Source organism: Paramormyrops kingsleyae, chromosome 4 (assembly GCF_048594095.1).
Source record: "Paramormyrops kingsleyae isolate MSU_618 chromosome 4, PKINGS_0.4, whole genome shotgun sequence".
Classification (NCBI taxonomy): domain Eukaryota; kingdom Metazoa; phylum Chordata; class Actinopteri; order Osteoglossiformes; family Mormyridae; genus Paramormyrops; species Paramormyrops kingsleyae.
The window spans coordinates 1488620-1558422 of record NC_132800.1 but is presented as its reverse complement, the minus strand read 5'-3'; the positions used below and the strand labels follow the sequence as shown (position 1 = coordinate 1558422).

General features: G+C 46.5%; 4 protein-coding genes and 1 long non-coding RNA gene across 15 annotated transcripts; 3 read left to right on the top strand and 2 right to left on the bottom strand.

The window, feature by feature from the left end:
• The first annotated feature begins 6993 nt into the window (after positions 1 to 6993).
• On the top strand, positions 6994 to 18581 carry LOC111835151 (sorting nexin-16-like). 7 transcript variants are annotated; one of them, XR_002836170.2, is made up of 9 exons: positions 6994 to 7648; positions 11086 to 11484; positions 12439 to 12525; positions 13377 to 13525; positions 13930 to 13999; positions 14250 to 14386; positions 14466 to 14596; positions 17575 to 17905; positions 18001 to 18581. XR_002836170.2 is itself a non-coding variant. In XM_023795141.2 (9 exons), the coding sequence occupies exons 2-9, from the start codon at positions 7499 to 7501 to the stop codon at positions 17784 to 17786; spliced, it is 1335 nt and encodes a 444-aa protein (XP_023650909.2). In that variant the 5' UTR covers positions 6994 to 7132; positions 7348 to 7498; the 3' UTR covers positions 17787 to 18581. The 7 variants fall into 7 exon arrangements, 5 of the variants coding, with proteins under 5 accessions (XP_023650909.2, XP_023650910.2, XP_072566562.1 ...); XR_002836171.2 differs by having other exon boundaries at positions 17992 to 18581; XM_023795141.2 differs by having other exon boundaries at positions 6994 to 7132; positions 7348 to 7648; positions 17575 to 18581.
• An 11440-nt stretch (positions 18582 to 30021) lies between these two features.
• asip2b (agouti signaling protein, nonagouti homolog (mouse) 2b) lies at positions 30022 to 35619 on the top strand. Of its 3 annotated transcripts, none has more exons than XM_023795151.2 (4): positions 30022 to 30144; positions 30230 to 30354; positions 32039 to 32121; positions 32956 to 35619. In XM_023795151.2, exons 2-4 carry the CDS (start codon positions 30243 to 30245, stop codon positions 33121 to 33123), a joined length of 363 nt encoding a protein of 120 aa, XP_023650919.1. In that variant the 5' UTR covers positions 30022 to 30144; positions 30230 to 30242; the 3' UTR covers positions 33124 to 35619. The 3 variants fall into 3 exon arrangements, with proteins under 3 accessions (XP_023650919.1, XP_023650918.1, XP_023650920.1); XM_023795150.2 differs by having other exon boundaries at positions 30041 to 30144; positions 30233 to 30354; XM_023795152.2 differs by having other exon boundaries at positions 30043 to 30116; positions 30233 to 30354.
• A 1468-nt stretch (positions 35620 to 37087) lies between these two features.
• LOC111835154 (uncharacterized) lies at positions 37088 to 42270 on the bottom strand. The gene is made up of 2 exons (XR_002836172.2): positions 40042 to 42270; positions 37088 to 37641 (listed from the first exon to the last, which is right to left on the bottom strand). It is a non-coding gene; the product is annotated as an uncharacterized lncRNA (long non-coding RNA).
• Positions 42271 to 42274: 4 nt separating this feature from the next.
• LOC111835152 (NEDD4-like E3 ubiquitin-protein ligase WWP1) lies at positions 42275 to 57722 on the top strand. Of its 3 annotated transcripts, none has more exons than XM_023795148.2 (25): positions 42275 to 42423; positions 46113 to 46172; positions 46412 to 46500; positions 46857 to 46998; positions 47242 to 47366; positions 47569 to 47706; positions 48146 to 48209; positions 48364 to 48566; positions 48842 to 49121; positions 49268 to 49363; positions 49462 to 49636; positions 50083 to 50137; positions 50959 to 51043; positions 51299 to 51427; positions 51547 to 51619; positions 51714 to 51785; positions 51907 to 51995; positions 52082 to 52241; positions 52898 to 53031; positions 53168 to 53308; positions 53411 to 53531; positions 53722 to 53826; positions 53982 to 54078; positions 55327 to 55399; positions 55913 to 57722. In XM_023795148.2, the coding sequence occupies exons 3-25, from the start codon at positions 46431 to 46433 to the stop codon at positions 56010 to 56012; spliced, it is 2727 nt and encodes a 908-aa protein (XP_023650916.1). In that variant the 5' UTR covers positions 42275 to 42423; positions 46113 to 46172; positions 46412 to 46430; the 3' UTR covers positions 56013 to 57722. The 3 variants fall into 3 exon arrangements, with proteins under 3 accessions (XP_023650916.1, XP_023650914.1, XP_023650915.1); XM_023795146.2 differs by having other exon boundaries at positions 48143 to 48209; XM_023795147.2 differs by lacking the exon at positions 42275 to 42423 and adding an exon at positions 43402 to 43726 and having other exon boundaries at positions 48143 to 48209.
• Positions 57723 to 58095: 373 nt separating this feature from the next.
• Positions 58096 to 61749, bottom strand: rmdn1 (regulator of microtubule dynamics 1; the record flags this gene model as incomplete). Its single annotated transcript, XM_023795149.1, has 10 exons — positions 58096 to 58312; positions 58487 to 58620; positions 58927 to 58957; positions 59094 to 59181; positions 59391 to 59446; positions 59613 to 59702; positions 60007 to 60166; positions 60318 to 60405; positions 60523 to 60628; positions 61723 to 61749. Coding segments are annotated over 10 exons (825 nt in total), but the record flags the coding sequence as incomplete, so codon positions are not given.
• Between the last annotated feature and the right edge of the window lie 8054 nt (positions 61750 to 69803).

The following is a 69803-nucleotide window of genomic DNA, read 5'->3' as shown; positions in this document are numbered from 1 at the left end:
CATGAGAGAGAGCCGGGGCTGTTTCCACACCGACGTTCAAACAGAGCAATATGGCAGTGCTCCCAGAGAGATGCAGGAATATTTTCTAAGCGTGCCAAAGCGGAGATGGCTGTTTTTCTCCCAGCATGCATTGTGCACAAGCAGAGCTTGGAGCTGCTTACGATGGGCAATGGGTGAGGTAGGGAGGTGTTCAACCATCTGGGGGGAGGTTGGGGTGCTAAACGATTAATTTGCATACTTGTGCATGAATGGGTAAATCTGCATGCGGTACTCTCAAACGCTGACCTCTTGAGGTCACTGATCTGCTGCTTCCCTCGAACCTCGCTGCCGCCAACTGCCTAAATTACCCCTGTGAGGTGTAATTAGCAGATCCTTCTCCGCGTGCAGGTGTGGGGTCATTGTGCCGGATTGTTCCTGGTTCCCGTGGAGTGGGCTTAAATTCAGCCCCGGCGGGGCGAGTGAAAGGGGTCCTTCCAAGCTACCTTCCTGCCCTGATGCCTCCCTAGGTGCTGTGAAGTTCTCTCCATCCTCTGGGACGTCCCCTTTGATTTATGGGGATCGTGGTGAACATCTGCCATCGCCATGAAACTGGTGTTCTAAGCCAGATCTCCCTCGCTATCCCAGCTCCAACCCCAGAGAGATCTCCAACTCACACACACACACACACACACACACACACGCACACACACACGCGGTCGTGTAATCATATATTTTTGGGGACCACTCATTCATTTCTATGGGAAAAAATGCTAATGCTAACTATGACAACCTTAACTCCTACCCAGCCCAAAGTATAACCTTAAGTATCCAAACAAAATACAAGAGTTTTTGCATTTTTAGGTTTTTCATTCCAGTCACGGATTTCTATAAAATAGAGTTTTCCCTCCCCATACGGTAAAAAAAAATAAAAAATCATTGTGTCCCCACAAGGTAAGCTATACCTGGACCATACACACACACACACACAAAGGGAAGGGAAGGGGAGGGGGGAAGGTCAGGCAAGATGGGGCCAGGCAGATGTTGTCCTGCGGGAAGATCGAGAGGAGAGGTGGTAGTGCTTTATGATACCAAGGCACCCCAGGGGGCATAAATGACACAATGGATAACAAGCATTTGGGGTCAATTGTGCAGCAGAAGCTGTATATCTCCTACAAGTGTTTGGGATGGTAAAAAAGATACGTAAACAACTGTTTGGAGCTGAAGTAACTACAAGGTAGGTTTCTCTGTGAAGGGGATTGTGAGGTAACTGCAGTAGGTTTATCTGTGAAGGTGTCTGGTGTGAGGTAACTGCAGTAGGTTTATCTGTGAAGGTGTCTGGTGTGAGGTGACTGTAGGGTAGGTTTCTCTTTGAAGGTTTTTGTGCGGTAGCTGTAGGGTTGGTTTATCTGTGAAGCTGTTTATGAGGTAGCTGTAAGGTAAGTTTATCTGTCAGGGTGTTTGGGGCGAGGAAACTTTAAGGTTGGTTTCTCTGTGAAGGTGATTGTAAGGTAACTGTGAGGTGGGTTTATCTGTGAAGGTGATTGTGAGGTAACTGTGAGGTGGGTTTATCTGTGAAGGTGATTGTGAGGTAACTATGAGGTGGATTTATCTGTGAAGGTGATTGTGAGGTAACTATGAGGTGGGTTTATCTGTGAAGGTGATTGTGAGGTAACTGTAAGGTGAGTTTATCTGTGAAGTTGTTTTTGAGGTAACTGTGAGGTTGGTTTATCTGTGAAGGTGATTGTGAGGTATCTGTGAAGTGGGTTTATCTGTGAAGGTGATTGTGAGGTAACTGTGAGGTGGGTTTATCTCTGACTTTGGGTCAGTGTATCTCTGTTAGTGAGTGTTTGGGGAGAAGGAAGCTTTCTTCACTCATAATACCAATTCAATCTGACCAGCAGAACAGTAAAAGAGCTCAAGGTGGGAGCTAGAGAAAGAGGCAGCCATGGGAGCAGTGAGGCCCCTCTCCCCTGACCCGGCAAACTGTGAGTGCTCAGAAACTGCTGTTAACGTGTTTCTTTAATTGAATGTGGATCCCGGCAAGGACACCTTCCTCAAGCTTGAAATCTACAAAAAGACTGGCGGTAAGTGGATCACAGTCGTCTAGACTGCAATCGCAACACAAACAGCAGAACGGTGGGTGCCAACAGGACACTAGATGATGTGCCGCGATCTGTATTGAGTGCAATGTCTCAGTAAGACGGCCTCAGAACACTTCCATGCTTTTTCAGGCAGCTTCTAGTGCTGACAGGCTGCGGCTTTCAGATCATAAGAGGGAGAGGAAGATACCGTGTCAGACAAAGGTGCTGCAAGTCTCCCAAGGAGTTCTGAGATGGAAGATGATGCGTAGGAGGAGGAAATACAGCCATTAGTTACCGCATAACTTAATGGACCCTCCTCCATCAGCAGGTCAGGCAGCCTCACACCATCAACGGGGGCCCACGGCCCCTCCCCCAGATGTTTCATAGACTAAGTACATAGCTATTGAGTAGAGTCAAAATATTGTACGTAACCTGCCTCCTAGCATAAGGAATGTACAGTGGTACCTCGGTTACCACTGTAACCGAGGTACCCCTGTCCTGCCCCGATCGTCCGCTCCTTCCGTGTGTCACGCCCCCTCGTTAACCTCGTGTGGGATCCCCATGTGATCAGCTGTTTCTGGTTGTTGTCATTAGTCCTCTGTATTAAGTCCACGTTTCAGTTTGTTTCCCCAGTCCGGTCATTGGGTACGTTCGACTGCTTTAAGTGCTGGCTTAAGGCAACGCATTCTGATCCTGACGCAATGCATTACGGTTAGATGCATTGCAACCTCTCACCCGGCTGCACAAACTGGAACCGACACACCTTTGCCCTTATTGGCTGAAGAGTTTAGTTACACGCATGACGTTTGTATCCCAGGCAGTTCCGATGCGTAATCTGCTATTTCTCCCGAATATCACGTAAAGCAGTGAGAACTGGTTTTCAGTTAATTTACCTGGTAAAATAAAGTTTAAATAAATGACATAAATGCTCTAATAGTACACGTAAGTTAGTGGTTTATATATTGTTAGTTACTGTAATGTTGCGCTGCTTTATTTGGTTAATCGTCCAGTCTGTGAAGAAGGCGTTCAAGTAAGAATTGCATTGTAGTATAACTCATTTCCTGGCGCGTACAATTTATATTAGGTCAGCGTTCACAGTTCGACTTCTGATATTCAGATCGAGTTCTAGGTGAAACTGGTTTGTTCGACTTTCAAGAAATTCGAGTTCTAGTGAGTTCGAGAACCTAGGTACCACTGTATTTATTTGTATTAATGTTTAGTTTAGTAACAGGCGATCCCCCACCCCTACTCAGATGTTTCAGAATCTATATAAATATCTGGTCAGCAGAGTCAGATGATCATAGCTAGCTAGTTAGCAGAACATGTTTCTACTAAATAAGGAACACGTTGATATGATATATATTTAGTGTGGTGACTGTTTGTGGCCAGCAGGGGGCCCCCTAAAAAATGCATGGTTTGAGTGGTGGTAAACACCAGTGCTCATTATCACAGAGCGTTCGTGCTTCTAATGGTCTTCTGTAATAAAATAGACAGCATTCAGCCCACGTCTCCCTCCTCACCTGGAAGCATGACACGGTGCGCGTGTGACGGATTGTGGCGCTGCAGGACAAGGACCCCACCATCTCCCTCACCCACCACTTCTACATGCTCTCGTTTCCCTTTTGGCCATAGTAGCTGAAAAATCGCCAGACCATAAAAAATGACAGTATTGCCTAAATGTTTGGTCATAGGAGCCCACGGCGATGCAGTCTCCTGACAGGCTGGGACCACCCCCCAACCCACCTTACCTCGGTTTGCAGGTGATTTGGCCTGAATGCCCCCCACCCCTCCACATAACCCACATAGTGGCTCATTGCTGCCATCTAGTGGTAATCATGAGTACTGCGGCACCCAGGCACCCCTGTTTTTTTGCTATTGACAAAGACTGTATTCAGGTGTCACCAGCAGGGCCAACTCTCTATTGACTGGTATTTGGAATAATAATAGTATCTATCTATCTATCTATCTATCTATCTATCTATCTATCTATCTATCTATCTGTCTATCCATCTATCGCCACCTATCTATCTTTTTTTACATGAGCCTGATCTGAATGGTTCATGTTACCCAGTGGTCAGTTTAAGTCCAGTTACAGATGACTGAGAAAGATTAGTTATAATGATTAGCTGTCCACCATCTCACCTGTGGGGGGCGCCGCTAATCCGGTCCCACCAATTTGGTGAAGGTGGAGATTCTCGCTGAACAGGTTCTCCCACTCGGTCCGAATGACTATGTATAAGTGCAGGTGGCAGACAGCAGGTGGCGTTCCGGCTAAGGAGGCAGATTAGATGCGGGAAGGCATTTCATTAGCATTCTGTGAGTGGTTATGCCTCTGTAGCCTTGTATAAGATACTCAGGCTAAATCACTTCAGTAAGAGATCCTGCATAAATCGGTACAAAGGGCATTTCAAATGTTCTGGGTCAAATAGAAAGAATTTTCTAGTCTCCCCCAGGACCCTGGAATGTATGATTGCCCCACCATCCCAGGGTGAGGTGAAATGCAGGCTGGGGGGTAGATCCCACTGGTGACAGAATATTCTAGAATCAGCTGCGCACAGAGGAGTAGAAACCTGAGGGTGGCGCTACAGAGTCAGCTCCATGCTCGCATGGTGTTTCTGGCTCCTCGCTGCCTGTCTGCCTGTAATGTGACTTACTGATGTGTATTATGGCCTCTGGGCCGCGGTCTGTGTTCGACCTTCCAGCGACCTCCCCATGGTGGCGCCACAGAGCCATTAGGGTGGGATGTCAAACAGCTAAACAATTCCCAGGGTAAGGGACAGTTAGACCTTGTTATACTCTTGAATGCAAAGTATGAATTATTGTTCAAAACTGAATAACACAAATTGCATGTGCACTTCTGCTCTGCATTTTCTTAAACACCACACCACCTGCTGGCTAGGAAGAGGTATAATTTTTTTCCAGAGGTTTTTCCCTTAGGCTGCCTTTATGGTGATGAAAGGGAATGGGCTGGAAGAAAGTGTCAGGAGGTGCTGCTACACACAGACACACACACACACACACACACACACATATTTACAGGCTGCTTTGCCCCCCAACGCAGAACATCCGCAGGGCCCCAGCTGTCGGCTGTGATGAGTCCGTTCCAGCCACCTCTTTTCTATCATCTCTTCCAATCTCTCTTTGGTGTCAGCCGTCACCCAGGCTGCTTGTCGCAAAACAACGGAAGCGGAAAATTGGCCCAGTGCCTGGGATGCATTTGTGAGCAGTCGCGTCGCTGAGTGCCCTGCTGCACTGGCAAGGTCAACCTGCCCAGGAGGCATCCAATCATATTTTACTCCGAATAAAGCTGGGGTAGAGAAAATCTCCACACAAATTAATCTTTAACCACTATGCCACCTGTAGGAGTGAAGGAGTATTAGACCAAAACAAGATACAGCGAGAGGTGTGTTGTCAGGCGTCCCGTGCAGACAGACCCACCTGTAGGGCCCAGAGAGACAGACTACATGGGATTTCAAACATTCACCCAAATCTTCCTCAAACACCATCTTTCTTCCTTTTTTTTTGCTGCCACAAAAACTTGTGACTGCTTTTCCCAAAAAGCACAATGGGTGCTTAGATCTGATCCATTGCATAATAGACGGAAACTCAGCAATCCCCCCCACCCCCACCAAATCCCATTATGACCCCCCCACCCCTACCCCACAGCATTGAGCCTGAAAACCAGACCTGAGCCAAAGGCGGTGAAGACCATGGAACAGATCCACAGCGGGTTTACCCAGGGTCCAGGTTCACAGACGATCAGCTGGGGTGTGGACACCCTGACAGATTGGAGGGGCCCCCAGCTCAGCAAAAGGTACCAGGAGGGACCCCAGAAAGGGCCCAATGTGACATTTTGTCAGGGGGTCCAGAATTTCTCGCTACACGCCTGTGTGTAACAGGACATCTTTGTTAATTGGCTTGCCAGTGACAGACGTGTGGCCAGACCTTGGCCCTCTGCAGTGGATGGGCCCAGCTTAATTAATTATCCCTGCCTGACACACTTTGCCCCCTGGAAAAGCGTCTACTGGCTATACTCTTCAGTAAGAAGGATGAATAAAGGAAAGGATGCCAGAACATCCAGTGACACTTTGTAATGGTATTGTTTGATGTGCAACAGTTAGCATGAATAGAATGAAGATGAAACTTTTTTATTTACAACATTGGACACAACAGACAGTTTCGCTGTTTTATTTCCTTAGAATTGTAATGTGAAAAAATGTTTTTGTTTTTTTTTTTAACTGTTGCTAATAGGGCTTTAGTTGTTGTTGTTGTTCAGTCATAGCTGTACCAGGAGTTACCATGAGTCGACAGCCGTTCTATTTCAACAGAGCATGAGGCATGTAGGTCACTGCTGTAAGAATGCAGTAAAACCACATTAATAATTAGGTCTTTTGGAGCAGGACCTAAAGCTGCTTTCATGCAGTGTTTGGAACGCTAGCGTCTGAAAAGGGCAGGTCAGGACACCCGCATCCCCCCCATGTCCCCGCGAGACTCTTTTCAGTATTTGCTCCAAAAAATGCAGTTTATGTGAAATGGTCTCTCTAAATTACTTTCTTGTGTGTGCCTCATGAAGGACTGGTCTCCAGGGACTACCTCGCACCCATAGCCTCCAGGATAGGCTCCAGACCCCTTGCAACCCTTAAGAGGACAAGCGGTTACAGAAAATGATGGATGGATGGATGGATGGTTTCCAGCATAAGGTTCACTATACTTTTGAGCTAGAAAATTGACAATAAATACATAATACTTATACTGGAATTCTTTCTTTGGTAAATGTGTCGTTTTCCTGCTACGGTTCACTCATTCAGAAACTGGAGTGCCATGCTTATTTGCGATGCTGTATTATGCTGCCATCTAGTGGAAGATTACGGTAATTAAAAGTTTTTTTTGTTTGTTTTTTTTAAATAGAAAAAAAAATGTGATGTCTCATTACTCCCGTTGATTGCGGTCGTAAGATTAGTGCGCACAAATAAAACTAGGACTCGTGCTGGGAACAACATGCAGAAGAGAGGCGAAGATTAGCAAAGGAGAGAGCAGATGGCTGAGAGTTTGACAGTAGTAAGCCAGGCGCGGTACGCAAATTTATACAGATGTTCGTTGTACTGTTCACAGTGCTGCGTGCTTGTTTATCGGTGCTCTGGTGTTTACACTCTGGATACTACATCGAACAAGAAGTGGCTCATGGCCACTGAAAGGCGGCTGGAGTCTAAATCTATCAGCACAAGCTAGATGCCTACTGTATTTGGCGCTAGGAATTTTAGCTAATTGTGGATATTTTTATTTGCAGGAACTGAACCTCAGAAAGCTATTCGTTGATATTCTTACTGGTACAGCTGCTTGTCCAGTACAGATATTATTTGTACCCAGTAGATCCACTAGTGGGTAATTCACAGCTGCTCTGATAGGCTATTCAAAAGTCCATTTCATACCAGCTGAACATGGTTCTGGAGCTTTACTGGAAAGCCCTGTTGAAGTCTCAGATGGGCTCATACCTTAGCTGGACGCAGCCCAAAAGCAGGCGCGAGAAGACAGTTGTCGATGAAGCTCCAGAAGATCGCGGCCAGTCGGACCCGCCTATCCCAGTCCAGGTACCTGTGACATCAGTCGTTGCTGCTGCTGTGTCTCTGGATCTAACTGGTTGTTTGTTCAGGGTCGGCCCTAGGCGTTCTGGCGCCCTAGGCGAGATTCTGCTGAGCGCCTCCTTACCCCCTTACAGCAGCAGATAATAAATTCTGTCAATTCGTTTATATGAAAAACACTTCAGCAGCATATGGTATCTGACTGCTACCTAGCTAGCTCGCGTCTGTTTCATAAGAAAAATAATTAAATATTAAAACTAGTGTAAATAACTGTAATGTAACGGAGCGCAACCAGAGCTATTCTGATATTTTTTCATTCCCCCTTTTGCGCCCCATACTCAAACGGCGCCCTAGGCGATCGCCTATGTCATGTAATGGGTGGGCCGACCCTGTGTTTGATGCATTCAGCATGTGGCTTTGGCTTCAGGTTTAGCTGAGTTGTGTTTGGAGTTGACCCTGAGTCTTAGCTGACTTTCTGTGCTGCTTGAAATCTTGGTTGAGCGGACCAGGTTTTTATTATCTCAGCCTGTACACCTCGTAAACCTACCTACCAATTGTGAAACCAAGACCAGTTAGGTATTTAAAATCCAGCTTTACTCGAATTTTACACGAGATGCTGGGAGTGAAAGACAACAAAAAGGCAATTTTAATAACAATTATGACAGCATGTATCATTTTTGAGTTACTTGTTCAGGCATTTAATGAGCTTATTTCTCTGGCGATCTTTGAGTTCGCTAATTCCCCACGTGATGAAATTACGGTGGGATGCCAGTAAGAGGTTGAATTAGGCTATTAGCTCTGCCACAGCACATTGACCTTCTTTCTTTCCCGGAAAATGATGTGAGATTATGTTTAATTCGCAGGCAAAACCCCACCGATTACATGTGCACTGCCAGCTATGTCTTAGAAGAATGAGTAGAGGAAATGGCCCCAATTGTAGTTTGGCACAATCTGCTTAGCCTTGACCGTGAAAATGAGTTTGTATGGAGATCAAAACCAACAAACAAACACATTATAAAGCAGACTAAATACGTATCATTAGGACAAAGGGGGAGGGACTCAGCTAGGCAGACCCCCCGACACGCCAACATACACACACAAACACACCTGCAAATCCCTGGTGACCTGCAGTACAGCAGATGTGACGTGATGGCACATGTGAGACTTGAAGGCTGACGTCATGCTTTTTATACATCATTAACGTGTGCTGCTCTCACTGTGCGCAGCACGCATTATGCTTAACAGATATGGTCAATATGTTTAAACCCGTACTGTGTTTTTTCCTCTAAATTATGGAGCTTTACAAGCTGTATAAATAAATCTAGATAGACGCGGGGCTAGGATATGTAAATTAAATTATAAATACTCTAACAAGGTTACCCTGGATAATGTAACACACTTCTGACAGGCAAGTATATTGGAGTTCGGTGGCTATCAGCCCGACGATTGGCTGATCCCGGCAGCGACGTGGTGACGTACTTGCCTACTGTAGACGAACGTGCCCCCCCCCATCCCCCTCCTAATCCACCCAGTCGGGAGATATGGCTGAGAGGGCGGCAAGATGCTGCGAGTCAAAGCGCAGCGTAAAAAGCAGCAGGGTCGCGTGAAAACGGGATCGCTTTATTTCTGGGCACGGAGGAATACTGAGGATTAGCGAAAGGTAAGACACCGAGAAGCACCCTCCCCCCCAAAAAAAACTTTTATTCCTGAAAGGGGAAATCTCATTCTAGTCAATGGATCCATTTGTTAATTGTTCAGTTTCCGTATTTGGATTTTTTCCGGCCTTGGTGAATATGCAGTCTGACACTGATATTGGTGTACGTGATGATGGTGGAGCTACCATTGACATTGGATGGATGCACGAGCGCGGGTCCCACATGCAGCACCGCTTTAATTAAAGGGATGAGGCATCTTCGGTCCCGGTACCAGGCGGCGCCGCGCTTCTTCCACGCTGTGTCCTGTAATCCGCTTTCACACCCATTGAGTGCCCCGTTTTTAACTTTCACATTCTCACGACACAGTTTTATTATTATTATTATTATTATTATTATTATTATTATTATTATTATTATTGTACTGACGGAGATGTACTGTTGCATCTCTTACCCGAATCGCTTTTGAACATCGAATAAAACCGGACACGATTTATTACGCGTTTTGGTGACACGCTCGTCCTAACAGCTTGGATCGCAACGAGACGCCGCTCTGTGTGCACGAACACGGGGGCATACTTTATGTCAATATGTTCACAATGTTTTATATAAATGGGCAATAAAACGGATAGGTGAAGCTGTCGTACGCCGCGCTCGGAGTCGGTCCGTCTGCCGTCCCTTTACATTAAGGACAGGAGTACACAGTGTGTGGTGGATGCATTACGGCAGATGGAGAATCGTTCCCATCAGCGCTGATTGAGGGTGTTGACTGGAGTTGGAACATGGTATTGAGAGGGCGGAGGCATTGGGACTGCCTTAGTGATCTCCGGATGTATGAGGAGCCCTGCCAGGCTTTCCTAGGTTCAGTCGCTGTGTTCACACGCTGTGTTACGTCTGTAAGCCCGTGATTTGGAGGAAGCCCCGCCCAGGCAGGTGTATTCCTAAATTCAACTCTGTTCTTGGCGCTCTGTTCCCTGGGGGTGCAGGTGCGCAGCGCACAGTCCCAGGGCATGTCTCTCAGCACCAGCCCTTGACCTGTACCTGACATACGGGTCATATTTATTCCTGCCCTGACTCGGTATGTACCCTGGGGTCAGAACTCGGATGGTCAGGAGGCACAAAACCCAATCAATACCACTGGCCGAATGAGAAGTGGACTTAGTAAGAAGAGAAAAAAAATCTCTAACTATGTATACAGTGGCTGAGAGAGCATAGGAGTCTGGGTGTTTAAAATGTCTGGCTGTCACCAGAAGGTCATTGGTTCACAGCCCAGCTGTAATACTGTGGTGTAAGTCATCAGCAAGGATGTTCTCATCATCACTTTTTCTGAGATATGAGTCACCAGCCTGTCAGGAGTGTTTGTGTGTGTGTGTGTGTGTGTGTGTGTGTGTGTGTGTGTGTGTGTGTGTGCGTGTGCTCGTGTGTGTGTCAGCAGTGATCAAAGCAGGACATGCAGTGAACTCAGAAAGAAGCCAAAGAAGGGGCTTTTCTCCCTGGGATTCCTTACGTAATGTTCCCATTCAGGTGACTCGCGCCCTATATACTTGTGCTGTCCTCACTTTCCCGCAGAAATATATAAAGGATAGCACTCTGCTGTATTAATGATTGTATGGCAGATGGACCCACGTTTCCTACTCCGATTGCATATTTAAATGCGCCCCGCGTCTGCGGAGGAGTGTTCGCCATGGGAGTTAATGCGACAACATTTGCGCTTTAAACACTCAATGGGGAGCGAGTCCCCGGGTGCTGAGTCACACAGCATGATGGGTAATTTGTTTTCCGCCTCACCCGCAGCTTGCCGGGGAGGAGGACCGGCCGTCATCCACACAAGTGCCGCCCACCTGGCGCTGCCGCCTGCCACCGAGGAAGACGGCAGAGCTGGAAGAGATGGCCACACCCCTTCTGCCGCTGCCCGCCCCCTTCGGCCGGGCCTTGCACGGGATTGGTACTGGCAGCTCCAGGACCCGCAGAGCCGCCTCCCTGGACAGCATGTCAGGCTCCTCCCCACGTCGGGTGCGGCCAGCGGAGGCTGCTTCCCTCCCCCAGAGGCAGAGCCCCTCGCCCCGCACCCGCCTCCGGGTTCGCGGCAGCTCCGTGGAGTTCTCCAGCAGCCCGCGGGCCGGCTGGGAGGAGAGGCCGTTCCTGCCCACTGTCCTGGGCTATGAGGTCATGGAGGAGCGGTCCAAGTTCACGGTAGGAGGACAAGATTCCCTGCTTCGTTCGGCACACCCCACACTCATGGATGGCCACACCCACCATCTGAGCCCCCGCCCATTTTTGTAAAAACACTAGGCCTCGATGTCAGTGAGGTGGACGGAGCTTAAAGCATTAAACCCGGATGGCAGCTTCCGTCTGTGCGGAGTCACCTCTGACCTCTGAGTGAAAGGGGAAGTATGTCTAGCTGGTACATCCATGCTCTTCACATCTGGCTCATGCTTTTATTAGATTTACTAGGAGTTTTAAGATCGCTCTCCAAAAATAACTATATCCAATTTCAGGGCTGAAAGGCTTCCATTATTTATGTTGTTGCCGGTAGGTTCCGTGCTAAAAGGTCTGTACCGCAGAGTCTGTCAGACTCTGCCAGGATGGACATATACCTGTCTGGCTGCCAACGCGACCCCCCTCCCTCCCGAGGAAGCTGTTTGTCCTCTTCAGATTCCTGTATGTGGTTGTTGTTGGTTTTATGTATTTATTCACTCCTTTGAAGGGTTCTTTGCTCCTACTGCGTGGAATTGCACTCCTCGTGTGTTAGGAGTGTGCTACCATCGCACGCCAGTCGTCCATGCTTACACTCTGAATGTGTAATGCCTGCAAACGGTCACAGTCCACATGTATCCTGTGAGGATGACCCTCTGTTTGGGTGATCTCTCTCTATCTTCCATCCACTTAACCAGCATGGCTTGGTCTTCCAGTTTTGTATTTTTGTCACTTGCTCCTGTAGCTCAGCAAGTAGAACAGTGCACTAATGACGGGGCCCACACATTGTTATTTGTTAACCTTCCTGCCCATTTAAACACCTGAAAACAAATCCTGTCCCGGGACTTGACCCCAAAACCTATGGGTCCATGTCCTTATACACTACACTGGCCATACTATCAAAGCATCTCTCCAAGCAAGGGGTTCACATCTCCTGTGAACTTTCCACAGGTCTACAAGATCCTGGTGCAGAAGTCACAGCAGGAGAGCTGGGTGGTCTTCAGGAGGTACACAGACTTTGCCAGGCTCAATGACAAGGTAGGCCCCTGGCATATCTTGGGGTTCAACCTGTACTTTCTGTCTCTGGCTTTTGAGGTTCCACATCTCCCTAATTTTTCGTCATGGAATTAAGCTGAAGCTGGTTGCTTATAGTCATGGAGGATCTCGTCTTCATCCCAGATCCCACATAAATTGTTATTCCAGGACACTTCCTACCAGATGCAGAGCCTGACATGTTAGTGTTTTCTAGGATGGTCTAGGTCAGGTTAAGGTCCAGGTCCAAAGATTCAAAGGATGATCTTTCTTGGGAGCATTCCGACTGCAACTCCAATACCCAAACCCCCATCCCTCCTGATGCCCCAGTCATTCCATTAAAAGCTGGTGAAATTGCGTGGTACCTCTCAGAGTCCAGGAAGCATGATCCAATCGCAGGGCTCTGCCTGCTACAGGCAGACTCCGCTACTGGTGCAGAGTCGGCAGATGCTGACAGGCATTTAGCTGACACTGGGGGGTGTTGCAGGAAGTCCAGTTCTCCTCCGTTTATCGCCAACTGCAAATGAACATGTGGCAGCTGCTGGTATCTCCAGGGGCTTCTGCACACTGCAAAGCTGTGTCAACCTGATGTTTCCTCTGGAGGGTGTGATTGTGTCTGAGGCCTGTGAGACACACACACACACACACACACACACACACCTGCAGTCACAGGACTGGTCCTCTGGTGACCCTGTATGGCATGATGCAATGCAATGCCTCTGACTGCAGCATCTTCTGTGATTCATCATTGCCCTATTTATGCAGCTTAGCATAATTCGACAGGCCATACACTGGCCTTCAGTCTGGCTCTTTGACCGTGACACCACCTGCTGATCCGTCTGTGTCTGTGATTCCAGCTGAAGGAGATGTTCCCCGGCTTCCGTCTCTCCTTGCCGCCCAAGCGCTGGTTCAAGGACAACTACAACAGCAGCTTCCTGGAGGAGCGCCAGCATGGCCTCCAGACGTTCCTGCAGAACCTGGTGGCGCACAAGGACGTGGCCGGATGGTGCTCGCTCTCACCTCTCCACCCTCACTGACGGGGCATATGTTCTATGGTCATTCCTACAGCCCAATCCCACAGCTCCATTAAAGCACATTTTCAGATGACAATCCATTCAGTGTCCTCAAGCACCTTTTCACTCTGATTTTGTTACTGTGTTACATCTCCCCCTGGCTACTCGGAGGAGGAATTATGTCCCTGTAGAGTTACCATAGCAGCCGAGGCCCATCAGCCTTTTCTAAGCCCTGGAGGGACATTGTGCTTCAGTCAAGTGTTTTCGTCTCTCTAGTGTCTTCACCCTCTCATTTATTCAGCCCCCGCCATGCACACAGTGTGTTGCCCAGCTAATCACGTGCACCTCATGCCCTGCCTAACGAGCCATGCTTACTGTCCTTTGTGTGTACCTTCAGCTTGCCAGTTCGAGACTTCCTGTGTCTGGACGACCCCCCAGGTCCATTTGACAGCCTTGAGGAGAGCAGAGTACGGCACCCAGCACCTCTTTCTGAAATGTTCACACTCTGGTTCCTGTAATGTTTGCGCTTAGGTTCTGGAATATTCATAGTCTGATTTCAGAATTTTTGCACTCTTGTTTCCAAAATGTTCAGGTTCTGATTCCAGAACGGCCATGCACTGTTTTTGGGCTGTTTACATTCTGGAATGTAGAGTGAGTGTTTGGTAAGGGTTAGGGTTCTATGACGCGCCTTATTCTTCCTTCTTGTCCTCGGCACAGGCCTTCTGTGAGACTCTGGAGGACTGTAACCACCGGCTGCAGAAGGAGCTGCAGGAGAAGCAGCGAGAAATCAACACTCTGCGGAAGATGCTCAATGAGCAGCAGCTTCACATCAATACGCTGGAGCGAGCCCTCCGGTGAGTCATGGACCTGGGGGGTGTGGCTTTGGGTGTCAGGTCTCATTCACCGAAACGTATATGTCTGTGGTTTGCACAGCAGAGAGTCCCTGACCCCCGGAAGCTCCTGCCAGTTCTCCATTCAGGGTAGCGAGAGCAGCGTGGATGAGAACGCAGACGGGGATGTGGAATGCTCTGCAACAGAGGCGGACCAGGAGATGGATGAAAATGGCAGGTATTTGCCTAAATATCGCCCCCTTCTGGCTGTCTGTGATTTCATTTCACCCATTTCTTACAATGCACAGGAGATAGACAGAACATTCCAGATTCGTACCACGTCCTCCACATTAATCAGCATGCCCACTCTGTCAGCAGTATTGCAAACCGCCCAGTGCTCGGCATTCTAGGATTGATTCTCCGTGGATGCTTATTAACTGAGAGTGCCGCAGTGCCCCCTCCCGCATGCCTGCATGTCTGTGGGGGGGGGGCTTAAATTCAGTATAAATACTGCAGGGAAAATGATGCTCCACTAGCCTCGTTTCTCAAGCATCCAGGAGGTCTTGGCGAAACTCTGTGGCGCTCCGCAGGTCTAATGCCTGTATTGCGTAGGCTAAGACTAACAAGTGCCTATGTGGTTAGCGGCTGTGCTAGTCCTCGAAAACCTTTTAGCTGGTTACCTAGGCACACCAACTGCATGGTCTCCTCTCTTCCGCTCTGCGGCTAACACGGTAACACATCCAATGGTTATGTATCTATGTGGTTAACCACTATGCTAATTGCTAATTGGAGGTTGAGGCAGGCACATTGGCTATCGCGGCCTCCCTGTGGCTAACATGCTAACACGTCCAACATTTAAGTGTCTATGTGGTTAGTTGCGATGCTCAGCATCGCTTTGGCCCTGGTCCCCAGGAGGTTGAGGCAGGCACATTGGCTATCGCGGCCTCCCTGTGGCTAACATGCTAACACGTCCAACATTTAAGTGTCTATGTGGTTAGCTGCTATGCTCACCAACGCTCTGGTCCTGGTCCCCAGCAGTGGGTTGCACCAGCGAAGCACAAGTTCGATCTTAGCTTACAATGGACATGAACTGCCCCTAGGTACTAAAAATTAATTGGTTGAAGTTTTAGTTATGGTTTTAACGGAGCACAGTTATACTGTAAATTTTACACTACCTTAGCATTAACTGTAAGGTCCATCATAACAAAAAGTGGTGAAAATGGCACAAATGTGAATAACCCTTTTTATTTTTAACCTGTAATAATATAATGTTATCAGTAATAATTTTAACAATTTGTTACCTTTTCTGTTGATTTAGGATAAAACATTGTCGCTGGGTTGATATATCAGCCTTAGTCTAGTGAGCTAATGAGCTAGTGAGAGAAATGCGCTGCTCTGCCGTTATTTGTTTTGCCTGAACCCTGTTTGTATTCATTGATCTCATGTAGCAGAACAACTGTCAAGCACCTAAAATACATGTCTATCTAACTTTGCCACAAATTTGATAAACATATTAGTGGTATAACAGACCCTGATTTATCTGTACAGATTCCCCCACCCCGTATGTGAACCGTGGATTAACTGCAAAGTTTAACCAAGAAGGTGTGAAAGTTTTATTGCCTCTGTCACTTTCTAACAATTTCTATTCTTCTGAGAACTTGTTTTGTGATCTTGAGAAAACAACTTTGGCTATATTGAGATCATGAGGAAAATAAGCTGTAATCTCGACATAAGGCAGAAAATGACAGTAATGTATGTCCTCTATGGACATCGGTCCGATGCAGTTGCAGTGAAAAGATACAGACAAAGCAGTTTGTGTGTTCATGAAAACGGGCGTGTTCAAAGTTCCGCGCTTTGAGTTTTCTTTCAGTTCTTTAAGTAATAAATGGAAAGCAAAGTTTTTATGTTTTGCTAATACGAAAAATGATTTGATCCGTGACTCAAATACATATGAGCCAATTTGTGAGTTTTGTGATCCATTGCCCCCCTAAACCATTCCCAGCACTATCAGAGCTATTCATCACAGCTGTATTTTAAATAATTCTCATAAATACAGAGAAAACAAATCGGTAGCTATGTATAACCCAGACTCAAAAACATGTGGAACAGCCAGTTAATTCCGGTAATATCAGACAGTGATATTGATTGGTTGTCCACAGTGAAAATGCCATTATATGCGACAATATTTTTATTTAGTAGCTACTAACTTTGATGTAACTTAAATAGGAGTTGTGCAACAGACAAAGAATGCGGCGTGAGTTTCAATCTAGCTAGTTTCAACGTAGGACTTAAGGTACAGTACACTTTACACCCGACGTTACGATTGAGCTTAAGCTAAGCTGGTGCAACCCACTGCAGGAGGCTGAGCCAGGCACGCTGGCTAACACGGCCTCCTCTCTTTTTCTCTGTGGCTAACATGCTAACACATCCAAAGGTTAAGTGTCTATTTGGTTAGCTGCTATGCTAAGCATCGCTCTGGCCCTGGTCCCCAGGAGGCTGAGCCAGGCACGCTGGCTAACACGGCCTCCTCTCTTTTTCTTTGTGGCTAACATGCTAACACGTCCAAAGGTTAAGTGTCTATTTGGTTAGCTGCTATGCTAAGCATCGCTCTGGCCCTGGTCCCCAGGAGGCTGAGCCAGGCACGCTGGCTAACACGGCCTCCTCTCTTTTTCTCTGTGGCTAACATGCTAACACATCCAAAGGTTAAGTGTCTATTTGGTTAGCTGCTATGCTAAGCATCGCTCTGGCCCTGGTCCCCAGGAGGCTGAGCCAGGCACGCTGGCTAACACGGCCTCCTTTCTTTTTCTTTGTGGCTAACATGCTAACACGTCCAAAGGTTAAGTGTCTATTTGGTTAGCTGCTATGCTAAGCATCGCTCTGGCCCTGGTCCCCAGGAGGCTGAGCCAGGCATGCTGGCTAACACGGCCTCCTCTCTTTTTCTTTGTGGCTAACATGCTAACACGTCCAAAGGTTAAGTGTCTATTTGGTTAGCCGTTATGCTAAGCATCGCTCTGGCCCTGGTCCCCAGGAGGCTGACCTACGCACGCTGGCTAACACGGCCTCCTTTCTTTGTCTCTGTGGCTAACATGCTAACACGTCCAAAGGTTAATTGTTTATGTGGTTAGCCGTTATGCTAAGCATTGCTCTGGCCCTGGTCCCCAGGAGGCTGATCCAGGCATGCGGGCTAACGTGGTCTCCTCTCTTCCTTGCAGCTGCAGTGTTCAGACCTCCAGGCGTTCATCCTGCTGGTGTGGGCCAGCCATCAGTGGCTCCCCGCCCACCATGCAGTTGTCTACCGGCCAGCTTGAGTACTGACCCCCTCCCACCAGACCTCACTGCCTTCCAGTCCCCTCCTAGCAGACCTTGGGTGTCATCGATCCTGCGTGCAGCGATGGACAAAGGGCCCTCCCTCCCTGTTCATTAACCGTGGATCCCAGACACGGGACTCTGTGATCCTTATGTACCCCAAACCTCACTGCACGCAGCATTGCAGGAAACACAACCTGTTGGTCTTCACGGGTTTGATGGATGGCCGTTACCACGGTAAGAACATCCCTGGTAATTATGGTGATAGAAGGTTTATGCTCATGTCCTTGAATGGATCTACTGACCAGGGTAATGATGTAAAGGTGTCCTAGGGTTTAAGAGGGGCAGAAGAGGAGGAGCTCTGATAGTGCTGGGAATCAGCTGATGCCTGGCATCGACCAGCAGGTGGCACCAGTTCTCAGCCATATGGAGGCCCGCAAGCCGACCAAAAGACCTGCTTGACTGCAGATGTTTTTTTTTTTTATTTATTGTGTGTGTGTGCGTTGTCAAAAAATGAATTGAACATTTCCGCTAGAATTGATTGGAGTGTTCATTATTTTTCCTGTTGGCAACATTGTGCATTTTCCTTTTAAGTGTTACACTAATCCCAGGAATCCATTTAATGAAAGTGACCCTTAACAAGGCGGAGAGGCCTCCAGCCTTGAACGGAAGGCAGGACTTGAACCTTTAATCTCCCTTAGTCTGGGCAGAAGGCTTCCATCGATCCCGCGCTGCCGCGCAGTGCTGAATGCTCTTAACGCTGTCAGGGCATTTGATTTATACTCGGGTTCACTTTTTTATAAAGAATTTTATACTACAACAAAGTAAAATGTTTAGTGACATAAACTAGGTAACGATGTCATGTAGTTTATATAAAGATACTAGCAAAAAAAATAAAACTGATTTCTGCATATATCGACTCGGGGCTGATCTTCAGATTTAGGGGGGGCAGGGGGTGCTTGTTTCTTTGTTGCTTTGTCGCTGCAGTAAAGGGAGAGATACCACTTCATTTATATATATATATATATATATATATATATATATATATATATATATATATATATATACATATATATATATACAGTATATATATACAGTATATATATATATATACACATACATATATATATATATATATATATATATATACATACATATATATATATACATACACACACACACACACACACACACACACACAAACTACAAGCCAGAAGTTTAGGCCCAGCCTCCAATTTTTGAAAGAATGAATGATACACTGCTTTTTCAAACTATTATTACAAGGAAATATTAGAAATACGTAAAACAAATGTAGCTGACTGGTTTTGAAGTGTAATATAGTATATACTATGCATTGTAAGTACAATTTAATGACTGCGAGTGCCTAAGTACACGGGTCATCAAAATAACCACCCTCTACCTTTATCACAGCAGCAGAAATTCACAACGTCCTTTCCAGCATTTTTTGGAAATAACTTGTGTCCAAACCCTCCAAGCACCTTCTCAGCATGCAAACAGTTAATTTTGAACTTGTTGGTCCAACTTGCCCCATGGATGGACTTTCATCCATCCACAAGACCTGCTCCCAGGCCTGAATACTCCAGTGTTTGTGTTGTTTAACCTATATTAGTCTCTTTTTCTTGTTAACACCAGTAAAGGTTTTCTGTCAGCAACTGGACCATGCAGTCCGCTGCTCTCAGTGTTTGCTTGACTGTCTTAAGAGATACCAGCTTCCCTCTGTTCACATTAATTGCAGCCCTCACATAATTACAGTCATCTTCCAGTTTCTTTTGTATGTTACAACTAAGTGCTGATCTTCTGCCTTTGATGTCACTTTCCTTGGCCCTGACAGTTTTGGTCACTGTTGCTTCCTGTCAACCTTTTTCTCTGTAAACAGTAGGTCACTCAATGCTCAGAAACATTTAGCGTTCTGGCTATTTGGCGATGAGAGAACCCATCTTCACTCAAAATTTTGATTTCAGCCCTCTGTTCAGTTGTTAGATGTGCCTTTCTAGTCATTACAAACATAAAAATAACAAATATTTATAAAAAAATTCTGACTTATTAGTAGATAAGGCAGACAATTGGCTATCGTTTAGTTTATTAAGACACAAGAAGCTAAGAGCAGATCAAGCTCTGACATGATGAAATATAATTCCAACACAAAGTGAATATTAATGCACTGAAGACAGACCTGATATGTCTTCTTCAAAACCAATACTTTCAGGCTTTGTGGCTAAATAATGTTTTACTACAAGCTATAAAATAATGAAAACCGGTCAGTTACATTTATTTTCAGCATTTCTAATATTGTAATAAAAGTTTCACAACGCAATGTATTGTTTATTTTTGAAAAAGTCCAGAGGTGGGCCCAAACATCTGGCCTAGTGTGTGTGTGTGTGTATGTGTGTGTGTATATATATATATATATATATATATATACACACATACATATGAAGGTGTTCATCCTTCTGCTGTGGGCCGTACACAATAAGGTACTTTGCTGTTGTTTAAGTGCTTAGTAACTGCCTTTAAAACATATAATCTTAATTGTAACAATGTCTAAATTTAGGGGCTGTTTATAGCCAACTCGGTACCCTAAATCAGTGTTTCCCCATCCTCGGGGAACCTCTTGCTCCCACCCAGCTCCCAGCCAATCAAGAACGCCATTTACCTGGTATAGGTTGCCTTTGGTATAGGTGAAAGCTGATGGACTGCCTGGAGGCCCCCAAGTTCCCCGAGGACTGGGTCGGGAAACATTGCACTAAAGGCCTCAGCCTCGGATGCAGTGCCAGATCTGGATTGGTCTCCCTCCTCACGTGCGACACAGGTTCGACCCGTGCAGGGCCGTGTTACCGTGGAGATTTCTTACCGTTTAGGGTGCCCGATTCCTCACGGTTACCCACAATCCCCTTCTCCTCCTCCTGCTGTTACATCGCATCATTTTCCTGTTCATGGTCACCAAGTCCCTCAATTGACCCTTCTCAATTGGATTATAATCATACGCTATAATTAGAGGAAGTCACCATGGCCTTGCTAAGATATGTAAGGATGACAGTCAGCTTCCAGCAAAGAGAATGGGACTGTAGGATGCACTTTAAGTCCCAGTGAGCTGTCTTCTGTGCCAGGGGCACAATGCCATGGGTCTTTTTTATAGCGCCTCTCTAGATATCTTTGAAGCTGAGGACATATTCCCCTCCCCCATCTTCCTTGCAGTTTTTCACAGTATCTACATTACACACCAGTCTTCACATTAATGCGCTTTAAGTGCCTTTTGCTTGTCCTTTTTCCGTGCTCTTTAAACACCTCTGTAACCTTCTTGCGGGTCACAAGTATGATATTAATGTAAATTATCAGAAATCTATTGGTTTGTTTTCAGTTTATTATGTTTGTGATACAGCTGTATTCACATCAGGTAGTGCCACTAGAAGAAATACTTATTTAAACGGACGTATATTCTGGATAAAACGATGTAGCTGAAGTAAATTAAACAAAGGTTTTTGTATTGAACCTAATTGTCATTGCAATGTTTTTATAACATGTCCAACTGATGGAAGTAGTTTTTCCTGTTTTGTACCAAAAGGATCAACAATTGACTTAATTGTGATCAATCCTTGTGAAGTTCATGATCTCATATGGAAAACTTCATCATCTGATCTGCAGTCAGTCACTCCAGGTTTCCTGCAGATCGCCTGATATGTATTCCTACCCTTCTTGCAATAAAAATCACTAGAACCTGTCTAATTCCTCTTCATGTGGGTGCAGAGGGACAGAGAGACACTAACACTCAGACAGACACTCAGAGGTGCACAGAATGATTCAATTTATTTGGGAAAAGGCAGAGGGAGGAAAGAAATGTTTCATTGGCAACTATTTCTAGGTCATTCTCTACAATATTTTGAGATGCTCAATTTATGAACAACATCTTTCATCCGGCATTAGCAATTAATCGATGCTCATACATTTTCATTCAAAGCGTCATGATCATTCATCTGCTGGTCAGGATAGAGCAGTGTTTCCCAGTCTAGTGCCCAGCAGGGAATTGGGAGGGAGCACAAATGTGGGCTGTCTGGCAGGGAGCTGAGAGGGAGCAAAAACATCGACCAACTGTGGGTCCCTGAGGACCGGATTGGGAAACGCTGGGATTGATGATTCCCTCAAAGACTGGGCCAGATGTTGACTCTAATCCATTCGATTCCTTTTGGCAGGGAATCATTCTCTGAAGCAACCTATTCAATTTGCTGCCTAATTAGCTGTCTGACTCACCATCACTAGTTTCACCTCATCACTAGTTTTACCTCATTTCTCATCGTCTGAGGCCACACCCCCTGAGTGTGTGTTTAATGGAGCTGGCTGCCCTTAGCAATTAGTCCCTTATCAGAACATCAACTGTGCTGGAGCATCAGTGGAGGCCATTGTTGAGTGTAGATGGTTTTGGGTAATGACTCATCGGCCTTTGCAACTCTGCCCAGTGTGGAGACTAGAGGGAGCCACAGTCCCCATCGCATTTACGCTGATGTTCTTCCTGAGCAGTAAGTAGTACTCACTCCACTTGATTTGACTTGACCTTTACCTTGCACGCCGCTCAAGCCTGAACTGTGAAGGCATCAAAGTATCCCTCTCCAAGTGTTACACGTGTTGCTTTTATCTGTCTATGTAGTACAAATGTGTATGATGTCATCCTTGACAGACAAGTGGAATGATGTCAATGTAAGTGCATCTCCAACTGTGACGAATAATGTTTTTTTCCCAGTTGTGCTCTCAGAATGCCCAGGTCAGAGGGCACAGTGCACGCTGGTTGTGACTCTGGTCCCTGGTGAAGCTCTCAGACTCTCAGGGCAGTTGAGAGTCATTGGGTCCCCCTGCTATTCTTCACAAACTCACGGGGACCCCCTGTAGTCCACACACAAAGGATTAAACCAAAGGTGTCACACTAATTATAACATACCCTGCATGGATTAATACCTGGTTATAGTTGCCTGAACCCCGTCCCAGCGCACTTATGGTGCAACCTGAAATGACTAACTCCTAAATGCACCCGGTTTTGTTTATGCATATTTTGAAGCATCTAATTTGCCCCAGATGGAAGCACAAGGGAGTCTGAATCCAGGCTGCTATGCCTATTTCGGTTTAGTCTCAGGGAAACGTTTCTCATCAAAGCTGCCCGCATCGCCTGAAGCTTAAGTTTAACTTCAAAGACGTGCCTGAGCTGATCGCTACGGACCTTTGGATACCGCAACTCAAATAATCCCTGAAATGTTCCTATAAATTCGGAGGATTATGTTAAATGTAGCATTAAATGGTCGCTGGTAAAAAAAAAAAAAGTCATGAAGAACAGGGCTGTGGTATGTGAACGCCACACTAGGTAAAACTCCTTTCCCAAAGCTTTTCTGGAGTCATTCTGTGTAATTCTTATATGCAACCTGTAACCGGGGCAATTTGAAGAAATAGGAGGACTGCCTTGTTGCTGTTGGCCACCCCCCATGATTAAATTTGCTAAGCAGGATTATGAGGTGTTTACGAAAATATAAATGGCAAAATAGCATTGAATTTCAAACAATTTTCAAGGGTGCTAAAACAAAAATCAGGAAAATTGAAGCCCCCCCCCCTTAAATAGGGTCTGGATCCACATGCGCCTGTAACACATCTGAATTAAATAATGAGACTGATTTAAGTAACAGCTGAGATTGTTTCATGTGAGATTTGGATAATCTCTGGGCTCTCTGAACTACGTAATATGCCTCAGAGGTTCCAGCGCTACCTGATCCAGCTTTAAAAATGCAGACTGACTGCTGGCGCACAAGAACCTTATTAATTACCCTGCGAGAAGCCTCATGACAAGAATCTGCAGCGTGACACGTTCCTGTCTGGTGGAAGAACAGGTGTGATCGCATGAAAGACCCACGTGTTTTGTTCCTCTTTTCTTCCCAGGTTACTTCAAAGCATTAGACCTGTATTTGGTGAGAATTAAAGTTTTAGCTCATTTCTGGCATGGCATGAGGTTATAAACAGGGGCGGGTTTGTTGCTTCTTGGGCCTCACTTTGGAACTTACAGCCCCCTCCCCTCTCCAAGTGTAGTAATTGCTTATGGCCGGCAGGGGGTCCCAAACCTCAGGGGGCCCTGCGCAAATGGTTTGAGTGGTGATAAACACCGCTGGTTTCAAGTGAGTCCACAAGGCAACAAGCAACCTTTGAAAGCATATCTCTATAAAGCATCAGGAAAGTAAGTTAGGGCGTAATTTTATCCCCTTTGGGGAATTTCAGTGGTCCAACTGTATTGACAATATAGTCATTCCTCGCCCCCCCCCCAAAAAATAAATAAATAAATAAATAAGTGATTGGTGAAAGAGAGCCAAGCAGGTGGAGTTAGGCACGTGGAAACTAGAATGAGCAAATGGCAACAGATTTACAGATCATAAATTAGCCTACATGTCGCATATTTAGGTCTGATTTTGTAATGGATGAATTCTGCTCATGTTATAAGACTTTTTGGATGGTTTCTGACAATAAAATATGTCCAATCCTAAATGGGGAAAATTAATTGCCGAACCGCTCAGGCCAGGGGAATGAGGTGCTCAAAGTCACACGCTACAAGGTACGTGTAATAATGACGTATAGCTTCCTTTGACGGCTCCCTTAATTGTAGTGTGTGCTCCATGTATATACGCCCTGGAAAGCTTATTCATTGTAGTAAATCCTCTGATAAAACAAACATGGACTTCGTTTTTATTGACAAAGATCCATTTTAAACCATGTAAAAACATACTGACAGAGTTGCGGGACTTTTTAATTCAACTGAAAGGCTTTGGTTCAGGCCCTAAGAGGAGTCCTCAGTGTCTATCCCTGTTCAGTATCTCGATGTATTAGACCCTGTTTGCTTTATTTAGAATCTTCCAACAGCTCATTTTGTGTGTGTGTGTGTATATATATATATATACACTCACCTAAAAGATTATTAGGAACACCTGTTCAATTTCTCATTAATGCAATTATTTAATCAACCAATCACATGGCAGTTGCTTCAATGCATTTAGGGGTGTGGTCCTGGTCAAGACAATCTCCTGAACTCCAAACTGAATGTCAGAATGGGAAAGAAAGGTGATTTAAGCAATTTTGAGCGTGGCATGGTTGTTGGTGCCAGACGGGCCAGTCTGAGTATTTCACAATCTGCTCAGTTACTGGGATTTTCACGCAGAACCATTTCTAGGGTTTACAAAGAATGGTGTGCAAAGGGAAAAACATCCAGTATGCAGCAGTCCTGTGGGCGAAAATGCTTTGTTGATGCTAGAGGTCAGAGGAGAATGGGCCGACTGATTCAAGCTGATAGAAGAGCAACTTTGACTGAAATAACCACTCGTTACAACCGAGGTATGCAGCAAAGCATTTGTGAAGCCACAACACGCACAACCTTGAGGCGGATGGGCTACAACAGCAGAAGACCCCACCGGGTACCACTCATCTCCACTACAAATAGGAAAAAGAGGCTACAATTTGCACGAGCTCACCAAAATTGGACAGTTGAAGACTGGAAAAATGTTGCCTGGTCTGATGAGTCTCGATTTCTGTTGAGACATTCAAATGGTAGAGTCAGAATTTGGCGTAAACAGAATGAGAACATGGATCCATCATGCCTTGTTACCACTGTGCAGGCTGGTGGTGGTGGTGTAATGGTGTGGGGGATGTTTTCTTGGCACACTTTAGGCCCCTTAGTGCTAATTGGGCATCGTTTAAATGCCACGGCCTACCTGACCATTGTTTCTGACCATGTCCATCCCTTTATGACCACCATGTACCCATCCTCTGATGGCTACTTCCAGCAGGATAATGCACCATGTCACAAAGCTCGAATCATTTCAAATTAGTTTCTTAAACATGACAATGAGTTCACTGTACTACAATGGCCCCCACAGTCACCAGATCTCAACCCAATAGAGCATCTTTGGGATGTGGTGGAACGGGAGCTTCGTGCCCTGGATGTGCATCCCACAAATCTCCATCAACTGTAAGCTGCTATCCTATCAATATGGGCCAACATTTCTAAAGAATGCTTTCAGCACCTTGTTGAATCAATGCCACGTAGAATTAAGGCAGTTCTGAAGGCGAAAGGGGGTCAAACACCGTATTAGTATGGTGTTCCTAATAATCCTTTAGGTGAGTGTATATTAGGGCTGTCAAAATTAACAGGTTAACGCGAATTAATCATCATGATTAATCTGATTCAATTTTTTTATGAAATTAACCCATCTGCAGCGCAGAATGACTCAAAATCCCTGAAATGTCAACCCATTTCGGGCAGTTTTGATGCGTTCCATTTGCCCTCTGAACTCGTATTCCGAGTTTTGAAGCCAGAAGTGATGATATGCGCGCTCCCGTTTCTCGGAGATCCGAGAAATATCTCGGAGCAGCACAGAGGATCCGTAGTTCAGAATCCGAGATGGCTGCGGCCATTATCAACAGAAGGGAAAGTTGTAGTTTTATCCGGTTTAAGCACTGCTTCTCATTTGATTTGTGGCTCATTAAATCGGTGGCACACATTATACCGTCCAACTTATCTGTGGACGTGTTGCTACGGAGTTTTATACGTAAAGAACCGCGCGTAATGTGTTATCAACTGATATTGCTAACAATGGCAATTAACCGGGCTTGAATTGGATTTCATGATTAGTTGGATTATTTGTTGGATTTACGGTAGTTTGGGCTAATTGTAAGTGAATGAAGATAAAGATCATTTAAACTGAGGTACCTTAAATCCGACAAGTTGTCCGGCTAAGCAAAAAATCTTGCTTTTTGATATGGGTCCGTGGTATTGCACTTCTGTGGCAGATGGAATGCATCCGACTCGTGTTCAAGATGTTCAAGAGTAAATATATATTCCTTTTTTTCTTGAATCTGTTTGCTCATGCAAAATAAAATGCGATTAATACAGATTAAAAATGAATGATATTTAATCGTGATTAATAAAAATTAATCCACAGCAACCCTGTGATCAATCTGATTAAAATTTTTAATCGTTTGACAGTGTTACGTCACGGTACGAAGGCGAGCAGGGAACCAGGGAAAAGGAGCCAGGAAGTCAAAAATAACGGGGTTTAATCGGGGAAACAGGACCGGGGAAAGCACACAGACAAACGTCAATGACCGATCTGGGAAACAGTAGGAGACGCGGACTAATATGCACAAGACTAGGCAAACGGAACAGGCAACAGGTGAGAACAATCAGGGAGAAACAGGAGGTAACGAGGCGGGCGTGGCACACATTAGGATCAGATGGAGCGGGGCGTGACAGACAGCACTAATATATATATACATACATATATACACTCACCTAAAGGATTATTAGGAACACCATACTAATATGGTGTTTGACCCCCTTTCACCTTCAGAACTGCCTTAATTCTACATGGCATTGATTCAACAAGGTGCTGAAAGCATTCTTTAGAAATGTTGGCCCCATATTGATAGGATAGCATCTTGCAGTTGATGGAGATTTGTGGGATGCACATCCAGGGCACGAAGCTCCCGTTCCACCACATCCCAAAGATGCTCTATTGGGTTGAGATCTGGTGACTGTGGGGGCCATTGTAGTACAGTGAACTCATTGTCATGTTCAAGAAACCAATTTGAAATGATTCGAGCTTTGTGACATGGTGCATTATCCTGCTGGAAGTAGCCATCAGAGGATGGGTACATGGTGGTCATAAAGGGATGGACATGGTCAGAAACAATGCTCAGGTAGGCCGTGGCATTTAAACGATGCCCAATTGGCACTAAGGGGCCTAAAGTGTGCCAAGAAAACATCCCCCACACCATTACACCACCACCACCAGCCTGCACAGTGGTAACAAGGCATGATGGATCCATGTTCTCATTCTGTTTACACCAAATTCTGACTCTACCATTTGAATGTCTCAACAGAAATCGAGACTCATCAGACCAGGCAACATTTTTCCAGTCTTCAACTGTCCAATTTTGGTGAGCTTGTGCAAATTGTAGCCTCTTTTTCCTATTTGTAGTGGAGATGAGTGGTACCCGGTGGGGTCTTCTGCTGTTGTAGCCCATCCGCCTCAAGGTTGTGCGTGTTGTGGCTTCACAAATGCTTTGCTGCATACCTCGGTTGTAACGAGTGGTTATTTCAGTCAAAGTTGCTCTTCTATCAGCTTGAATCAGTCGGCCCATTCTCCTCTGACCTCTAGCATCAACAAGGCATTTTCGCCCACAGGACTGCCGCATACTGGATGTTTTTCCCTTTGCACACCATTCTTTGTAAACCCTAGAAATGGTTCTGCCTGAAAATCCCAGTAACTGAGCAGATTGTGAAATACTCAGACCGGCCCGTCTGGCACCAACAACCATGCCACGCTCAAAATTGCTTAAATCACCTTTCTTTCCCATTCTGACATTCAGTTTGGAGTTCAGGAGATTGTCTTGACCAGGACCACACCCCTAAATGCATTGGAGCAACTGCCATGTGATTGGTTGATTAGATAATTGCATTAATGAGAAATTGAACAGGTTTTCCTAATAATCCTTTATGTGAGTGTATATATATATACATATATGTGTTTGTGTGTGCGTGTGCGCGTGCGTGTGCGTGTGTGTGTGTGTGTGTGTGTGTGTGTGCGTGTGCGTGTGTGTGTGTGTGTGAGAGAGAGAAACCCGCAAAACCTTATAAGGGCAATCGATCTATTTCAAAACATTTGCTGATATACAACGGGCAAATTAACGCGGGAATTAAAGAAGCTTCACAAGTGTAACCGGCTATTTATGCATCGTTATAATAGGAGAAAGAGGGCACGTAATACAGTGCGGATGTGTTTCTCAGTTTATGGCGTGTAACGTTATTAACATTTTAACATTCTTCCATTAACTAATATAATATATATTAAATACTAGCCTATTTTTAACGTATCGGGGGAAAAAAGTGTTTCAGATTTATTTTATGCAAACAGCTAGTGCCACTGAATGAGTTGGTGAATGAACGAATCGGAACAATCTTTAGGTGAAATTAATCAAACAACCTGTGTCCCCTAAAAAATTCATTTTGCCCATTTTTGGGGGGTGAATGCATGGAGAGTGGATACAGTGACGGCCCTCCCATGTTTGTACATTGCCCATGCGTATGAAATTTAAGTTATTAACGGGTTTTGGGGTCATTTCCCCTAAAGCATATGTATTTCACGGTCCGTCGCAATGATGCATCTGTTAAGTATTGGATACGGCAGATTTTTTTTATTTGTTTTATCTTGAGACGCCAGTAAATTAGTTACGCTGGCCTTTGCTATAAATGAATAAATATGCGTGGCGACTCTGACATGTTGACATTCTGCAATTTTACGCATTCGAAGAACTGAAAATACGTTTGCATGCATGGAAAATGTTTTATCAATTAGGCCTTAGCACTCGTCACGCGTAGAGACAACGCGGTCCGAAGGGACGGGGTTACAAAATGATGAAGGTTGTCGAAAATACACAGAAAACCCCCCGATCTGATCCGTATTCTTGTGATAAGTGTAAGATGTAAGTGGGCATTCCCGAATTTTTGGCCTTAATGGGCTAGGCTAAAAATAATAATTGGTCTAAAAATGTTATATTGAGAAAACGCCGTGAATATTTTTGTTTGCGGACAATTTCCACGCAGCGCAGATCAAAAGTTAATAGTTATAGCAAAAAGTATAATTTACTTTTTTTCGGTGCAGCATACGGATAACAATTAATGAATTGTTGCAATACTAGAAAGAAGTTGTGACAGAAGTTATTATAACTGTCGTGTCTTTCCATAACACAACTTTAACAATTCAGGAGCGGACGGCATAGATACAGTACGTGTCATCTATTTGTCTTCTTTGTAACTGTGACGGCCTATAACAACTGGATTTTAATTAAAAAGAAGTAAAACACGCTATCAAGTCTACCTCCGCTTACTAAACAGGTCCCATTACCATTCACATATATCACAATAATGTACATAGTTACAAGATAAAGATATCGCCTGAAAGTTACATCCGTATGAGTGTATAATTGGTATATACGCTTCTGCGTATTCCAGAACAGAACTGAGGATGGATTTTTCTTAAATATGGTCTCAGTTTTGACACCGTGCACTTTGTTGTGCAGCACACAAATTAACTTAGTAAAAGCTGCCTAACACACGTGCAACATCCGGATTTATAATTGCCTCGTTATATATATGGACGATGAAGTTGCTTCAACCGTATTATACTATAGAGGTTATTAGTTTTCTCATAAACCGGACCGGCGCTTTCAGGGCGTCCAGTCTCCGTCCCCGCACTACGAATGAAGCTCGCAGATGATAGTGATCTTGCTTTACACATTAGAAGTGGGCGGAGGATCGACCTCTCTTATACGAACCGTGAAAACAATCTTCTTTAGGGCTACAGCTCGATAAAATTAGTCTCTGTGTACTGTATATATATTTTGTCTAGGAAAGGTGAACCACTTCATTGCTTTGCTAATTGGTAATGTAATATAAATATGGCATTGACTTTCCTCTATTTCTATATGTTTTATTTATTTATTTAATAATGTTAGTAACTTCTTTAGCAGATCTCCCGTGATGTTGCGGATCATGCTGTGCGCCTTTTTCCTTCTGCACCCCGCGGTTCGCCCGCACAACGCCGGTAAAACTGCCGACGCCGATTTGTTAGACGCTGCAGCAGTGCAGGCAGGTGAGTTATTTTTAATGTTCTCATTAATTTAATAGATTGATACATTTTCAATAATACGGTGTAATATGTAATTTATGGATATTATAGTTAGTTTTTTTAGATCTACATCGACTAAAATCCGGTTGACTGGAAACAATTGCTTTTATATGTATGACGTATTCACACACACACATACACACACACACACGTTTAATATGATATCCGTCCTGTAGCCGATTTCCAGTTGGGGCTGTCTAAAGGCAGAGAAGTCTCCTTGTATCTCTCACTTTGGCATAAGAATTAGGCCCCAGCTTTGTTTTTGTGATGGTATTTACTTGGTTTTTATCCTCAACAAAGGCCACAATCCGAGGTTTAAGGTTAATTTATGTTAACCGTGCACTACAAGACCTTGAATAGACTCTGAAATGACTTTTTAAAGACTAAAGTGTGACACATAGTCACATCTAAAGACAATGTGTCATTAGTCACAGACTGTTTTGTCACAGGCTATGATTTTGCAAAGACTGGGGATCTTGCAGGGTTTTTATTTACAAAAGTACAGCTAGATTCCTTTTCAGGTTATTTCCCATCATGCTAAATTTACAGGAAGAGAAAAACTGTTCAACAGAAAGAGAAGCTTTTGGCTGCAGTTTCTCTTGTGCGCGATGGTTTGCTGTTACGCCAAGGTCTGTCTGCCCTGTGTATCTATCTACCCCTCCTCAGATGGTTTACCTGTTTCGCTCTTTCCTGATGGGTGCTGCAGAGAGCTGAACTATAGCTTTTTGACAATGTCCATGTTAATATTTGCATGAGACAAGACTAAAAACTTATAATATCAAGCATGGTTGATTTTATCAGATTATCAAGAGGACAAAAAGGCGACTATCTTGAGCACCTCACATCAAACGATCAAGATGATTTTGTCCTGATTTTGTCTGCAACAGTGACATAGCCTGAAATGTTGTTTGGTGTAAGGCTGCATCTTGGTGCATCTTTGATCTGCGTGTGACTCGTGCGCTGTTCTGTATACGGCATGTCTGCTGTGATTCTCAGCAAAGGCTCTGGACTGTCAAAACGCAGTCAGAATTAGCCATTAAAGAGTGCAGATGAACTGATATATGTTTAATAATCAATGATCAAGTGGCGATGGACAAATCATAATCCTCATTTGTTTTGCTTTACACAATTAGTGCGCGGCTCACTCAGGTCCAATGGGCTGACTGTACTGGTGGGTCTCACTATAGTCGTGTGACCAGCATGGCACCCAGGGTGGGACACCTCGGAGAGAGTACCCGACGGAGCCTAGCCGACCAATTCATTTAGCTTATTTTACATTTGGCACACCATGTGCACCAGCCTAGCATCACTCACACTCCGTCATGGGGTTCTCGCGTGATTATTCTGGCTTAATTAATTAAATCACCATTAAATTAATCAGAATCAGAAAATTAATCAGATTACATTGAATCTGAATTTTAAAAGCCAAGGAATACTCTCACTTATTTCATATGCAGGGACCTCATGCCGCTCTTTAAAGATGGTGGTGCTGCTGATACTTCGAGCAGAGCTCCGTAATGTTTCCCAGCATGCAAAGCCATAAATGCGGGAAGGTTTACCTGCTGTTGTGCATAAACAGCTTTATTCTGGCCTGCATCTTTTATTGTGTAAGTGGGGAATGGCTGTAACTGATGTTGTTTCACAACAGGAGATTCGAACTTGAGGAGAACGAAGTCGAGAACATTGTTTTCCAGGAGAGGATTTCAGGAAAGGCACAGGATTCAAGCTGTGGTAGGCATTCCATCGCCACGGCGACCCCACTGTGTCCCCATGACGTCTCTATCATATCGCCACGGCGACCCCACTGTGTCCCCATGACGTCACCATCATATTGCCACGGCAACCTAACTGTTTCCCCATGATGTCTCCATCATATCACCACGTCGACCGCACTGTGTCTCCATGATGTCTCCATCATATCACCATGATGTCTCCATCATTAGTCCATAACGTGCCCGCTGTAACTCCACACTCTGTATCTCTCTAGTTTAAAATATGTACTGTTGTGATGAAAGCGGTCTTTGAGCCATGCGAGAAAAATTACAGTTAAAGTGGAAAATGCGCACAGTGCTGTGGCTCGCCGTAACCTCAGAAACAGATCCTGGTCAGAACTAGCAGCAGTGACTTACATGTTTTTTTCATGCTTGGAGATGGATGCCTTTCATTACGTCCAAACCATAAATTTTACGTAGCCAGTCAAGAACTATTTCTGTTGGATTTCAGTTATGTGACGGACACACTATCTATCCACTGGGCGTAAATTAGCCAGTCGCCTTATCACTGTCAAATCCACTATATTTTGTTTCTCTATAATTTTTTTTTTCAAATCTAGCTTAAAATCCAGGTGCTAATAGATGCTATGTACCTAGAATTAGTTTAGAAAATTTAGTTTAGAGCATCTTCACCTTCAGAGTAATAAGTCCCAGGAAGCTGCTTAGTGGTAAATCGTCACCCCTCCTTCGAGGAGGTGAATGTGTTGACCTCCATCCTTTAATGAATGCTAAAGATGGGGCTGTGATACCGCTGTAGGTCCCCCTGTGACGCTTTTGCCCCATTCTCTGCCAGAAGCCCAATCTGGCCCCGCCCCCTGCCCCGGAGCGCTGCTCGCGTGTGACGGAGAGCTGTGGCCCCCACCTGTACTGCTGTGACCCCTGTGCCACATGCCGCTGTCACTTCTTCAACTCCATCTGCTACTGCTGGAGGCTGAGCCAGCACTGCATCAAGAAGGGATAGACGCACACCACCAGGGGGCGCACTCCCGCACAGACACACATGCGGCATGCTCACACTCTCAAGGACGGGCGCACGCACATGGATACTCACCAGTACTCACGGGAGCACACGCGCACCCCCACTTACACAGGCGCTCACCGGCGCCCCCTGTCTGACATTTTTACCACTGATTGACGTCGACCCAACCAGTGCAGAGAAAAAAGTGCTCTTTTTAATATAGCATTTTCCTACATTTAGTATTCCTGTATTTTGATTTTATATTTTAGATGTATGAAAAATGTATAAAATGTATAACAGTTAACGTAATGATGAAAGCAAGAAAGGGACTTTCTGTTGAGCCTTTGACTATCACCCAGTCAACAATATAAAAAGAATGTTCTGGAAGACTTCTGAGGACGAGTGAGCCATAATTAGGACAAGAAAACAATTAATGTGATCATGAGGCTGAGCAGAGGCCCATGCAAATGGGAAGGTTATAATCACCGTGCAAACACGTACAAACACGTTGGTTCTGTTGTGTTTGTTTCTTTTCTGACATGTCAGTCTTTTGTGGTGAGCTTGTTCACATGAAGCGAACACAACCCACACCAAACACGATTACACAATTTGGCAAGACAGCCTGGAATGTGCTCATTATTTCAGAGTTAGGTTCCTTGCTTGGGCTTAACATTGAAATAATGATTTACAGCCGGTTATGGTCTTAATCACAGAAACAAGCTAAGCAGCTAAATTTCAACATTTTACTACAGGAACTCGGAACAATTAAGCAAATTCAAAACACGGCATAGCATTAGGCCAAGAGCCTTGTTTTTTAAATGGTGCTAATACATCTGAAATGCAGACGCAGCTGGACTGATGGCTAATATCCTGTGAAACGCAATACGGGACGTCGAAAGCTAAAATGGAAAGAGCACCAGAACCCTAAGTGATCCGTGAATATTCTGGAGCTCAGCCTTGGGAGTTTTTTGTTAGACCCAGAACCCAGAAGACGGCGAACGAAAAGACAGCTTCCAATTTCTAGGATGAAAACCTGTCATTAGTCCAAGTAATTTTTTATTATCCATTTAGTGGCCCAGTGACAATTAAGTGCCATTCAGCTCTTTAAAGGTCCCTGTGTCACCTGACCAGAAAGATAAAAATAGATAATAGTTCTTGTCATTACTGTCCACTGTAGTCCTAAATCACTGAGGTGAGGCCTAATTCAAAACCCTAGACTTTGGCTTGAACAAAAGGAGACCTGCACTCAGTGCTCTGTAGGCCTGGTAGAGAGGAATCTTTAAATGGGAGGGGCTTGTGAGAGCACGTTGCCATGGAAACAGCTTTCTCCTGCAGCTGCAAACCTTCACCGGCTAAACTGCCTGCTTAGGCACCAGGTCACGGATGTGAGGTATCTCTGAGTTTTGTAAATATATATATATATAGAATCAGTGTGTGTGTGTATATACACTCACCTAAAGGATTATTAGGAACACCATACTAATACGGTGTTTGACCCCCTTTCGCCTTCAGAACTGCCTTAATTCTACGTGGCATTGATTCAACAAGGTGCTAAAGCATTCTTTAGAAATGTTGGCCCATATTGATAGGATAGCATCTTGCAGTTGATGGAGATTTGTGGGATGCACATCCAGGGCACGAAGCTCCCGTTCCACCACATCCCAAAGATGCTCTATTGAGTTGAGATCTGGTGACTGTGGGGGCCATTGTAGTACAGTGAACTCATTGTCATATTCAAGAAACCAATTTGAAATGATTCGAGCTTTGTGCCATGGTGCATTATCCTGCTGGAAGTAGCCATCAGAGGATGGGTACATGGTGGTCATAAAGGGATGGACATGGTCAGAAACAATGCTCAGGTAGGCCGTGGCATTTAAACGATGCCCAATTAGCACTAAGGGGCCTAAAGTGTGCCAAGAAAACATCCCCCACACCATTACACCACCACCACCAGCCTGCACAGTGGTAACAAGGCATGATGGATCCATGTTCTCATTCTGTTTACGCCAAATTCTGACTCTACCATTTGAATGTCTCAACAGAAATCCAGACTCATCAGACCAGGCAACATTTTTCCAGTCTTCAACTGTCCAATTTTGGTGAGCAAATTGTAGCCTCTTTTTCCTATTTGTAGTGGAGATGAGTGGTACCCGGTGGGGTCTTCTGCTGTTGTAGCCCATCCGCCTCAAGGTTGTGCGTGTTGTGGCTTCGCAAATGCTTTGCTGCGTACCTCGGTTGTAACGAGTGGTTATTTCAGTCAAAGTTGCTCTTCTATCAGCTTGAATCAGTCGGCCCATTCTCCTCTGACCTCTAGCATCAACAAGGCATTTTCGCCCACAGGACTGCCGCATACTGGATGTTTTTCCCTTTGCACACCATTCTTTGTAAACCCTAGAAATGGTTGTGTGTGAAAATCCCAGTAACTGAGCAGATTTTGAAATACTCAGACCGGCCCGTCTGGCACCAACAACCATGCCACGCTCAAAATTGCTTAAATCACCTTTCTTTCCCATTCTGACATTCAGTTTGGAGTTCAGGAGATTGTCTTGACCAGGACCACACCCCTAAATGCATTGAAGCAACTGCCATGTGACTGGTTGATTAGATAATTGCATTAATGAGAAATTGAACAGGTGTTCCTAATAATCCTTTAGGTGAGTGTATATATATATATATATATATATATTATATATATATATATATATATATATATATATATATATATATATATATATATATATATATATATATATATATATATATATATATATATATACATGCACGCACACACACATATATACAAATATACATGTAGAGATGCTGATTTGTATCTCCTGACAAGAGTATTGGTGTGCAATATATTTTTAAATACATATTTCCATATATTTCTGTACATTATTGTAATCTTTTTCTGTGTCCTTGATGATGTGCTATGATTAAAAATTCAAGGGGTTCAGCAGAGCTTTTTTTAGTAGTTTGCTTTAAATACTGATTCTTTCTGGGAGCATATGAGTAACCCGAAATCAAGGTATGCCTCTCACCACTCCGTCATTTACTGCCTTTCTTTTCATTGTAAATGGCTTGCGTGCCCACAACGTGTCCCAACTATCCATCCACCTGTAAACACATCACATTTGACAGACAGTTTGTATCATTTTGTTGGAATGTTGGGGCGTGCTGCCGCCAGCGGGGGGAGTGTGTGTATTTGTGGGTGTGTGTGTGGGGGGGTAACTAGCGATAACTGGCGTGTTTCTGCACATATTCTTTTAACGGCAACTGGGGCCTGCAGCAGATGTGCGACGTTTTAAAAGCTCAGCCCAGGCGTTAAACTCGCCTTCACAGAAAAAATAATAAAAAAAAAAAAACAACGTGATCCGTCTGCCAAACACTACTATCGCTAAACGTCGCCATGCAGCGGGCAGATGACTGCGGAGAAAAGTGTCTCCTGATTAGGGCAAAACTGGATCTGCTTCTGTTCATTAGAAATGGTTTTAATTTAATCGGGCAAACTAAGCAGGATCGTTTATATTGGGTTAGGTCTGGTGAAATAAAATCGTGGCATTTAGTTTTAGGTACTGTTTTCTCTTAGTAACACCAACGTAGTAATTGTTTTGATAAGTGAAATACGAGACTGCTGGGGGTGGGTGCATCACGCCAAGTGACCAGTTTAAGTGGATAAACCAAGGACATCCAGACAAAGTCGTGGCCAGGAATCAAGCGCACAGCTCTGGAAGTCCAGTTCAATCATATATATATATAGTAGTGGTGTGCGATACTAGGCTACAAGATTTGGTATCGATCCGATACCAAGTTTCAATACAGGGCCAGTATCGCCGATACCGAAATGGATACTTTTTAATAATCAAGGTGGATGCATCAAATTGCTAAAGCTGAATTAATTTTTATTACCTTTAAGTGTTTTTGTGTTTTTTTTTTTGTGTTTACTAATTAGTTAAAACGCAGGACAGAATTTGGGCAAAGTTTATTAGTAAATAAATACAACAAGTAACACAAAATGTCTTTTTCTTACATAAAGTGCACTAAATTAGAGAACTGGCTTTGAAAAAAAAATAAAAAATGATTACTGAAAATACAATAAACAAAGTACAATTAAAAATACAATAAAGTGTAAAAACGCTCAAAGGAATATCCCCCACCCCCTGTGCAGAACATATTAAAGGTTTTTTGTTCAGGAACAGTATCATGTTCACACATTGCGATTTTATTGCACTTCGCCTGGTACTTAGAAACTGTCCTCTCAGCTCACACAGACAGCAGCAGTGCATTCAGGAGAGAGACTGAAACTAGAGTATCGATCTCCTTAAACTGATATTGATCAATATCAATACCAATATTATTATCAATATTATCGATACTTGGATCGATCCACCCACCACTATCATATAGTGAGCGTGGCTCCCTCTACTGGCCGGCTGTGCGATTTCATCCCTCATAGTTCTCATGAGGTAAGTGATCGTCCAGGGGAAAAATTCTGGTGATACTGTAGCTGAAGCGTCAGTCCTGGATAACAGAAACAATGTGAAAATAAACAACACTGCAAATAAATAAAACTCGTAAGAAAAACAACTAAATAAAGATTTTTTTTATATTAATCATACAACATCTGGGGAGGTGATTTGCATCTATTAGGTGTTTGAGGGGAGTGGCCATGCTCAGCTGTGTGATGTCATCTTGTGTCCTTCACACTTTAACGTAAAGGAACCAGAAATACAATTATATCTTTTTTGTTTTGTCTTGTAGAAACACAACAAGAACTGGGCCCTGATTTAAGGTACCCCTGTTTGAATGGGGTCTATCTTTGTTCGTTTACATTTACCCCAGACAACCTTAAATCCAACCAGTTAAGCAAGTAATACAGCCCCCTGGTCAAGGAATAGTTAGTGACATCATAACCTCGTAATCTGATGGGAATCTGCTAAGCAAAGCAGGTTAGCAGAAGTAAAAAGTTAAGTACATCGTATAATGTCAAATAAAAGGCACACAAAGTCATAGGTACTTCAGAGGGTTCAGTGGAAGTTTACAGTTTTTTTCAGTCGCTAACAAGCGTTTGTCCAAACAGTTGTCACATTTTCAAAACTCTAAACACAATTAGCACAGCATCGGTCTTTTGTGGCCATACCATTCACACATTTCATGTCGTTTTCACCCAATATGCAGTCAGTGAACACATTTCCACAATGCTTACATTTTCTTAACAGACAAGCTATACCTCCCAACAAAATTATGGACTGTTTTTGTAGTATTTACGAATGTTAACACACAACATCCCACAATAGCAAAAACAATATTCCAAACCTTAGATACAGTATAAAAACCTCTGCTTCTGCAATGATATCAGTTCAAAAACAATATCAATATCAAAAATATATCTCAGCTGATAATAAACAAACAATTGAATAATTGACACACAGCTGATTTATGTTGGGTAAATTGGGCCAACCACAGCTTATTCCATTCTGGCTTAGACTCAGTGGGGTTTATAAGGCAAGACTTTGAGGAGTGATGTTTTTGGAAACATGTGGCCTAACCCTGAAGATCGCAGAGATTAGATGCAAATTTTTTGCCTTTTTTTAGCCCCCCTCCCCCTCCCCCCCTTTTTATCTTGGCTTTTTGCTGTTGTTTTTTTGTTCAGAATGCTCTTGTGTGTTTCATGGATATTTTGTTCACTGTAAGCAATACTGTAAAACTTTTTCTGTTCTATCATACCGTGTTTCTACTGTACCTCCTGTAGTAAACAGTAAAGAAAAAAAAACTTGTTTGCTTTTTACTGGAATGCTTTTGAATGTGAACATTACTGTACATGTGGACATACAGTTACCAACCAAGACATTTCTGGTGTCAAAATGGTGGATTGCATGTTTTGCATGCAAATACCTGTAAAACTGAAACATAAAAGTCTATGCAGTTTTTGTAATGTCAATAATAGCCAGTATTTTGAAACCTGGTGTACTTTGACTGACTGCATGTACCTTGTGAAGTGAACACAAGTGTTATTCTTTGACAGAATAATTTCATTTTGAGTCAGATTTATAGTGTTTTTGTAAAGTTAGTGTGTGCAGAGAAAGATGTGTTCTATTTTGAAATGAAGAGTTAGTATATATTTAACAAAATGTATTTTTGAGAAGAAAATTATCCATTTGGCCAATTGTGTTTTGTAGGTGTGAGTCTGTGTTAAGAGTTTAGAAAAAGTATCTGAAGTATGGGTAAGCGCTTGTTAGCGATTGAAAAAAACTGTAACTGAACTGTTTTCTTTGTTAATGTTTTTAGTTCACGTTGTCCTTAACCACATGCGCGTGTTCCTATGTGTGTGTGTGTGTGTTTCAGTTAGCCCCCAACCACTTGCAACTATAAAATGAGAAAAAAAAGAAAAAAAACGAAACTTCGCAATGCCAATTCTGCAGGAATTCAATTTACCACAGAACTCCAAATTAAACTTCAGTGAGGCAGTTACATTTTACAAGATCGTGTTGCTTGTTTGCCAGTCTGCTGATGCAGAGAATCTTACAGTCAGCAGCTAGTAACTGCACAGTGATTTTATTGTGAGCACAGTGGACTAAAATTGAATTAGAAACACTCTGTTTGCATATGTTTTAACAGCTACGTAAAAGAGAGGTGTTCAAACCAGGAAAAAAAAACTCTGGTGTTCAGCTGAAAGCCTGTCGTACATTATCCAATATTGCGATGCATTAAGTAATCATATTTTCAAGCCTTTCAGCCCTAAATTCCAAACATTTTTAACGTCAAGCTCATGTGCAACAAAGGACACGCTGTGTATTTAATACCCACGATTTTCAGTAGGTATTCAAATATAGCACAGCTTCTAGTCAAATTTGTTGTTTGCTTATATCCAAAAGCTACAAATATTGCAGGCAAAATGAATTATTAATACGGCAGTATTACCCTGTGCCAGGTGAACCCCCGCCTCGTGCCCTGTGCTGCCCGGGACAGGCTCCAGGCTCACTGTGACCATGTAGTGGAAAAGCAGCTGTAATATGGATGAATTATTAATGAGGCTTGGAAGAATAGAAAAGTAGTAAAAAAGACACACTTTATTGTATGAACCGGAAATCGCTAAGGTGCGTGGCTTTGGGGAGTTATGACACTGTGTCTGTATCGGAAGGTTTCTGCTTCAAATCCCGTGGTGGACAGAGCGGTGGACTGAGTGAAACTATGAGTCAATGCTGACAAAAGCTTTGAGGTGAAGACTCAGCGGAGAATGTTGAATATGACGATGCTAGTCAAAAAAGCCCCATCTATTCCCTTCAAAGGTTTAGTCGAAATTACAACAGTGAGAGGCTATTCATGTAGAAAAATGAGAACTGTATGGTTAATAAAACACATGGTTAATGATACTGGGGATGTCACAGTGGGTGGCACTATGGCTTCGAACCCACCAGTGTGTCTCCTACCGTGCAAGCACACCATAACCCAGTGGCAGACGAGCGGTTATGGAGGATGGATGGATGAAAGTTGTATGTCTGTATTGAGTTACTATATGAAAACAAAGGAATCAATGTCACTTTATTTACTTTTGCCAGAATTTGGAAGATGTTTTCCATTTTCATTCATAAGACTCAACCTGATTCAATTCTTTCCTAAGGAAGCTAACATGTGCAGCCTTAATACAAAAGGAACAGGCGATGTTGGCTCTGATAAGTACCCCGTCAGCAGCCAGTTACAGACACCAGGCCACGAATGAAACCTTGCTGGATAGAAATGTATGTACAATAATTAGATTGCTTTAATGAAGCAGTGTATAAAATGTAAAGGATAAAGGAACAGTGAACATGGGTTTGAAATCAACAGAAGAGTGTTTTGATAAAGTAACTGTTTATGCAGGGCTACTGTCAATTGTAACTAACCAAAACATAAGAAACTCTCCAGTATGTCCAGCAAGGCACACCATTGTAATACACACCCCAGAGGCACACAATATTATTTATGCTATGCCACTGTGACAGCACCTTGGGATCCCCCTAAAACCTATGCACCGTATCCCTTGGTTATGGTTCCCTTCTCCCCACAAACACAGGCACACATATTTCAAACAGGATTACACGTTGTAAAGAGATCATACTGCCAGCCCCCTCGGAAGGAGAGAGAGGACCACACTTTGGAAACACACTATCACAGCTTGGCCCTGCCACTGCTGTTTTTGTTTCCACCGAATGGTCTGCATTAAATGAAATCTGAGCTGGTGAGAAACAAACGGCCCATCGCGTCAACATTTCGCCTTCCTAACACCTTCTCGGAGAAAAACAATGCCGCGGAATGCTTATTAGTCTGCTTAAAAAAGTGTCACCGAAACATTTAAATGACACACTCAGGCATGGCTGCCGGGTGGGGCTGGACTGAAAACGAATCCGCAATCCTTCGACAGCAGGATACGTGTTTAAAAAAAGCAAATTACGGTTGGCTCTGGCCTACGGTCACCCTGCCTGCCGGTTTTATTTCAACACCACCAGTAGGAGGCCAATGTGTCGAAACTTATGGAGAGAAAAGAAGGAACGTGACATTTTCAGGCGATGTCAACCCTAGCTGCTGGTTTCTGTGATGCTCTACCCCGGGGCTCTGCCTCCCGTCACCATTAAACAACGCTTTTATCATTGTAAACAAGCTGTCAAAGAACATTCACAGACAAAAAAACAAGGACACGGGGGATAGTATCCCCACTTGCAATGATGTTTCTGCTTGATATACTATGTTCGGCTAGACCACTATTGTAGACTGGGAAATGCGGTTAATTAATTCTGTTAGGTGGTTAATCAGTGTATTTCTGACAAGTTTTGTGCATTGCATCATTTACCTTCGTCAGTCATACAATATACGTCTTATGGAAATTCCTTCAAGCTTACATTAGCACTGTCTCACCTGTCAACGGGGACATTGCTGTCAAAAGTAAAAAAAAAAAATTGACCAAATTCAAGGACTAGGTGTCCCGGACATCATTAGTATCAGTTTCAAACACTATATAGTACTAATAAACAAATAGTGACTCATGGGCAATCTATTAAAGCCCATGATATAGTGTTGATTTCAATTCGTATGACTGGGCATGCGCGAAGACGCCAGCAACGGAGGATGTCTCGGTACGTATGACGTAAATGATGTGCGTGCCGTGCGTCCTCCCCCTCCCTTTCCGTGGAGAGAGATGGGAGTCTGTGGCGAACGCCCAATTTGACAGAGGCGAAAGGCAGGCATCGGATGAGCGCTCCCCGCCGGCCCTAGCCGCCAGTACCGCATAGAGAGGGCAGCGGGATACCGGGAGAGAGCCAGGACGCGGTGAGTGCTGAGTCTTGGAGCCGGAGAGGGGCTCCAGGCGCAGGAAGAACGGTTTTTCTGCGACCGTGGTGAACGGGGTAACGGACTGCGGCCGCCCCTGGACGCTGGACTGCTGATCCGAACCGCCGGTCTGTGGTTCTGTTCGGCGTCAGCTTGTCTGCCGAGTGGTTTACCTTCAGACTTGCGACCGGGGCGGAAAGATGGCGGACGTATTGCAGGGGGACGCCGCGGCGCTTTCAGTGCCTTTGTCTGTCGGTTCCGAATGGCTCGGATACGCAGGAGAGGGGGCGCCGACGCGGCTTGCCCCGAGTGCCCCGCTGTCAGCCCGCCAGGTGTGCACCTGGTCCTCCGCGTTGCATCCAGGAGGTGACTCGCTCCCTTTTCCTGCTCACCACTGAGGCTTATCCTGCTGTCTGGTTCACTGTCATGGAGCGTGGGCTTGGGTCCCGGGCTGCAGCTCTTGGTCTGCGGAGTTTGCTGCATTAAGCACCCGGTATTTCTGTATTAATGTCCCCTGACAGCCACGCTGCATGTGCAAATCTCTTTGGTGGCTGGGGATCCCCTGCACCAGGTCACAGGTGACCTGCCGGCTTTTGACGGGCGGCTTCCCCTGTTTTGCTTGGAAATCAGTGCAGATTCGTTCTAGTAAATCGCAGTCTCCACAGAAGCTCGGGTGCCGTAAAATATCCAGAAAGCTCTGGTGGTTTCTGCACCGTAAGGCTTAAAACCGAGACTTAACAGTTGCTGTGTTTGGTAAAAAAGTGTCAGACACCCCCCCCCCACAGACACACCGCTTTCGGGTTACACCCAAGCCATCAGTTGTAGGAAGAAAAGAAGCACAGGGAGGAAATGAGTCACAGGTAGTCCTCTCTCCTCCAGCACGGCTTCTTTAAAAGTTTCAGCTCCCCGACGTTTTCGCTGTCAGCTTGCAGGGAGAGGGCCGGCTTGCTGTCCCCCCCCCGGCGGCTCGTCAGTGCCCGCCCTACGCGATGGGAGGCTCCGAACTCGGCTAAGCTTTCAGGTGACTCGTCTGTCAGGAATGCGAGTAAATCCCAAAAAGAGGCGCGTGCGGCGGCGGCAGCCTCGAGTGCGATCTCTCCCTGCAGTCTCGGGAGCGCGAGCGCAGTCGGGTGCAGGCACGTGTGGCTCTTTGCCGTCGTTTGGCACGAGGATCTATCTGTATCTGAGTTGCAATCCCGGGGCCCTCCCTCTACCCCGTGATGCGTGTATTACCAAAGCACCACCGACAGGGCGCAGAAGTAGATCAGCCAGGCAGCAAGGCGGTCACTGACCTTTGCTTACGGTGAGATGTTTGTGTTCTGCTTGTGGTGTCTGGCTGCCTTCTGTATGCATGATTCAAGGTGTAAGCCTGTTTGAAAGCGCTGCTGATGTCACGCTTATGATAGGTAACGCCATCCACTGGCGTATTTCCATGTGTTGTTGTAGTCACCATACAAATCGGTTGGAAACGGGCAGATGCCAGGATCTGTGTTTTTCCACATAAGTGTGCCAAACTGGAGGGGGAGGAGGGGGTAGGTTTCTGGTCACACCTCATGTCAGGAGCTGCCAGTCTGGGGCCAGTGGTGCTGCTTTTTTCAAGGGGAAGTCATAAAAAGATGCTTTTGTCACCCTTGTCTTCCCCCTAGCTGTAAATTGCCCTCCCATTTTATCATAGTGTTGCCCTCCACCGATCCATACACCAGGTCCCTCTCAGAACCTCTGGGTTGTCATGGTGTATTAGTGTAATGGTTGTATATTAATGGTCAGCGTTTAAATATGCAGGGTCACTCTGATGGCTTAATTTTGAAACTCCAAGTCCTTTCAGACGCAGTGATCCCAGCATCTGATGGAAGAGTGTGAAAGGTAACCAGAAGGCTTATTTTGGCCCAGAAAGGTGCCCAGGCAGCTCCGGTAACAGGGGAATACTCAGAGGTCATGGGATACGATCTGGGATGGCATGTTCCAGCCGCTCGTCCTCACCAGTTGGCGTCCACTTTGCGGCTGTCGTCAGTGGCAACGGGGTAGCAGATATTTTAACTCCCTGAATCCAACCTGAGGCCAAGGTTAACGTTCCTGGTTATCCGCTGGCTTGTGTGGCAGGATCCCTGTGGAGTTGGAAAGAGCTCTCTGTATTCTTTTGCTTGTTATTTACGCCCTTTTTCCATGTCTGCGAGACATTGTTGTCGTGTTGAGTATGAGGTCAACCGTCATCAGCCAGGTGTCATATTTTTACTATGTCCGGCTCGTTGTTACAGTATGCGGTGGCAGATTGGATCGTTCGTGGTGCCCTTCTTTACTCCTGAGGTCTAACCTGTATCTGCAGGTCAGAGCTGATCGGGTTCTGAGTAGCAGGCAAGCATAATTGTCAAACACCGCATGGTGCAGCTATCTTCTAGAGAGTGGTGATTTTCTGCTACACAGGGGTGACTCGTCCCACCTCGTGTGTGCTGTCAGCACTAATGCAAGACTGGTGCTGTAAATGCCGGCCCAACAGCGGTTCTGGAAAGCCTTGTGAATGACCCTGTCCCGAGGTAGGGCTCCAGCGTCGAGTGGGCTTACCACCAGTGCGGTCGGAACCCTAACACCTGCTGTGAGTCCCAGGTCAGTCAGTGTAGGCCGGTCCAGCTCCGGTGGGTCCTTTCTGCACGGCACAGCTCTTGGTTTGCTGGAGATAACACACGGTGTTGGTGATGTGCTCACTGTGTGCCGTGAAACCTGGCAGTTACACGCCCCCCCCGTGAGAACTGGACTCCTGCCTGGACGCCGGGCATGACCAAGACGTTCTCTGGTTACAGATACCTATGGTTATACTCTGCCCTGGTTAGTGGTGAGCGTGTAGCCTCGCACGTATGCTAGGGTGTCTCTGCTGTTTACTGGCCTGTTTGTGTGCGTGGAAGGAAGTTCTGTAACTCGTGCAAGTTCTTTGGCACACAAGAGGAAGATGATTTCTAAGTGTTAATAATAGGTGCCTGCAGGAAAAAAATAAAATAAAATTAGCCCATTAGCTAAATCGTTTTTTTTTTTTGGTTTGATACTAAATGAAGAAAATTTCAAGTGATCATCTTGAGTGGTTTTTGAGATTATTGGTGTACCACCTGATCCGATGATTGGGAACTTTTATTTTCACTGCCTTTGGAAAAACTTAACTTCTGAAGGGGATTTCTTTGCAGATTTCTATGCAGAAATCGAGGGTGACGTTGGCTGATATTTTAGCTGAGGAATGTTGAAATATCCTTGTGCTTCAATGGATAATTTCAGTGCAATTTTTGAAGAAATAACAAGCTGTCAATTTGTAAAAAAAATAAAAATAATTAAATAAAGTGTGACAGAATCAGAATCATTTGAATTCGAAGTATTTTGAGCCGGTGTTTACACTTTCCTCCAGTCAATGCGTTTACCTGCTAGTGTCTATAGTTAGAAGGAAAAAAATCTATTTACGTTGACTGTTACTTTGTGACCTCACAGGAAGCATGGGAACAGCTTAAAGCACCTTCTCCTGGACTTTAATGTTCTTTGATTTATCTCACTGCCTTTGCCTCTGTTTGTGTCAATGCTGTGACACGTGCACACAGTCTCTCTGTAAAAAGGGCACAGCTGTGTATCTGTGGTTTATCTGCACTCCTCGTGTCTCACGGCTCTTCGTTGCGTCTCACTTCTTCCTGTCTTGCACCCATGGTTTCCTGTCACAGAGGCGCCATGGGCCACAGCGCCGCGTGAGGAATCCGAGGGCTTCGGGGGACTCCAAGCTGGTGAGCGATCAGAGGGGCGGGGCCAGAAGCGGAGGGGTGATCGGGGTGGTGGGTGGGGCTTCACTATGCTGGGTTTGAGCAGGACTGAGCATGATGGGGTGAGATGACCTTGTCTCAGCGAGCACTTAGCCTCCGTCATCTCAGGGACTCATTATCGCCTGAGTCCCTGAGGTTCTTTATTACATCTGAGTGCACAGGCCTTGTTTCCTGTTTGGCTCACGTTAATGTGTGCGTTTCAGGCTACCACCGTGCCGTGACATGGCCTCAGCCCCGCTCACATCAGACTGCAGCAATAACCATGCAGAGACCTTGCAGCTGCATGCCACCGGTGAGAACTGCAGCGTCTGTGGAGGGCAGGGGGTGGGTGTGACAGCCTGCCCTTACAACAGCAACGATGTTAGGGGTGACTGAAGGTTACTGAAGGTCGCGGTGGGCGGCCAGCATGAGTGATGTGATTTCTAAAGACTGTGGAGCCGTTCTCTTCGATTTTAAAAGCAAAAAAACCTTTGTCTAGTTATGACCTGCAGGGGGACTCGTAATTTTGGTCCTTTTATGCAAGTGCTGGCCTTGATTAGAGACCACAGTCAATGTACAGTTGTGTGAAAGATATGTTGTGAATGTATAACTTTGTGCTCATTTTTTGGCCCTAATTGTTACCCACCCTCTCCTTAACTCCCTCCCAAGTGTCCTGTGCCAGGCTCAAGCGCAAGAAGAACTGGTTTGTGGGGACGGCCATCTATGTGGAGCTTGAGGCGAGTGGGGAGATTTGGAGGACGGCCAAGTCGCACAGCTCCTCTAGCCCCAAGTGGGAGGAGCGGCTCACAGTGTAAGCACTCCCTCCCACGCCGGCCTGTCCGCCATCTCCTTTTTGGTTTGCTTAAGAGTCTTGACTCCAGCTTGTCTTTGGACCACATGTGGCGGTAAATGCCTGTTGAAGTCTGTTTCCCATATGTTGGATCAGTTGTTGATTTTCGTCCGGCCAATAGAGGGCAGAAGGGAGTGCTGGCTGACTGGCAAATGGTGTGATGCCCCGATGGGATGATTTTTGTTTGACTCCTTCCGTGGACAGGAACGTGACGTCGAGCAGCCAGCTGGACTTCCGGGTGTGGAGTCACCACGCCCTGAAGGCCGACTCTCTGCTGGGTAAAGCGGGACTGGACGTGCGGAGGGTCCTGGAGCAGCATGGCCGCAAAGGTAGGCCCCGCCCTAGCAACACCCAACCACGCCCCCTCATTTACATATTCCCATATATGGTGTTGTGCGGTGTTTCCGGGGATTACTTTAATTAGGATGTTGTGTCCTCTAGATATAATTTTTTTAAATTACTTGTAAGATCTTTCTGCTTCTCTTTTCTGCTCCCTCCCTTTAATTTAACCTGCCCCCCCCCCCCCCCAAGTGGAGAATGTGAAGGAGGTACTGAAGCTGACCCTGGAGAGTAAGGGGGGCCAGAGCACTGTTGGGGAGCTGACGGTCATCCTGGACGCCCCTGCAGTGGGCCGGGAGATACTCCCCAACAGAACCAACTCAGCCCCCAGTGAGTGTTCCTTTCCCCCCCCCAATTTACCACAACATGGTGCCTCATTAAAGCTTTTCATATGCTTGCCACATGTAAAGACAAGCCAATTATGTGACGTATTGGTCTCAGAACTCGCACACATGAAAACTACACACGTGTGTATCCATGAACAGAAAACCCATCCTCGTGTCTGGACAGCACTCGCTCGCTCGAAAGGTTGCGTTTTGAGACTCTGGAGGCTGGAACAGTGACTGATTTCTCCACTTCGTTGATTGGTCACTTTTTGAATCCTGTGATTGGCTGTTTGCTTTGGAAGATGATGATGAACAGCCAGTTTCATGCTCTGTCATGATGTCGGAGCAAGGCAGTCTTACACTAAGTTGTCATCTGTCAGAGATCCTATTTTGATGTTGCACATCCGAGTTGGTAATAATTGAGGTGGTTCCACCTACAGAAGTCCAGCAGAATGGAGGTGCTGTCCGGGACAATGGGGACGACACCCCAGCGAGGTCTCAGTCTGGGTAAGTAGGACAGTTCTCCCCCCCCAGCCTGATCATTCAGTCATGTTGGCTGGTATAGGGAAAGCGAGGGCCGAGACTAAGCAGGGGAGTGTGGATAAAGGGCAGATGTGCTAAACATGCAGTTTGCGGTCCTCAGCAGCCTCTCTCTCACCAGGTCCCAGGGCTCTGGCTCTGGCTCTGGTTCTGGTTCTGCGTCCGGTTCTGCTTCCGGTTCTGACAGCATTGACGGTCCGGGTGCGTCCGCCTCGCCTGTCATCAATGGAGACGCAGCCTCCTCTTCCCCCACCCCCAGGGCAGCTGAGGCCCAGCAAGATCCCTCCCCCGGGCCGACAGACGGTCAGGTCACAAACGGCGTCGGTAAGGAGAGCGGTCATTTTCTGGTCGTGACCATGAAGCATGACCATGCTGATGAACTGGACGGTGTACAAGTTGTACTGGTACAAACTGATAGTGTGGTTGTGATGGTACTACAGAGGGGACAGTGCTTTATATTTTAATTATATAGCCCTGTACCTTAAATCACCAATTTACTAACTGGATTGGCATGCCGTTGTCAGTTTTCCCATGATGCATAGCTGAGGCTCTGAACCAGTCCCCGCTGAAGTATCTGCTTTCCCTGTCCCCCTGTGCAGTTAATGGGGAAACTGTCAACTCCGCTGTGGAAGAGATGCTGCCCCCTGCTGGCAGCTCTGGGGATGGCGTCGGCGGCGCCCCTTCGGACTCCGGGTCTGCTCTGGCCGCTTCAGCACTCACGGTGTCAGATGGCCCCTCTGGCAATCCCGCCTCTTCCTCCTCCCCTTCCTCCTCCTCTGTGACTGCCTCTGCTGCAGGGAACAAGGCCGGTGGCAAAAGTGCATCAGAAGCAAAACCCAATCATGGGAATACTGGGAATGCCGATCACCTGCCCGCAGGGTAAGAGCTGGAGCCCCCCCCCCCCCCCCCCTCACTGTCTGCTGTTCCCAGGCTCATCCTGCCACCACCCCTTACCCATCCGATGTCTCCAGCCCCTCTCCTCATTTTCAGAGGTGGCTTCTAAATGTCTTTCTTTGGCCATGCAGGTGGGAGCAGAGGAAAGACGTGCACGGCAGGACCTACTACGTGGATCACAACACCAGAACCACAACGTGGGAGAGACCCCAACCCCTACCATCTGGGTGAGTGCTGTGCCACGCTCCAACACATCCTGCCTTGATTCACGCATTTGTCTGACCTCTGAAACATGATTGATTGGATGGGTGTGATGTCACCTCAGGTGGGAGCGCCGCGTGGACGACCGGGGCCGGATCTACTACGTGGACCACAACACCCGGACCACCACTTGGCAGAGGCCCACCATGGAGTCGGTCCGCAACTTCGAACAGTGGCAGTCCCAGCGGAGCCAGTTACAGGGAGCTATGCACCAGTTCAACCAGCGATACCTCTACTCGGTAACGCAGGCTCGTCAAGTCAGTGACAGTGCGGTCGGTCCTCAGCCAGTCACGTAACAGCATGGCTTCATTCTGATTGGCTAGTCGTCTGCAGTCTTAAATGATAACTGATAGTGGATAGTGTGGTTAAAGATTAGAGGTTTAGGGTGGTGTTGCCTGTTCCCTCTTGATATGGCCTGCGGGGGGGTTGAGTTTAGTTGTTTAGTGTGTTTGTTCAGCTCATCAAATTGGACCCCCCTGAGTGATTAGGTGTATCTAATCAGGCCCTGGCCAAAACCCTGTCACTCCTGTAATTGATTAACACCCCCCCAGTCCTTTTTAAGCTCCTGCCAGTCTGTGAGGTCCATCCTCTTCCCATGTATCCAGTCGCCGCTTTCCTCAGAGTTTTCTCCTGGGGTGTTTGGCCCTTCCAGGTCATGGACTGTGTCTTCTCCCTCTTCTCGCAGGCTTCCATGATGTCGGCGGAGAACGACCCCTTAGGCCCTCTGCCTCCCGGTTGGGGTGAGTCTGCCCGGGGCCTGCGGGCTGGGATGTGCCGATAGCGGACCTGTCCGCCAGTGTCGCCATCAGGGATTTATGTCGCTTCCGCGGTTATCGCCGAACAGTCAGTTCTGCTCACTTACACTCTCTGACCATAGTGTACTGAGCCTGTCATGTGACAGTGCCCACCCGTGCCCTTGTCATCGGGCTTTTTGTGGATGTCACATGTGTCCTAAAACCTGTAACACTGAGGTTCAGTGGTACAAGCCCCAGCATTGTTCTCAAGTGCAGGTTAAAGGCTATTTGTGTCAAAACTTCTTGGGGAAATATCTAGAAATACCCTGGCTGCTTTTCCACCTGGCCATTCCTGCGGCCTCTGAACTGTCATCCGATTACTCTGTATTTGTGTGTGTCTGCATGTGCGCACTTGTGCTTTTATTGTGTGTTTGTGTGTGTGTGTGTTTCAGGGTTGTTAATGAAAGCTAAAAATACTTTTGTAAAAAAAGATGCAAAAAAAAGCACAACTAAATAAAAATAATCATAATAAAATATTTTGTTACTGCATTTAGATACCATTTTTATAAAGTAATGATTTTTTAATGTAAATTTATATTGTCCAATATATTGCCCTTGAAAAATACCTGGAATATATTTTCCCCTTTTTGAAGACAACGGTACATAATAAACACTGTATTCATGTAGGATTCTCTAAAGAAAAAGCTACATAACTTTCAGTCTACCCCATAACTAAAAATAAACTGGATTTCAATAATAATAAATAAATACTGAATAAAAAAATCAAAGCTGTACTAAGACTGGGGTGTGTCCCTCCACCCCCACAGAGCGGCGCGTGGACTCTAATGACCGTGTGTACTTTGTCAACCACAACACCAAGACCACTCAGTGGGAGGACCCGCGTACACAAGGGTAAGCTCCCCTATCTCACTAAGAATAAACTTGGCATGCTTATGAACTACATATCCCAGAATCCTCTGTGACAGACATCAACAGGTGCTTATGTATTGTCTTGGTCGGTGGCATAGCAGTGTCATAATTATAATAGCATGAAAGGTGGTGATGGCAGTAATAAAGAGTAACCTCAGTGGTATCAGTCTGTCTTGTAAGACTGCCTTTCTCCTCACGTGCTCCCCCTGCTGGTGGGCTCCCTTATCTTCGGTCCAGGCTGCAGAACGAAGATCCGCTCCCCGAGGGCTGGGAGATCCGCTACACGCGTGAGGGTGTCCGCTACTTCGTCGACCACAACACACGCACGACCACCTTTAACGACCCACGCACCGGAAAGTCGTCCGTGTGAGTACTTTTGTATGCATTGTGGTATCATCCTCGCCATCACATGCGTACCCCCCCCCCCGCCCCCATCTTGCCCTGTGACCCCCCCCTCTGAGTTTCCGCCTCCCATCCCTTCGCAGCACCAAAGGGCCGCAGATCGCCTACGAGCGCAGCTTCCGCTGGAAACTAGCCCATTTCCGCTACCTGTGCCAGGTACGTGTGCTCGGTGCTGCCCTCTTCACGGTTCAGGTTGTCATTTTTGTCACGCTTAGTCCAAACCCATGTGTGATGTCCCCTCCCCCCTCAGTCAAATGCCCTCCCCAGCCACGTGAAGATTACCGTGTCGCGGCAGACCTTATTTGAGGATTCCTTCCAGCAGGTAAGCCTGCCTCTGTCCCTCTGTTTCCCTGCTCCTGTTTAACGTGTCCTGAGCATTTAAAATCCCAGAATAATCTCAGCATTGTGAGGACTGACATGTCCCGTGTGACACTCTTGTTCAGATCATGGCCCTCAAACCGTACGACCTCCGCAGGAGACTCTACGTCATATTCAGGGGGGAGGAGGGACTTGACTACGGTGGCCTGGCGAGGTCAGATTGCGCCTGTCACTGCACCTGCCATGTTGCAATTTCATTCCTTCTCGCTGGCATTGAACCTTGCGCCCCCCCTTCCCCAGGGAGTGGTTCTTCCTGCTGTCCCACGAGGTCCTGAACCCCATGTACTGTCTGTTCGAGTACGCCGGCAAGAGCAACTACTGCCTGCAGATCAACCCAGCGTCGGCCATCAACCCCGACCACCTCTCCTACTTCTGCTTCATTGGGCGGTTCATCGCCATGGTGAGGGGGGGGGGGGGGAGGTGCTGCTCTCAGGGTCTACCCAGGCTGACTGACCTCGCTCTGTGTGGAAGCTGGACACGGTTGAAGGTTCGCTGAGTGCCCGGTTTGACCTTGACCATGACCTTTGACCCCGTGGTATTGCCTGAGTGATGCAGTTTGGGTTAATGGGCCACTGAACATGTGGTCCCTCTGTGAGTTCTGATCTTGTTTACCCGTTAAATGTAATTCAGAACTCCCCCACCCCCTTCATTTACTGACACCCCTCCCCCACACCAGTTCATTGAACTCTTTGGAGATAAAAACAATCAACAAGTTTTGCAACTAAATGAGATAATAATAAATGAACGATCTGACTGGATCAGGCCCTAGCACTGATTGGGCAATCTCATTGGATAAGGTCAGGCGCTGACTGGGCAAACTGATTGGAAGAAGCTAGGGGCCGACTGGGCGCCCTGATTGGAATATGGCCAGGTGCTCACTGGGAGACCTGACTGGATGAGGCTGTGTGCTTAAAGACGGAATGGATCTGTTGATGGAATCAGATACCGATGATTGTTTTCTGTGTAGTGTATGAGGGGGCTAAAGTTCACTTGTACCCCTACCCACCTGGGGCTTTATTTATATTTTTGCCTGCTCACATCCCTCCCCCCCACCAGGCACTGTTTCACGGCAAGTTCATCGACACGGGCTTCTCCCTGCCCTTTTACAAGCGTATGCTGAGCAAGAAGCTGACCATCAAGGACCTGGAGTCCATCGACCCCGAGTTCTACAACTCGCTCATCTGGATCAGGTACTGCCCGACCCGGTGCCTGGCACGTGGCTTCTTCCAGGCCCTGCCCTGCAGCCCCTGCCCTGCAGCCCCTGCCCTGCAGCCCCTGCCCTGCAGCCCCCCCCCATCTTCACGCCGCAAACCATCCATTCCTCAGGGACAATAACATCGAGGAGTGCGACCTGGAGATGTACTTCTCAGTCGACATGGAGATCCTGGGCAAGATCACCTCCCACGACCTGAAACCCGATGGGGCGTCGCTGCTGGTCACCGAGGAGAACAAGGAGGAGTACATTGGGTAGGCCGGGGCAGGAAGGGGAGTGTCAAGCTCGCGTGGTACCCAAGGCGACCGGCTTGTCACTCACTCGACTGTGCCCCCTTCACCCCCACCTGCCGGCAGGCTGATGGCAGAGTGGCGGTTTTCCAGGGGAGTGGCCGACCAAACCAAAGCGTTCCTCGACGGATTCAACGAGGTGGTGCCCCTGCAGTGGCTGCAGTACTTTGATGAGAAGGAGCTGGAGGTAGGGGGCGCCATAGTCAAGTTTCCAGTTTTTATAGTCAGGTGTGTTCCGACAAATACTGGTGTTGGAGAGGTGCATGGGGGGGGGGAGGGCATTAGGACAAACATTAATGCAATAAGACAAGACAATTTGCAATAAATGCGCAATAAATATGCAATATGCGCTCGCATGCTGCGCTCATGTGTCGCAGGTGATGCTGTGCGGCATGCAGGAGGTGGACCTGCAGGACTGGCAGAGGCACACAGTGTACCGGCATTACACCCGCAACAGCAAGCAGATCATGTGGTTCTGGCAGGTACTGCCCCACCTACCTTGCGGGTGCTTCGGTACACGCTGAGCAAAGCATTGTGGGAGTGTGCAGAGGATATGCTTGGATGGCCCATGCTGGTAGGGTGAGATGGCTATGATATCTGGTGTTTTGAATGTGTGACACTCTCTCACCCACTGCAGTTTGTGAAGGAGGTGGACAACGAAGTGCGTCTGCGGCTGTTGCAATTTGTGACGGGGACGTGCCGTCTACCACTAGGGGGCTTCTCCGAGCTCATGGGTTAGTCGTCTGTTTTCCCCCCAACCAATCAGCTGTGAGAATAGGCTTCAGCCTCCTGTCCCTGGGAATCATGAGAACAAACCAATAAATTAAATTGACTGAAAAGGTGGTGTCAGCTAGGAAAATGAGTGACATTAGAAGTGGATATTTTGCTTTCTTAGTGGATTAAGATTTTTTGATCGCAGGAGGAAGTTCTGGTGCAGACAGACAATGCAAACAAACGTGGTGCAGACAAAAGTACACACTACACAAATAGAATATCTAGAAAAAGAGTATTGTGATATTACAGAAATAAATATTTAAAAATGATGATACATTAATGTATGGTATATGTGCAAGCACGGGTGAAAATCTCATTTTACAATAAACAGAAAAATTTCTCTAAAAATTCTTCAGGAACACAAACGATGCTGCCAAAAGTACTTTTGTATACATAGGAAACCCTTTATAACTATTATACACATTAGATTATTGGTAAATAACTTAAGGTTAGCATGTTCAAACATTTTTAAATGCATATTACATATGAGTCACTGGACTAACATCTCAGCTTTACTGAACATAAAGCTCAAAATAAGTGCAGCTCCAAAGCAGAATGATACTTCAGTGCATTAGGACTTTTTATGAGGACTTTTTAACTTGGCGTTTTGCTGCACTGAAAACCAATATGTCCGTTTTCCCTTTTGCCCGGCTGACAAAACACGTACACATCGCGTATAAGTTATTTCCAGTTGGAGAGACACAGCACCCATTAGCTAGTAAAGGTAAAGATTCATCCGTGGGGTAACGGACCAAATGGGAATAAGTCTGGCTACAAATGTAAATGTGGGTGATTGTACTGAGAAGTAAGTGTAAAGAAATATGTTTGGCACATCCGCTGTCTTAAGCGAACATCTACCAAGTGGTTCCTTCCTGGTAGTCAACCATCACTGAGCCACAGACACACATACTGGGGTAACGTGTGTGGTAGTGGGATTGGGGATAGCAGGCAGTGGACCAAACCATTGTGAGGGAGAGGGGGGGGGGATGAAATCTTGCATTGCTTTGCAATTATAATTTGTACAAGTGCTTTGAATACATAGTTGGGTTTGCAGTGATGTATTCATGAAGTGGGGGGCCTGATTCCCTTGTTCCCCCGGGATTTACGCCTATGTGTGCAGATAAAGACCCAATTGCTTAGATGGGATGCTGTCAGGTGACGTCTTTTTGTCGGGGAAGCCCTGCTCACCTGCCACTGTCCCACTGCAGGCAGTAACGGTCCTCAGAAGTTCTGCATCGAGAAGGTGGGCAAGGAGACCTGGCTGCCTCGGAGTCACACCTGGTGAGTCGCCTGCTGGTGTGGTGGCCCCAAGCCGCCCTGCGGGAGTCTGTCTGCCCCCCCAGGGGCCAGCTGGCAGGAAGGGAGGGGGTTCACACTCCATCAGAAGGAACAGGGCGTCAATCAGGACGTTAGTTTAAATGAGTAGCAAAGTTCAGGACACTCACGGAGTCTCATGGCGTGACGATAAGGCAGCGAGGTGAAGGGCAGTGCTTCTTAGCTGGATTAGGTTCAGGACCCATGTTCTTGGTCCTAAGGTCACGACCCAAATTTTTCTCACAAAACAAACTGCAGCAAATAGTAAACGGAACAGTGCAGTGACACAGTGCTGTGTGCATATAAATAAATATTCAGGATAATGCCTTGTTAACAAGGAATGGAGAGAATTTATTGCTCCCCATGAGGTAACCCTTTCTTCACCCATCCCATCTTGATCATCCATGAGACACACAGACACACATTGGTGAGAGAGAAGCGTTTGTAATCCCATGCTCTGCGGCCCCCCCACCTTCCCAGCTTCAACAGGCTCGACCTGCCCCCCTACAAAAGCTTTGAGCAGCTGAAAGAGAAGCTGCTGTTCGCCATCGACGAGACGGAGGGGTTCGGACAGGAGTGACGGAAGATGGAGAGAGAGAGAGCGGACCGTCACAACCACTACTACTGACGCATAAGCTATTTATCTTCTTCCTCATAAATATGCAAGACGTCCCTGCTTTTCCTCTGCCGCTGCGACGCCCCCGGGGCTCTTGGACACATGGAGTGTGTGTGTGTGTATGTTGTTCAGCCGAAAGCCTCCGATGCATTTGTAGCAGCAGTCGGGCCGCGGCTCTAGTTTTATAGAGCTCCGGCGGTGGGTCTCCTGATGTACGGCCCCGTGCGGCACTTTACGGGTCAGCCCTGTGTGTGCGTTCTGTTGGCATGACGACGCTGGGGGTGGGTTTTATAGGACTCCCGGTGAACGGTCCAGCCACACCCTCAGAGCCCTGCATCAGTGTTATTTATTGGTGTTTGCTTCTTTAGGCTAGGGGGGCTGTGAGACTCATGATGCCCCCCCCCCCTTTTGTTTACCAAAAGCAAACAGATTCTCTCGATTGTGAGAGCAGGTGCCTGTGTGACCGGTACCAGGAGTTCTAGGTGGTTCTGTTAAGCTTGGCTGCGGGGGATGGCCATCCTCCATGTATCCACTCAAGCAGAACAAGCACGTGGTTGGAGAATTGCTGATCGTTCTTTGGATCAGAAGAGTCTACTGTCAAATTCTGCTGTTAACTAGTGCTGAGAGCCACTGATTGACCCTGAAGGACAGGTGGGAGCAGTTTGCCTGTGCTTCCTGGTTTGGCCGAGGAGGGACTTCTGCAGGAGACACAGCTGGAGATCATGGAATACATCAGGTGGTCTTCAGACTGAAGAGCTCAATATGGAGGCCCTCCAGGGTCAAAAGGCACCATGATGTACTGATCTGAGTCTTGTCTTTAATTTTAAGTCCCCACCGCTAGTTCTGTTGGCACAGCACAGAATCAGCCACTGCGATTCAGGCTGGCACCCCCTTGTAGTGGGGGGAGAACATTTTATTTAAAAAGCTTGGTGCTGAGAGATAAGGACAAGCTCATGTGGAATGGCAGGTCTTCCTCGCCAGGGTCACGCGTCGCGTTCCCGCAAGCCGAAGCCGGGGCGGGAGTCTCCGCTTTTCGTCTATTTAGTGTGGAATGATCTGCCGAAGGTTTATTTATGGGTTTTAAACCCGTTCCCTTCGAGTGACAGCATCCAGGAGGTTAGGGCTCTGCACGAGGGAACCACAATGTCCTCGTGTGTAACCTGATCACCCTATTTTCACAGGAGCCACTGTTGTGCACAAGAGAACGGGAGCGGTTTACTCTTAACTGCTTGTGGGTTTTTCCATGGAAACACTTCCTTTTTTTTTTTTGCTAAATGTAATATGAAAATACCTACCATTTTATAAAGAATGAACTCAACTGTAAAAATGTACTGATTTCATCTGGGATATACATATATATTTAATTTTTTTTTAAATGTGGTAACTTAAGCCAGACTTATGTTGCCATTAGCAATGATAACTGTAACATATCAGAGTATAGACACTGTAGACAGGGACGGTATGTGGGGGGAGGGGCAGGTCGTTAACTTTATATGTACACAGACAGACAGACACACACACTTTACTCCTACAGGAACAGGTATGGGTGTTTCCCGTTCTGCCTTTTGCTCAGGATTCATACTTTTCTTCCTCAGATTATTTACACTTAATTTAATTTTTTTTTGGACATACCTGTGAAGCAAAAAAATAATTTAATAAATGTATCAGACCCTCTTCTTTGGTGTGACGAATCGAAGTACCCATTTTTGCACTTAATTGTCGGGGTGAGATTATTTAAATCTCGTAGCCCCTTAATTGGGCAACATGACACTCGCAGAGCAGACGTGAGGTTGGCAGGACTCTGTGAGTGATGTGACAGTAAAGTGGCGGCTTCGTTGGCTCTCTGGCAGCTCGTCTGTGTACCTGCTGTCCCTGACCGCAGCTTTGTGTGCTGCTGGGCTGTGTGTGGATAAGATCAGCCACAGCACAGTGACCCCGACCTGAACCTGTGAGGGAGCCTCTGATTGGTGGATGCTCTCTAGTATACTTTCATGGAGGGGGGTAACTTTACTGTCACATCACTCGTATTTAAAGCAGAGTAAGGAAACAGTCTTTGGGGAGCAGCATGCTCCTTTTATTATACAGGGTCATGATAAAAGCTGATTTATAAAACATCTTCACAGTTAATTAGCAGTTACTGATTGATAAGGCAATAGTAAGAGGCCACGGGTCCCAGGATCCAATGCCCTTAATCTCAGTGTCTGTGCGGTGCCCACTGGTCATCCCTGCAGCTTCTTCAGAAGGTCAGAAGCTTCTTTATGGACCTGCGAGGAGGAAGAAAGTGTGAAAAGCATCCCGGCCTCGCCTGCTTTGGTTATAAACCTACGTAGCATTAAGTCACTCCGAACATAGTGACACGTTAGGTGTACGTTCTATTTTCTGGTGTTCCGGAGGACTCTGAAGCGTGTTTCTTGTGGCCGGATTGGGCGGGACCCGACCTGCTTGTCCTCCTCTGTGTGGGCGGGGTAGTCTCGGGCTCGGCTCAGCCAGAGCCCCGCCTTCTCCTTGTCCTTCAGCATTAGGTAGGTGCGGCCCAGCATCAAAAGGTTCTTGCTGTAGAAGTTTGGGTCCACTGGGGGGGGGGGGGGGTAATCATGAGTTAATTTGATTGCTGGTGGAAGGAAATTTCAGCCAGAGCCAATAGGACCACAGTCGGGTGGGAGTTTAGATCGCTAACCTGGCCTGCATTACGAACCTAAATCAGCAGGCCAACCGCTGTGGAACAGGATCCTATTCTACCCTAAAATGAAGGGTCACCTAGGGGTCATGCAGGCTTACCAGCTGGTCACGAAACCATTTTCAAACATTCGGAAATGCAATTATCACACCATAGGAAAACTGTCCAGAGCGAAAGCGGGTTTCATCCCGCATTTCTCACCTTCCTCCGCCTTCAGGAAATATTCCAGAGCCTGGAAGCAAAGATATTTGGGTAAAAACAGAGGACAGCCTTTGCTGCATAAGTCTGAGGGCTGGTGGATTGGTGAGGCTGCCTGGTCTGTGTGTGGCATGTTCGTGTGATGAGAGAGAGGGGAGGGGAGGGGTCACCTCTTCATAGGTCGCGTTGGGCGGGGAGGCAAAGAGGGTGGCCGCGATCTTTCGCTGGTACCACGGCAGCTCGGCGAAGGCGAAACACCTGGGGAGGGAGGGCAAGGACGGAGTGCATGCTAGGTAAGTCCTGTAGAGATTAACCGCGCTGTGAGTGGAGGTTACTCAAACAGCCATCATAAATAAGGCATGGCCGTCACGGCATCGCAGGATGCTTCTGTGACTTCTGAGAAACTGTGCATCGAACTAGTAACCTGGAATGTGGACAGGGTTACAGTCAGGCCCACTGACACTCACCAGTAACCCAGGATGTGGATGGATGTGGCGTCTTTTGGATTCAGCTCGATGGCTCTCTTTAAAAACAAGGACAGACTGGTCTGGGAAGGGATTCAGGGACAGAGGGGACATTGCTGCCCAGCTGTGAGCTATTGACTGCATCAAGTCACAGGCAGCACAGATTAAGGATGAGTGATCGCTGAATCGAAGCATCATATTCAAACAGGTAAAGGTCATTCGTACCTCCAAGTGTTCTTTTATTATATAGGAGTTGCCAATTTTTACTTTGATCCCCTCGTAGTCTCCCACGTCACTGAGACACACTGCATACCACTGTGGGGAAACAGGGTTTAAGACCAACGCGATACCACACGACAGACTGGGGCGGGAAAGAACAGCTGGCTTTTTCAGTTCAGGTTTGTAGTTCACTTGTAGTTCTCATAAATGTTTGCTGGTGTTCATACCACAAATTACAGACTGTTCTGTCCTGAGTGTTAAAAATTTACTAGCTGTGGTGTCCTCTACCCAAGCACAATGAGGAGAAAATTGCCTGTTTTGGATCAATAAAGTTAAACAGGAGGTACAGAACGCTCTGTCACATTCCAAACGCAGGAGATTGCAAACAGGCCCCGGTTACTTTGTGAGCTGCGAAGCAGGCCTCATTCCGGTCCAGTGCCGCCTTGGCGTAATCGAAGGCCTCATAGGTGAGTCTCTTTTTGTCCTCTGCAGAAATGTCCTGGAACGTGGCCAGGTCCCGAGAGGCCCGGGCCAGCCGCCACAGAAACTCTGCGTTGTCACTAGGGGGCATAAGCGGGCCTTTCAGGACATCCATCCTTACATCGAGTCCAGTCACTGCTAATTCTACCGCACTAAAAGCGGATCGTTTTGGTGACAGTGGCTCTAAGACGTTGAGTGACAGACATGCCACGGGACTGATGGAAACCCCACCTGTTCTGATGCTGGGCCAGCAGCTGGTAGAGCTTCTCCGTCTCCCCACAGCTGTACAGGTAGTCTGCACGCTCCAAGACCTCCTCAGCTGACAGACGGCAGAATGGGTCATTTGAAAAGACAAAATCTATACCGTCATACACACCGTTTGCAGCCTCCCACTCTCATAATTAATACTGTCAAACATAGGAGACTGGAGTATTACCTTTATCGAGGGCATAAACCACAGCTTCAGGACAGGCTCTTCTGCAAGCTCTATATCCCAGGTATGACAGGGCAGGTAAGCTGGCGAGAAGCACGACTGTCCCTCCCTGATCAAGCAGCAGAAACAAAATACAACCATTCAAGTAAACATTAACCTGCGGTCTATGAAGTGTTAATCCGTATGTCTGTTGTAATTTTTATCCTACACTTCATGTTTGACAACAGACCACACAATTCTGGTATGTTCGTGAATCATGCAGTGAAGTGAGTTCCGGTAAGACCATTAATCTTAACAGTACGGTTGCAGCTATTAAGTACTTTCTACGGGGCACCGGGTCAATCGTCGAAAACATAAAGAAGCGCAGCCTCGTTTTTTAATAACGCCCTCGCATGCCGGAGTTAGCAAAGCGAGCCGTGGTATCTGTTAAGTTGTCAGTTCACATATCTGCTGTCTTCAATGCATATTTCGTAACCGCTGAATCGACCTGTCACCCCTCTGTTTCGGGACCCGCAAACGTAATATTGCCGGTCCGATTCTATTCTCGTAAAATTAGATTTAAAAACGTATTTTACCGTGCAAAATATCCTGGAAGACACGGGCCGGTATTGCCTGACTAGTGTCATGGTCCCGGAGCCTTTATTTGCAGGCAGTAGGAGCGGTGCCGTGCACCTCAATACTCTAACCGCTGCCATGACATTCGCAGTCAGTCCGCCGATAAATACAAGCAGACTGACGCTGGAAATATAAACTGAGACACACGTAGGTGCCACCTCCCTGCATGTCCGGATGTAACCAAAGGCATATCGCACAATGGTTCCTATGTCAACGATGTCGCAACAGGGTCAACCGTGGATGTGAGCGTTCAAAGCCAAAGAAAATGAAAATAACTAAAACTAAAAACAAAGTCAAAGTCTTGAATAGTTTAATACTTGATAAGTTTAACGCGATTGGCATGCGCGACTCACATCCACTATTTATTCAGCTCCAGTACTGACAACGTTGAAAACAAATCTCTCCGCAAACACGGAGCTCCCATTTGCGGTTAATGGTGGAATTAGATGTGCAGTCTGGCTGCAAACGCCACAGAAATTTCTGCATCCCAGTTATGCGCGGACGCTACGTATACACCAGCTTCTTATTCGCTTTACAACACTTTTGTGAAAAACGTCAGCTAAATAGAATAAATGTACGGTATAGTACCTGCGGTCTGTGAAATGTTGCTTTCCATCAAATATAAATGAAAACATATAATTAGTTGATTTGTATAATATGAAATGTCTATTACAAGTAATATCTAGTATTTTAAGAAAGTATCTGCCAGTGTCTGTTTTCCTCTTGTGTACATGCAGTACGTACCAATGGGGGGGGGGGGGGGGTTAGTGAAGTCTAAGGAATCTAGCTTTAACTTTATGCTCTTCTTACGCACTTCACTGCCCCCTGCTGGAGCAGTTTCGCTGTTTCGCTGCCTCCCTGCTCTCCTCTGACTACTGAATAAAAAGCTGCGCTGTTACCATCAGATCACATTTCAGGATAAAAGCTTTACTGTTAGGTTTCCACAGAATGTTAGACTTTTGCTTATTGATAAATGGAGTATTATTTAAAATGCAGAACGCAGACTGTTTGACTAATCGTACATAATGTTAATAAGAAAGCCGTTCATTTTACCTGCATGCTACAGTGGTCTCAGTGTGTAACATGGCCGCCTCATAATGTCAGGGGTTTGGGTTCGAATCCTGTCCCTGGCTCTCAGTGTGTAACATGGACGCCTCATAATGTCAGGGGTTTGGGTTCGAATCCTGTCCCTGGCTCTCAGTGTGTAACATGGACGCCTCATAATGTCAGGGGTTTGGGTTCGAATCCTGCCCCTGGCTCTCAGTGTGTAACATGGACGCCTCATAATGTCAGGGGTTTGGGTTTGAATCCTGCCCCTGGCTCTCAGTGTGTAACATGGACGCCTCATACTGTCAGGGGTTTGCGTTTGAATCCTGCCCCTGGCTCTCAGTGTGTAACATGGCCGCCTCATAATGTCAGGGGTTTGGGTTCGAATCCTGCCCCTGGCTCTCAGTGTGTAACATGGACGCCTCATACTGTCAGGGGTTTGCGTTTGAATCCTGCCCCTGGCTCTCAGTGTGTAACATGGACGCCTCATACTGTCAGGGGTGTGGGTTCGAATCCTGCCCCTGGCTCTCAGTGTGTAACATGGCCGCCTCATAATGTCAGGGGTTTGGGTTCGAATCCTGCCCCTGGCTCTCAGTGTGTAACATGGACGCCTCATACTGTCAGGGGTTTGCGTTTGAATCCTGCCCCTGGCTCTCAGTGTGTAACATGGACGCCTCATACTGTCAGGGGTGTGGGTTTGAATCCTGCCCCTGGCTCTCAGTGTGTAACATGGACGCCTCATACTGTCAGGGGTGTGGGTTCGAATCCTGCCCCTGGCTCTCAGTGTGTAACATGGCCGCCTCATAATGTCAGGGGTTTGGGTTCGAATCCTGCCCCTTGCTCTCAGTGTGTAACATGGACGCCTCATACTGTCAGGGGTTTGGGTTCGAATCCTGCCCCTGGCTCTCAGTGTGTAACATGGCCGCCTCATAATGTCAGGGGTTTGGGTTCGAATCCTGCCCCTTGCTCTCAGTGTGTAACATGGACGCCTCATACTGTCAGGGGTTTGGGTTTGAATCCTGCCCCTGGCTCTCAGTGTGTAACATGGACGCCTCATACTGTCAGGGGTTTGGGTTTGAATCCTGCCCCTGGCTCTCAGTGTGTAACATGGCCGCCTCATAATGTCAGGGGTTTGGGTTCGAATCCTGCCCCTGGCTCTCAGTGTGTAACATGGCCGCCTCATAATGTCAGGGGTTTGGGTTCGAATCCTGCCCCTGGCTCTCAGTGTGTAACATGGACGCCTCATACTGTCAGGGGTTTGGGTTCGAATCCTGCCCCTGGCTCTCAGTGTGTAACATGGACGCCTCATACTGTCAGGGGTTTGGGTTCGAATCCTGCCCCTGGCTCTCAGTGTGTAACATGGCCGCCTCATAATGTCAGGGGTTTGGGTTCGAATCCTGCCCCTGGCTCTCAGTGTGTAACATGGACGCCTCATACTGTCAGGGGTTTGGGTTTGAATCCTGCCCCTTGGATCTCAGTGTGTAACATGGACGCCTCATACTGTCAGGGGTTTGGGTTTGAATCCTGCCCCTGGCTCTCAGTGTGTAACATGGACGCCTCATACTGTCAGGGGTGTGGGTTTGAATCCTGCCCTTGGCTCTCAGTGTGGTGTTTGTGTCCCTGATTTGGGCCCTGTGCTTCCTGGGATGTGACCCCATCCTGGGTAAGAGGGTGAAAGATAGATGGATGATTTTAAAACCCATAAAAGGGAGGCAGTGAGGTTAAGGTGTTGCCTACAGGGACTTAAAACCATATTGTTAATTTTTAAGTGAGATGTTGGAAGTTTTCATGTTCTGAGTGTAGGAATTAATAGCTCAAATAAATTTTAATATTCTCCACCAATATGTTTGAATTAATTAAAGTTTAATTAATTATTATTTAATGCTGATTATTAATCAATTGTTATGCCGAATGGTCGGCTCCTCCAAACTCAATTGCGGTATCCCTGTGAGTCTGTTAATGTGAGACTTAAATGGGATTCACTAATTACCAGTATCGCTTAGTAACCTGGGTTAGAAGGCTCGTCCAGCGAGCTGCATCACCAGGTAATGTACACGATTGGTAGCGAAGCTCCCCTCACGGCCAATGAGAGAGAGTCTCGCGATGTTTCAGGCGAGTTTGAGGTTCAGAGCGTGTAGCAAGATCGCACAATGGCAGGAACTTATTATGAGACACACAATGACGGAGGCTAAAGTTGTGTAAAAGACATGCATTTATTCCTAGCTAACACTATAACTAACATAAGACAGACATTACACCTAACACAAACAACAAACACAAAATAACGGAATAAAACAAACGATGTAATTATGAAAATGCAATGACCGGATTTAAATGAGTAACCTTAAATGGGAAATACTGTTCTGCAAAGCAAGCATAGTTTGTGGAAACACGACCCTAAAGTCTTATAGCAGGTTAAACAGAACAGCTTAAGTTGTTAGAATGAAAGGAAGTTGGTTTACTTGGTTGAAGAGTGGGGGGGGGGGGGTCTTGGCAGTTGATGGCAGAGCTGCTGAGCTGATGGCACTCAGGAAGGCGCGGCGTTTGGAGCAGTGGAGTGGAGTCCCTTTAGATTCTCTCTCCTGGTGAAGCTTTGTCTTGGGTGCTGTTCTCTGTTCAGCTGGGCCTTCACCGGAGGGCTTCTTGTGGGTTTCTCTTCTCCCGGGCTGATGTTCTCCTTCGGGCGGATGGTTTTCTCTGCGCCGGCTGGCGGTTGTTCTGCTCTGCTGCTGGTTGTTCTCTGCTCCCCTTTGTTCTGAGGTGCTAGATTTTTATGGTCTAAAGTTCATGAATAGGGATGACCAGGAATTCGACTCCTGGCCCAATGGCTGGCCATCCATTTGGCGGGCTTTCGGAAGGGGGTCTGTATCAGTCCTTTTGTGATTTATGGCCCGCCTGATTCTACCTTTACTGATGATTTTCATTAAGCTGTTATAACTTTTGATACATCCACTTTTATGGTAATCACTGACCAGATTTGGAATCAGGGGTGATTAACAATCAGATTGATACCAAACATGCCATACCAGCTTCACAGGTACATACCTCATACCATCTGCATTAATTGATTAAACAATTAATTATTGTATCTATGTGACTGATTCACATCAGTATAGGATACAGGGGTTTTGGGTTGCACCTCAACAGATGTTACACTTTGTGCGGATATTACATCAAATATTCATATTACAAACAGCACATCTTATCCATAGATAGGCGTGGCCGTTAGTTTGTGGTAAAATCAATATAAGTTGCACATCTGGAAAGAACATAATTTGTTTGGTGTGGCTTATGCCAATTCATCTTCTCCAGAATGGATAAAATACACCTTAATTCAGTTCTTTTGACATAGCATGGTAGAAACAAAGAAACTTGGTGAGGTCCACCAAGATCAGATAAGGACCGCAAAGGAATGTTGGAAGAGAAGGGGGGGTTTCTAACACAGAAGACTCTCTAAAAGTTAGGACACGTACAAACATAACGTATCTGTATATTGAGACTAGTAGTCGTGAGTAAATCAATATACAGGGTATACAAAAGCCAAACTTAAATGAAACTTCCTTTAGGGTGTTTGTCTGTTGGGTGAGTGAAATGTAAGGCAGAATGTATGGGGAGGGGGTTGTGTGCCAAGTCGAGGGACCCCTGTCCGTGAAGTCCACTCTGCTTGTCTGTAGGTCCCTAAATCTTTGGGCAATAAAAGTTGGAGTGCTAGCCTCCCTGGTTATCTGTGTGTGTGTGTTTGTGTGTGTAACCCCCCTTTGGTGCCTCTCGTACCAAGCTCGGCCTTGTCTCAGGCCACCTGGAATTTAGGCCCTGTGATATGTGCATGTGTGATCCTACATATCCCCCCTTTCGGCTGATGATGGCATTGCCATCATTCAGGCGACGGAAGTTGAAACAGGATCACCACCATGCAACGAGGCATTGTTGACATCCCATTGTTTGGCACTCTGGGTGGCACAGTGACAGGATGGACAGGGAGGAGGCGCAGGGGCTGGCGCCTGACTTCTGGGACCGCGAGGAGTGGTGAATCCTATGTCGAACAGGGTGCCAACGGCTGCTGCAGCTCCCAGCAGGGTGCTCAGGAGCCTCTTGGGCCATCGATTGGACTCAGCTTGGGTCACGGTCGTTGGGTTACTGCTCCAACCTGTGGGTAGTGTCAGCGGCAGCATGATGCAGGGCCTCCTGAGTCCATCTGACACCTGTCCCACTAGTTTGGGGTCTCTCGTGCAGGTAATGGCTCAGTTGACATCGTCCGACGAATACTCTTTCTGTGTGGGTACAACAGTTAGTAATCAAGAGACCGGGCTGTCCCCGGACGATGGTGCTAGGCGGAGGCCCAGGGAACGCCGTGTCAGACTGGAGCCTCAGCCTCCTAGCCAGAGTAACGCTAGTAGCGGGGGCAGCATCATCCTAGTAATAGGGGGTAGAAAATAAAGACCAGATTAGGATTGAGGGGGTGAGTCGAGACTCTGAATGTTGTGCACACCGGTGCAAAAGGAACAGGAGAAAGAAATAGTGGGCAACAATTCTCGGCCAGAGAACAATTGCAAAGAAATAAACGGGACAAAGAAAATTGCAAAACCGGATCCTCTTCAGTAATTTCCCGGGCACGCGTGAGCCACCCCAGGTCCTTACCAAAAACAACAACCAAAATAAAATGAAAAGCTATCAAAAGAAAGAAACAGATAAGTACGGCAAAAACTGAAAAGGTCACCCAGATATCAGTAGTCAGGCCCACCACCTTAATCTACCCTATCTGTGACCATCTTTCCTCCCCTTTCTCTTTGGTCTTTCTCCTTGGGAGTTTGGGGAGATTTCAGACTGAAAAGATGTCTTTCTTTTGGTTGGAATGTGGTTTATTCCAAGCTGCTGGCTTCGTCTTGAGAAGACTGGTTGGTGGGTGTTTCAGGCTTTCTCTGGGCTTGGTGTTTCTTGATTTGATTCTGATGAACCCACTTGAGGCATGTTTCTTGGGTGCCTTTGTTGGTTCGGATTCGGTAAGCCACAGGTGACAGTTTGTCCACGATCTCATGTGGTCCTGACCAGCGTGGTAGAAGCTTCCTGGAAAGTCTTTGTGCTGAGTTTGGTTGCACAAACCTATAGTACCAGATTTTGTCTCCCACTTGGAGTTCATCTTGTGAGGTTTTCTGGTCATAGTAGGCTTTCCTGCCCTCTGCGGTTCTTTGCAGGTTTTGTTGGGCGAATGCAAAGGAAGCTCTCAAATGCTGGTGCAGGCTGTCCAGATATTGTTGTGTGGTGTAGGCTGTGATGAGATTGTTGTCACCAGGTTGGTACAGTAGGTGGAGAGGGAGTGTCATTTGTCGTCCTGTCATCAGTTCGAAGAGGGACACTCCTGTGGACTTGTGGGGTGTGGCTCTGATTGCCATGAGCACCAGAGGCAATTTCACATCCCAATCTTTCTGATTGGATGCCACATATTTCTTGAGCATACCGACGACGGTTCGGTTGGTCCGTTCTACTTGGCCGGATGCCATAGGATGATGGCTGATGTGGAACTGGGCTTTGATCCCCAACAGTTTCCAAATGTCCTGCATCACTTCGGCTGTGAAGTGGGTGCCTCGGTCTGAGTTGACTTTCAGTGGGAGGCCAAACCTGGAAAACACATGGTTCGTGAGCAGATATGCCGTTGTCCGGGCTGTGTCGTTGGGTGCCGGGAGGCATTCTACCCACTTAGTGAACTGACAGGTGACTGTGAGGAAGTATTTGTTTCCGCGAGCTGATCTCGTCAGGGGTCCCACCCAGTCAATCTGTAGATCTGACCATGGGAAATTGATACCCCGTCGCTGCAGATGTGCATTGTGGTTTGGGTTTGCTGGTTGAAATTGGCAGCAGACCAGACATCCTTTCACATATTCTGTTACATCCTGTCGCATGTTAGGCCAGTAGGCTACTTGACTAAGTACCTCGTAGGTCGTTTTGGCATTGCGGTGTCCTGCACAGGGTGCGTCGTGGGCGTACAGTAGCATGACCCCCCTTTGTGCCTGAGGGACCACGAGCCGTGGTGAAGTGTGGGCATCAGGGACATCAAGAGGTACGCCCTCGACGAGATGAAGAAAGAGTAAAGCCATCATCAGGTGATGGAGGTCAGGAAGGGATGCCTGATCAGTTGTGGAGATCGAGTTAGCAGAGAGGTCGCGGAGGTGATCGCAGACCTTGTTGAGCACAGCATCTCTGGGCTGGAGAGAGATGATGTCAGAGTTGGAGACCTGAAGGGAAAGTTCCAGCAGTGAGGACGCTTGCGGCGAGGCAGGTGCTCGGCTGTGGCTGCGGGTGACGACCTGGACAGCATGGGTGGGTGGGAGGGAGCAAACCTCCCACGAGTCACCGTCCAGTGGTCCTGCTTTGGCGAGTGCATTCGTGTGGTCATTGTATGTCTTGTCCAGTTCTGGGAGTCCGGAATGACCACAAACCTTCTTCCAGTAAATCTGCGTGTTTCGTGCGGTAATCAGAGCATCGCACGTGTGCAGGAGGTCTTTGTGTTTGACTGGCTTGTTCCCTGATGTCTTGAAGCCATTTCGTGTCCAGTGAGGGAGATGGCACATGAAGCTGAGACGTGCATAGCTGAAGTCTTTGCAGATCAGCAGGTTCTTTACTTCACGTTCGGAGGCCATCTCCAGGGTGACTAAGATTGCTGCCAGCTCTGCGTACTGTGACGTGTGAGGACCAAGCTTGAGCTGTTGTGGTGGGACAGGGTCGTCATTGAGCCACAGAATGCCAGCTCCAGCTTTCAGGGTCCCCTGATGTTTGAATGAGCACCCATCTACATAAACGATGATCATGTCTTGACAGACATTTTCATCAAAGTAGTGGTATTGCAACGGTTCCATTGGTGTGGGCGTGTCCACAATGTTGGGTGCTGCTGGTCCCTCCTGAGAATATCTATGGCAGCTGGGTGACTGTACTGCGTCAGGCAGGGCAGTTATGTCATCGATTGTCAGGTGTTGGTCGTCAGCAAGCTCCACGTGACATACAGTCTTTTTTTGTCACTGGTGACTCTTCTACCTCCATGGTCATGACCACATCTGTGACTTCCGTGCCTTGGGGCCACATGCATTTCCCGATCTTGGGGCAGAAGGATCCCGGGGTAGGGTCCTGCCTGCACAGTAAGGATTCATGATGCTGGTATGGGTCTCTTGTGTCAAGACACTGATCTCCAGCTGCGTTCTCTCCATGGTGTGGAGTGAGGTCTGAGGAGACAGCCAGGGTTTGACATTCCCATGTGGCTGTGTCAGGTGTCCACAGTGGCAGCGGTTCTCTAACTTGAGCCCAAATTTTCAGACGTTGGAAGTCTAACAATGGCTCGAACCGGTTCATCAAATCTTTCCCAATGAGGAATGGAATGGACTCAAGTTGGGAAATGTATACAGGGTGCATTACATTCATGGGGCCGATGGACAAATTGAGGGGGATCATGTGATCCATCCTGGTGCCCACTGGTGAATATGCCTGCACGTCCAAAGAGCATTTCCTCGGCTGGAGGGTTTTGTTCTTCTGGGCGGCTAGGTGCTGCACCTGATAGAAGAGACTGGCTGACATGAGGGTGATGTCTGCTGCAGTGTCGATGAGGGCCTCGAGGGTGAGAACATCTTCCAGGGTGA

What these genes read in the sequence shown, in the direction of transcription:
- LOC111835151 (XM_023795141.2), top strand. Translation starts at nt 7,499, where the DNA reads ATGGTTCTGGAGCTTTACTGGAAAGCCCTGTTGAAGTCTCAGATGGGC. An exon ending in ACCCGCCTATCCCAGTCCAG is followed by an intron (nt 7,649 to 11,085) that starts GTACCTGTGACA and finishes CCTCACCCGCAG; the next exon opens with CTTGCCGGGGAGGAGGACCG. An exon ending in CACAAGGACGTGGCCGGATG is followed by an intron (nt 13,526 to 13,929) that starts GTGCTCGCTCTC and finishes GTGTACCTTCAG; the next exon opens with CTTGCCAGTTCGAGACTTCC.
- LOC111835152 (XM_023795146.2), top strand. Translation starts at nt 46,431, where the DNA reads ATGGCCTCAGCCCCGCTCACATCAGACTGCAGCAATAACCATGCAGAG. An exon ending in CCCCAACCCCTACCATCTGG is followed by an intron (nt 49,364 to 49,461) that starts GTGAGTGCTGTG and finishes ATGTCACCTCAG; the next exon opens with GTGGGAGCGCCGCGTGGACG. An exon ending in GGGCTTCTCCGAGCTCATGG is followed by an intron (nt 54,079 to 55,326) that starts GTTAGTCGTCTG and finishes GTCCCACTGCAG; the next exon opens with GCAGTAACGGTCCTCAGAAG.
- asip2b (XM_023795151.2), top strand. Translation starts at nt 30,243, where the DNA reads ATGTTGCGGATCATGCTGTGCGCCTTTTTCCTTCTGCACCCCGCGGTT. An exon ending in CGCTGCAGCAGTGCAGGCAG is followed by an intron (nt 30,355 to 32,038) that starts GTGAGTTATTTT and finishes GTTTCACAACAG; the next exon opens with GAGATTCGAACTTGAGGAGA. An exon ending in GGCACAGGATTCAAGCTGTG is followed by an intron (nt 32,122 to 32,955) that starts GTAGGCATTCCA and finishes ATTCTCTGCCAG; the next exon opens with AAGCCCAATCTGGCCCCGCC.